The 71,059-nt window shown below is 40.3% G+C and overlaps 6 protein-coding genes across 9 annotated transcripts; 1 reads left to right on the top strand and 5 right to left on the bottom strand.

Moving 5' to 3' along the window:
• Positions 1–14,496: 14,496 nt before the first annotated feature.
• Positions 14,497–15,130, bottom strand: LOC115686589 (glutaredoxin-C9). Its single transcript, XM_030611937.2, has one exon. It carries the CDS (start codon positions 15,078–15,080, stop codon positions 14,604–14,606), a length of 477 nt encoding a protein of 158 aa, XP_030467797.1. The 5' UTR covers positions 15,081–15,130; the 3' UTR covers positions 14,497–14,603.
• A 7,938-nt stretch (positions 15,131–23,068) lies between these two features.
• On the bottom strand, positions 23,069–29,889 carry LOC115686588 (auxin response factor 3). The gene is made up of 10 exons (XM_030611936.2): positions 29,216–29,889; positions 28,923–28,979; positions 28,519–28,701; positions 28,302–28,386; positions 28,086–28,176; positions 27,847–28,011; positions 26,158–26,277; positions 26,002–26,077; positions 24,879–25,038; positions 23,069–24,791 (listed from the first exon to the last, which is right to left on the bottom strand). The coding sequence occupies exons 1-10, from the start codon at positions 29,543–29,545 to the stop codon at positions 23,881–23,883; spliced, it is 2,178 nt and encodes a 725-aa protein (XP_030467796.1). The 5' UTR covers positions 29,546–29,889; the 3' UTR covers positions 23,069–23,880.
• Positions 29,890–48,611: 18,722 nt separating this feature from the next.
• LOC115686617 (uncharacterized) lies at positions 48,612–49,821 on the bottom strand. The gene is made up of 2 exons (XM_030611969.2): positions 49,610–49,821; positions 48,612–49,423 (listed from the first exon to the last, which is right to left on the bottom strand). Exons 1-2 carry the CDS (start codon positions 49,775–49,777, stop codon positions 48,887–48,889), a joined length of 705 nt encoding a protein of 234 aa, XP_030467829.2. The 5' UTR covers positions 49,778–49,821; the 3' UTR covers positions 48,612–48,886.
• Positions 49,822–50,585: 764 nt separating this feature from the next.
• LOC115686661 (histone H3.2-like) lies at positions 50,586–51,235 on the bottom strand. The gene has a single exon (XM_030612029.2). The coding sequence runs from the start codon at positions 51,155–51,157 to the stop codon at positions 50,747–50,749; it is 411 nt and encodes a 136-aa protein (XP_030467889.1). The 5' UTR covers positions 51,158–51,235; the 3' UTR covers positions 50,586–50,746.
• A 6,215-nt stretch (positions 51,236–57,450) lies between these two features.
• LOC115686645 (OPA3-like protein) lies at positions 57,451–62,105 on the top strand. 4 transcript variants are annotated; one of them, XR_004006363.2, is made up of 6 exons: positions 57,451–57,811; positions 59,161–59,295; positions 59,587–59,673; positions 61,049–61,223; positions 61,349–61,394; positions 61,532–62,105. XR_004006363.2 is itself a non-coding variant. In XM_030612010.2 (5 exons), exons 1-4 carry the CDS (start codon positions 57,683–57,685, stop codon positions 61,205–61,207), a joined length of 510 nt encoding a protein of 169 aa, XP_030467870.1. In that variant the 5' UTR covers positions 57,451–57,682; the 3' UTR covers positions 61,208–61,223; positions 61,349–61,510. The 4 variants fall into 4 exon arrangements, 2 of the variants coding, with proteins under 2 accessions (XP_030467870.1, XP_030467869.1); XM_030612010.2 differs by lacking the exon at positions 61,532–62,105 and having other exon boundaries at positions 61,349–61,510; XR_008818415.1 differs by having other exon boundaries at positions 57,453–57,811; positions 61,049–61,394.
• A 286-nt stretch (positions 62,106–62,391) lies between these two features.
• On the bottom strand, positions 62,392–64,010 carry LOC115686643 (pentatricopeptide repeat-containing protein At1g06143-like). Its single transcript, XM_056319714.1, has one exon. The coding sequence runs from the start codon at positions 63,806–63,808 to the stop codon at positions 62,513–62,515; it is 1,296 nt and encodes a 431-aa protein (XP_056175689.1). The 5' UTR covers positions 63,809–64,010; the 3' UTR covers positions 62,392–62,512.
• Positions 64,011–71,059: the final 7,049 nt, after the last annotated feature.

Genomic DNA, 71,059 nt, shown 5'->3' on the forward strand with positions numbered 1-71,059 from the left:
ACAAATATATCTGTGTGTGTGTTTAGGGTTTGAGAGAGAAAGCGATGGAGACATTGTAGTTATAGGACGGATTAGGTGAGTTAGGTGGGACTAGTCGATAGTGTTACGGCTAGTGCTATCACCTAAAGGGGGTAAATAGGTGATTTTACCAAATTGTATGATTTAAACATGCATAATGAATATAGTCAAGGTCAACAACTCGTATAATCAATATCATATGGATGCGTATGACAAACTTGTATATAAGTTGTCGTCAGATTATTGGGTCTAATGACTATGATGATGTTTTAACGAACTCGTTTAACAGATATATATGCAGTATAATATCAACAATAATAAATGAAAGTTTAGGGATGAAGAATACTGCACACAAATCTTTATAGTGGTTCGGCTTTATCAAGCCTACGTCCACTCTCCACGCTGGCAGTCTATTGACTGTGTTTCACTATTGAATCACCAAGAAATTACAAGAGCAATGTTTCTCAGATGATAGATTGCACTATCACGTACACTCCTTACTCAAGTAATTTTCTTTCTAAACTAACAATGTGAAATACAGTAATCACAAGTGTGTAAAGTCGAAGCTCTATTCAGACTTTGAAATTCTCGATTCTGGTTATTCTTCTTGTATGACGTTTGCACTCCTTTTATACTCCTCTATTTCCAATCTATCCGTTGGACAGTCTTCAGAGGATTGATCTCCAAATCAATCCGTTGGAAAATCTTCCCAAAAGAAGATGCATAGTCGTTAAAAGAAGAACCATTATCTCCCGGTGATTTGATCTCCCATACAATCAAATTAAGGTTTCGATAAGTGTAGTTCTTCGTGTTTAAGGAATGATCTTGTGATTGCCAATTAGGATATCTTGAGATATCAATTTGATTGTCCTACATAAACTTGCCAAAAATAACACTTATTGAATCTGACGAGAAATTATGAGTCCGATAACAAAGTCCTTTCATCGACTAAGTCTAATGACTTAGTATTACCTGTATCAAATAACTTAAGTATAATTGTGGTCAGAAAATGATTGTTTTGTCTTTCTTCAAAACTAATTAGGGATTTTCCTCAACAAATGGAAAGAAAAATCAAGACTTCGGGATTTGCGTGAAAATGGCATTTGATCTATGTTCCATATGCATGCACCGATACTTCGGAGCTTTTTGCTTTTTTCCATTTGGGGTGTTCATGAGGTTTTAGGGAAGATAGAGTCGACGATTGTTCCAGAATCAAGGTGGCTCCATGTGAGTTTCTTCATGCTCAACTTTTGAACAGCTTTTCGTGCCAACATCTCTTGTCGGGTTGGCACTCGTCGACTTTAGGAGCTTTGGTCCTCCATATTTGAAGCATTTCCTCGATGGGAAACCTCCCTAGCTACCATTGCTTCTCCCTTCACGTGATGATCTCTTGTTGGGTTGACGCTTCTCCAATTCATCTTCCCTTCTCAAGCGGAACAGCCTAACCGGGTTCAGTGACATTGCGGGTTAGGTCCTCCGGGTGCTACCCGCTTCGAGCCGACATGTCACTTCATTTCCTCCTCCTTTTGCACGTAACCCTTCAAGACTCGTTTCGCATTCCCCATCATTTGCCATGCTTCCTGTTGAAAACAAAGAACAAATGAAGGCACGAATTTAATGAGGTTCGGCAATGTGCCTACGTCCTTGGACAAAACTCTCACACTCTTCTTCTTCTTTTTTGCGTCGTGAGAGATGATCTGTCATTATTCTCTATATGTACCGAACAAGGTTGCTACAACCAAGGAAACAAGCAATCATAAAAGGAAAAATATCCCTGAAATCAAGCTAAAGTAATACGAAATACAATATTCACATCTTCTTTCTAAGAATAGGAGCACGAAATCCGCCAACACTACCCCTCAAGTTGGACCAAAGAGATCATTGGAGGTCAACTTGTTCATTATCTCTTGAAACACTCCTTTAGATAGAGCCTTGGTAAAGACTTCCGCTAACTGATCTTCACTGCAAATGTACGGGGTCTCGATAGTCTTATCTTGCACCTTTTCTCTCACAAAGTGACAGTCCACCTCTATGTGCTTAGTCCTCTCATCGAATACAGGATTCGAAGCAATATGAATAGCGGCCTGATTATCACAGAATAGTTTCGTTGGTTTGGTTATGGAGTTGCAACCCAACTCTTGAAGCAACAATCTCAACCACACTATTTCACTTGTAGTCGTAGCCATAGCTCGATATTCAGCCTCTGCACTAGATCGTGCAACAACCATTTGTTTCTTGCTCTTCCAAGTGGCAAAATTTCCTCCCACAAAGGTGCAAAAACCTGTAGTAGATTTTCTATCAACGGGGCTGCCAACCCAATCAGCATCCGCATAACCAATGATGTCTTTATGACTATTATTCTTCATCAGAATTCCCTTTCCCGGAGAGGCCTTCAAGTACCGAAGCAAGTGATTTATCAGTTCCATGTGCCCCTTTGTTGGTTTCTGCATGAATTGACTCACATAGCTGACAGCATATGCTATATCAGGACGAGTAATAGTTAGATAGATCAATTGTCCAACAAGGCGCTAAAATTGCCCAACATCATGCAACAATATATTATCAGAAATAAACTTACTATTATAATCCATGGGGGTGCTCGTTGGCTTGACTCCTAACTTACCAGTCTCCTTCAGCAAATCAAGAATATACTTTCGCTGAGATAACAACGATCTTTTCCGAGATCTAGCAACCTCAATCCCAAATAAAATACCTCAAATTACCGAGATCTTTGATGTCAAATTCTTTATTTAAATGCTGCTTGAGTGCTTCAATCTCGGACTGATCACTGCCTGTAATCACAAGATCATCGACATATACTAAGACAACAACAATTCCTCTATCCGTGACTTTGGTAAACATTGAGGAATCTACTGTACTTCGCTTGAATCCAACCTTGACAAGTGCAATGCTAAGTCTACCGTACCATGCTCTAGGAGATTGTTTAAGATCGTAGATAGCTTTTTTCAGTCGGCACACAACTCCATCTTCATTCTGTAAGGGATGCCCAGGTGGAAGATCCATGTAGACTTCTTCCTCAAGATCTCCATGAAAAAATGCATTTTTCACATCCATTTGGAATATTAGCCACTCACAATTAACTGCTATAGACATAAGGGTACACACCGTATTCATCTTGACTACCGGAGAGCAAATGTTTCTTTGTAGTCTATACCATAAGTTTGCGTGTACCCCTTTGCAACAAGTCTTGCTTTGTGTCTTTCAACTAACCCATTGCTATTGTACTTGGTCTTGTAAATCCATCGGCATCCTACAGTCTTCTTCCCTTTTGGTAGCTATACCAATTCCCAGGTATGATTTCGATCAAGAGCATAAAGTTCATCCTTCATGGCATTAACCCACGCATTCTTTTTACTTGCTTCCATAAGGCTACTAGGTTCCTGTTGATCTTCAATGGCAAATAAGAAACTCCAAAACTTGGGAGAGATTTTGTCATACCTTATATATTCTTGAATAGAATGCTGAGTAGAACAATATGTGGCAAAGTCGCAAAGGCGAGTTGAAGGTCTCGGAATGCGGGATGACCTTCGTGGCTAAACTGGTTCAACTGATATGTTATCAGTTCCCCCTTCTGCTTCGGAATGTCAATAGTCCCTCTTTTAGCTTCAGTAGCAGCTTCAACTGGTGCCGTAGCTGACCTGTCATCAATCCTCCTTTCGGCTTCAACTGTTTGTTCTATTGTTGGCACGACAGTGCTTTGTTGTCCTTCAATTTCGTAGCCCACTTGTGTGTTTTCTTGCCCCATAAAGTCTTGACCAGCGGAAACTCTTTCAATGTGCATAGTGTGAGCATTCACCAGGACAGAAGCAAATTCAGAAGAGAATTCGCTGTAATCATCTTGCTTCCCCTGAATTTGAGTCCTGTCAGAGTAAAACATGTGAGCTTCATCAAAAATGACATCTCGAGAAATATAGACACGTTTTGTGCTAGGATCATAGCACTTGTATCCTTTCTTGGTAGAAGACTATCCAACGAACACACACTTGAGAGCACGAGGGTCCAACTTGCCCCCATTTTGAGAATGGAAATAGCAAATGCACCCAAAGATTCTTAAATGGGAGAGATCAAACTTGCGACCGTGCAACACTTCCATAGGGCTTATATAATTCAAAATGCAACTAGGTAGTTGATTTATCAAATAACAACTAGTAAGCACAGCATCTACCCAATAAGTTTTGGGCAAATGTCCAGAGAATATCAAGGCCCGAGTGACTTCTAATAGGTGACGGTTTTTCCTCTCTGCTAGTCCATTTTGTTGAGGAGTACCAACACACGATGTCTAGTGAGATATGCTCACACGCCGTAACACAGCCTAGAACGCCTGATTGGTATACTCGGTACCATTGTCCATTTGAAGAACTTTCACCGTAGTGTTGAACTGATTTTTCACCATGCTGTAAAAATCTTGAAAGACTGTAAGAACTTCACTTTTGGACTTAAGAAGGTAAAGCCAAGTTGCACGAGATTTATCATCAATAAAAGTAACAAAGTACTTAAATCCTTCTTTAGAATCAAAAGGAGAATTTTCCCAAACATCAGAGTGTACCACATCAAACAACTCAGTTAACTTATTAAAATGTTGAGAAAAAGGCAACCTATGTTGCTTAGCAAAATGACATGGATCACAACTACTAGAATCGTGTGTCAATGATAAGTCTAAAGCTTGCAACACCCGATTAGAAGGATACCCCATTCGCCAATGCCATAGATGAGAAGCCACAGAAACCTCTTTTGTTGCCACTAGAGCCGCACCACCAAGATCCAAAGTGTACTGCCCGTCTCGTAGTTGTCCCTCACCAATCATCCTCTTTGTAATGCGATCCTGAAAAATCACCTTTTGAAGAGTGAAGATGACATTGCAATTCCACTGTTTAGCACATTTGCTGACAGACAACAAATTAGATTTCAACCCTGGAACTATCAAAGCATCGGCTTTTTTCGAAAAAAATATTTACTTGGCTCATACCTTGAGTTGGGACTTGAACTCCATTCGCAATAGTTATAGGAGGGTATAAAGTGCTAGAAACAGTATTAGATAACATATGTGAAGAGCTACACATATGGTCTGTAGCCCCAGAATCAACAATAATCCGAAAATTAAAATTAGTAGAGAGAGCATGGATATTACCAAAGGTCTTGGCCATATTTTCGGATCAGTGCCTATAGCACTCGATCCCTGCCCATGAGTTTGAAGCAACTGCTGAACCTGTTGAGTTAAAAATTCTAGCTTAGACTGAAACTCCGTGGCATCCCCCTGAACCGCTAACTTCGCATCATGACCTTTATCTTTGCCTGGACGCATCTGCGGATTAAGAACCCAACACCGTTCCTTGGAATGCCCGTCACGATTACAGTGATCACAGTGAAATCGTATGGGTTTCTTTCCCTTTCCTTTTGCTCACTGACTGCTAGCATCACCTTGCTTGAAATTAGACATAGTATAATGGGCTGAATTTTCTAGTGAATCAACAAATGCCTCACCTTTGAATCTACCGCCATGACTCTTTTTTGTGTTTCCTCATTCCGTATGATGGAACACACAGTATTAAAGGATAGCAGCTTAGGTCGCATAAGAATATCTCTTTTGGTCTCCTCAAATTGAGGCTTAAGACTAGCCAAGAGCTGGAAAATCCTGTCTTGTTTTTCCCGTTGAACATAGTCGCGAACATTTGGAGTAACAGGTCTGTACTGCCGAAGTTCTTCCCACTGTTTCTTCATTTTGGCCAGATGTTCCATGAATGACTGATTCATCCCTTGCTTGGAACTAGCAAGACCTTGCTGAAGCTCAAACAATCAAGATGCATTATTAGCTTGTCCGTATGTCTCATATAAGGAATCCCACAAATCCTTAGCAGTATCCAAATAGGCGAATATCTCAAATATTTGAGGCTCCATAGAGTTGAAAATCCATGACATAACATTATGGTCGTTGGATTGCCATTCGTCAAACTTGGGATCGGTCTCAGTAGGAGCTTTGGTCCATCCCGTAACATGACCCAATCTGGATCTCCCTCCAAGAGCAATTGTGACTGCCCGAGACCATGGAAGATAATTCACTCCATTCAACAGCAGGTTTGTAAGCCATTGGTTATTTGTGTCTTGCACAGCACCATTTTCAAAGCTAGATTCGGCCATGGAGTGGCAGCAACTTGCAGCACAAACAACCAAAATAGCAACAAGAACATGGATCGGGAATAAGAAACAGGAACAGGTCGATTCATTCCCGCTCTGATACCATGTTGAAAACAAATAACAAATAAAGGCAAGAATTTAACGAGGTTCGGCAATGTGCCTACGTCCTCGGACAAAACTCTCACACTCTTTTTTTTTTGTCGATTATTCTCTATAAGTACAGAACAAGGTTGCTACAACCAAGGAAACAAGCAACCATAAAAGGAAAAATATCCCTGAAATCAAACTACAGAAATAGGAAATACAATATTCACATCTCCTTTCCAAGAATAGGAACACGAATTCTGCTAACACTTCCATTCCTTGACAATTCCTTGGGAGTCCTTGCTTCATTACAGAAAGATATTGGCAGAAACATTACAAGGCAGACGCAGAACCTCAGTGAAGCCATCTCGCCTTGTTCAAATTCTCTGAGTTTTACTTGGTGAAGTGATCCACCAAGAATCGGTGTGGGGATATTTATATGGTCATTTTCTTGATATTTCGAGTGGAATGTGTGCATGCCCATCAAACAAATAAAGGGTCGGCACTTCTTTAGTCAGTGCATGTTTATTTCCTTGCCAATTAAAAAGAAAGAAATTCATTATCCTTATGCAACCAACCTCCAAATAAAGTCAAAAAGCAGCTCTTTGCCCCGCTCAAAAGCCCTAGCTTGACAATGGAAGTTAGCTATTTTCTTGCATAACATATTTAGACTGAAGTGGTTGGGCTGACTATCATGTGAATCTTAGTGTATATACATCACATTGCATCGAAAATCATTTTTATTTAACAATTATTCTGTCAGTATAATCTAGGATTGCAAAGACGCTATTTTTAGTATTGTTTTGTATATTATAACGGGATAAGCACATTGAAATTTACGAAAATGCAATTGAGTCATAAAACTTATTACGAAAATACAATTGAGTCCTAAAATTTTCAAAAAAGTACAATCAAGTCCTAAAACTTGTTAGGAAAATGACTTCGAGTACTAAAATTTTCAAAAAATATAATCAAGTCCTAAAAAGTATCATGAAAGTGTAATCGAGTCTTAAAACTTTCAAAGAGCACAATCGACGGAAGAACTTAATTAGACCAATTTGACAAGTTTTAGGACTTGACTGCACTTTTTGAAAATTTAATGATTCAATTGCACTTTCATAACGAGTTTTGGGACTTAATTGCATCTCTTTCGATATTAGGATCTTTTATCATGGCTTCTCCTTGTTTTAGCTACTTCAGCTATATCATTTATCGATGGCTTGTGCAAAGTATTAAAGGAATGGTGATAAAGGTAAAACCAAACTAGACCCCTTCTTTGATTCAACCTACAGAGCTCTCCTTTTAATTTTCTTTAATAGGCAGGCTTTTTTTTTTTTGGTCAGAAAATAGGCAGGCTATAGTAAAGCCCGTTCTTGATTACAATCGTCCAATGGAAAGGTCCACTTAAGAACAGGAAAAAGCCTGCATTCGTTGTTGGATAAAAGATGATTATGCGAATCAAAATTGCGGAAGCATAAATAAGTTTCATGGATAAGCATAAATAAGCCAAAAAAAAAAAAACAACCACCATGACAAAGTTCAATAATGTTTAATTGGGCATACATTAGTTTCAATAAAAGGATTCCTATTTAAATTTTGTTCAGGAAGCTTGACTCCCGCTTCGTCTGGATTATCATTTAAATTTTGAATTAGTTCCTGGCATAATAAAGTACCAAAAAAAAATATACAAAGAGTAATTTATAACGATAATTCATACCCATGTAATTGTATAATGTTGTAAGTTGTGTTAGCCGAAACCCGTGTTTCATGCGAAAATCCCGTGACATGTGTCTCTTGTAATAAAAAGTTACGTGGAAATGGATGAACTATATAATGAATACACTACAAATCCGATGTATCCAAAAAAACTCAACTTAAAGAAAGAAAATCATGGTCACTGTGGGAGAACACAGATTCTCTTCTAATAGCGGCTCTCGATATAGAGCTTTTATACAATTTCTGTCCGTAAAGAGTCCCCTGGCTATGAATTTTATTCACCATAACACTCAGAAATAATTGCAAATTTAAAAAAAAAAACTTTAAAAGGAGGAGGAAATTCTAATTGAAAAGGAGTCTTTCTTCTAAATCAGTACATGATGACTTGATGAGGCACAAAACAAACGCAATGAAACAGAGAGAGGGGCAATGGTCAACGATGACTCGACGGTGTAGAGGGGCTGCTTCCGAGAGACCGCCTCCCCAGTGCCCATAATCAGAACATTCATGCATCATTACGGTTTCATGCAGTGACAGTTACGCCTCTTTCGTGATTTTAAAAATCAAGAAAAACTTCAAATTATACATAATGTGACATATTTACCATAAATTTAAACTTATACATATGTGACACATTAACCATCCGTCAAAGTACAATAAGCACTATAAAAAATCTACCTACATGGAAGCTAAAAAGCGAACAGTGTTGACATAGCTTCCACGTAGTTTAAGTGAAATAAAAACGATGTTATTTTAGCTTGAAAAATCATTTGACGGAACCTTGAAGAATAGTAAATGTGTCACATAAATAAAAGTTTTGAATTTTTTATATCACAAGAAAAATTTTAGGGTAAATGCATCACATTAGGCATATTTTGGATTGTTGGTGGCTTTTTACTCTCTTTTTTCAATTTATTCTTAAATTTCTTCTGAGTACGAGTCAACGACAGCTGCGAGCTACAGTTAGCCTTAGGTGATTGCCAACTTTGATTTTGCGTATTATTTTAGAGTGGACAAGCAAGTGCCGAAAGGATTAGGTTGGTCCAACCCGACATTCGGATAAGTTCATGAATCGGTGAATCATTATGCTTCACGAACTGAAAGAACCTAATCGCAAAAAGATAAGCTACCGTTTTGTGTTTGTTTGTGTGTGTCCCAGTCAATTCGTTTGGTGGGAGTGACACGCATGGTGGCCCAAAGTTAGTCTTCTTAGAAAAGACATAATCATATGTCCGCAGCAATAACACTTGTGATCTTGAGCAGCTTCCTTCTAATATCCACTCGCAATAGAAAGGGAAAAACTCTATAAAAAAAACACAACTAGGAGCGATGGGCATCTATGAAGGTTATTAGTATCTAGTCTTTTCTATTGAGGCTTTATTAATCATCTATCTATTTACTTATTTAGGAATAAAGGTTGTCCGAACCTTATGCTCGAGAAATCTCGACATGTGCGTGTTAACCATTTCGTCCTTGTGCATTGGATAAGACTTTACTGTGAGGTGGCAAGCATGTCTAGTTCACGAAGAGAAATCATGAACACTAACTTTGAAGGCCAAAATGTGCAGTTCCTCAAATTAGGTTGAAAGCATGCCGCTTTCGAACACGAGCACAATCAGTTCGCAACGTGCACAATCAGTTCGCAACGTCGTTGGGAGCTTGGCCAGGACGGCCGAGCACCTGCTTGGGCCCGGCTCTCGCTAGCAAAGCACCACCACATGCACACGAGCCACGGGCCATTCAAAGGCCAATAGGCGCAGCTCGGGTGCCCGACCCTGTGCCTCCAGTAGCACCGACACCTTTTGCGTGTCTGGATTGATCCTCCAGGTGTTCCAACGTCCACCTATTTCACACATATTCTTCAATCTTGGCAAAGAAACTCAGAGACACATTTTCATCTTCCGGGTTTTGTAGCATGACCGTAGCTAAGGAATCGAGAGTAGTTACAAAATCCCTAGAATAGCCGTAAAATAGTTAAAGATTCTTGCGAATGAAGATCAGAACGCATGACGGAATAGCCCATTTAAACATACAGAAAGAATCAAAGTGGGCATGCATCCAATACATATATCCACACAAAATCACGAGCAATCAAGACATCACAAACGACGACAACGGCACATCGGACTTCGACACTAAAGTTATGAAGATGAGAGGATCATTCGTAACGGATTAATTTAGATTAGATTTTGCCTAAGTTTAAATTTGAATTTTGTAGTATATTACGTTTCGTAATTTCAGAGCTCATCTTTGTTTATAAAAGTTTTCTAGTCGTGTTTTGTAAGTATATTTTACTTTCCCTGCGCACTCCAATCATCTCCTGTTTTCAATCATATTTTGTGCATTATTTAGTAATTTAAATTTTGCAAAGTCCTATATGCTTCAAGAAATCTAATTTGACAAGTCAATTGGCCGTCATCATTCTCGAGTGGATTGTAATCACTAATCGAAATCATTGAAATTTTTGGTGACTAACAACCTTACAAAAAATCCATGTAACAGTGACACGTGGATAATGATTGGCCATGCGTTTCCCAATTAAATGAAATGACACGTGACTAAGCGATGAGATTAGCTTTTTTTTTTTTATAACCGAGGTGTCCGCGCGCGGCCCGAGCTAGGGCTCAAACCACGGTGATGCCCGACTAGTCCTCGAGGGGCTAACGCAGCATCCCACCGCCACGACCCTCCACTTAAATCACCGATGGGCGAGTTTGAACCCGGACCTCTCGTGAAAGGAACGAGCGCAACCAACGCGGCCACCGATGGGTGGATAAGCGATGAGATTAGTTCCACTCTACACATATCAAAGTTTGTCTTATTATCCAATGCTGTTAAATCTTTATTTTCATGCAAAGATTTACATATATATCTACAAATCCATTGAAACTATTCACTTACCTTAACCGAAAGAAGAAGCTAAATTAATCTTAATTAACCAATAACAATAAAGATTGCTGCAAGCAATGGCCTATGACGACGAAACTCTATTTCTCCTGTGTAGGCTATCTATAGTGACGGAGCTATTCTTGATATCAAAGTTTGTCTTATTATCCAATGCTGTTAAATCTTTATTTTCATGCAAAGATTTACTTATATATCTACAAATCCATTGAAACTATTCACTTACCTTAACCGAAAGAAGAAGCTAAATTAATCTTAATTAACCAATAAAAATAAGGATTGCTGCAAGCAATGGCCTATGACGACGAAACTCTATTCTCCTCTGTAGGCTATCTATAGTGACGGAGCTATTCTTGTAGCCGGATAATTTCGTCGCCTTAATACTGTTTTCTTGTAGTAATTTGGTTAATTCCATGTTATGTTTATGGATTTCGATCGTTCTTTGGATCGCATGTTGATGCGGGAGCATCCATTTCTATCAATCAACTATCAAGCGTGACTTAGAACCCGTTGATTGAACCAACCAATTCTTACTTTTGCAAGCAAAGGCCAAATTCGGCTATAATTTGGTTCAACGGGTTCATTGTGTGGTCGATCCAAAATTTGCACTGGCTTTTCTATATAAGTCTCTCTCATCTATCTCAATTGTTTCAAAATCCAATACATGTGTGGGATCCAGTTTATACTTCCCCAACATGGACACATGAATGACATCATGAACATTGGAAAGTCTTGGTGGTAATCTAATCTATAGGCTCAATCACCAATTTTCTCGAGAATTTCAAAAGGTCCAATAAATTATGAACTCAACTTGCCTTTCTTTTCAATCACGACACACCTTTCATTGCCGACACATTAAGGAACACATGATCACCAACTAAAAACTCCAATGGTTTTCGGTGTTTATCTGCATAACTTTTATTACGTTTTAAGCAGTTTTAAGTTGATCACAAGTCACTTTTATTGCATCGAAAGTAATTCACACTAACTCCAGCCCCATAACCTTTCTTTCTCCCACTTCACTCCAGCATACAGGAGTCCTAAAAGTTCTACCATACAATGCGTCAAAAGGAGCCATGCCAATACTATATTGAAAGCTGTTATTATAAGTGAACTCTACTAGATCCAAGTGATGATCCCAATTGCCTTTCAAGTCGATCACGCATGCTCGGAACATATCCTCCAATGTTTGTGTAGTTTTTTTCTGATTGACCATCAAGTTGAAGATGGAAAACGGTACTATGTTAAAGTTTAGTCTCCAATGCAGTTTAAAGACGTCCATGAAATCTTAGGACTCCACCCTTAGACGCTTGAAAGTTTGGCATTTTTCCTTCTAAAGCTTCTCCTCGAATTTTTTGAAATTTCAACATTTGTTTGTTGCTGAGTCTTGATTCTTTGCATAATTTCTAGCTCAATTCTAAGAGTAGCAATCACACTCGACAGACTAATCACATAAAAACTGAATTCAGAATCACGAACATGTTCAAGTAAGGTCCATTCCTTGACCATCATATATATTTGATATTTTTTTCAAAAGTAGAGAGGCATGTAAGCGGTCATTAGATGAAAGGTGGCCTGAATTGATGCAAGCTCGACGGAAGACGTGACGAGTTATTTAGAAACAGGACCTTTCATTTGACGATTGTTCTCTCTTCTTTGTTAAACTCCGATGAAAGAGTTTCATGGCCAGAAAAAGCGACCTATTTTCTTTTATATTTTCTTATTTTTAAAGGTCAACATACCTTAGTGGTTCGGCCCTTTGTCCGGAATGTTTGAATAATAACCTATTAATTTGCCTTCCACTGCCGCCCCCTTTATTTGTACCTGCAATTCCGGGTTGGACTAACTTAATCGCAGTTTTATACGCTAAAGCTGTCGAAGTGGCTTGACCGACATGATTTCGGGGATTACGTTTCTGGGTCAAGGTTATTGCGTGCGGACCAGCTAAAGCATTAATGATTATTCTCTAGCATTGCCTACTTTAGCACATTCGGTGGAGATAGAAGGCTGAAAACAAAAGTCTTGATTGCGTCTTGACTTTTGTAACCTTGTAAGTGGCATGAAATTGCAAGGACAATTTCGAGGGGTCACCAGTTGGTTGTAGGCGGCATCAGCTTTGCCAAAATTGGAGAAGAAATTGATGGAGAAGCGTCGAGGAAATCCCAACACCCTCATCATTGAAATAGTCGAGGGGGAGACCAAAGTTTTGTACTTAAGTCGTTGGTTTAGAAGCCAACTTTGCGTATCAGTTGTATTTTTTTTGTTACTCGGCACATCTAATGTAGATTTTTTTTTTATCTCGCACATCATGTATGTGCCCTCAAGAGAAATAAACTTACGATAAAAGTGTGCTCGGAGCCCACATGATACCAACAATATATAACTATGTACATCAAATCTATCACCGTATTAGTCCTCGTGCTGTACCGTTTGATAATGTTGCCGGTTTTAAATAACATGGGGCACTCAAATATTTTGCATTGATTAATCCACGCCAATACATGAAAATCGCCAAGATCCATGCGTATTTGGCGAAGAACCCACCCATCATGATGTCAAGCATTGCTCTTGACATTATTTCAAGTAGGAGACACCATGATTTTAATGCGAAATATGTCATACACAAATCAAATATTTAACTCCTCAATCAATGCTATCGGAGTTACATGTTCATTTTAACATGGCCAAGGCAAAAAGACAAACGGTACCTCTACCGAACTTTTAATAGTTTTTTTAATAATTAGGGTATCCTCGAGCATTCATTAAGCAACCTAATAACAATAATTACCTAATAACAATAATTTACGATTTTCAATACACTGACATTTCTCGTGCTATATATTTAATCAATAGTTTAGAACTCAAACATCTATTATTAGTATGTTCAACAATTACCTTAACATTATTCCATAGTGGTGAGTGACAATCATGTACTCTTAAGAATTTCTCATTCTAATATGTTTTGTGGGCACAGCCATGTCAGGTGTGGCCACTAATCGATAGATTTTACTTTTCAGATGCACAAAAAATATGACATTTTTATCCATCCAAATCAATTAACGAGCCTCGGTTTCATTTATGAGGAAGAGACCAAGGAATTTCATTATGCTTGACATGTCATGCTTTTATTTTTGGTGGAAGGGTGTAAAAAAGATGAAAGTTTCTCCTGTTGGCCCTCATTGTTTGGTCCAATTATGCATTGATTTTTCTTTTCTTTTTTTTTTGGGCCCAAATTGCATTGACCCTACTATTGAAAAATCATCATCTTCATTATTGGATCTTCATTCATGACGACAAAGATGTGCTTCTGTTCTATTTATAAAAAAATATTTTCCTTGATAAATTGTAGACTAAGTCAAGCCCCCACTTCGGTTGAATCTAACAAGACATTACCCTAGAAAATCTCTTCAGCCGTACGCAATTACCTGCGTAATTTCAAGCAACACGTACCGACCTTGGACAGATCGAAAGCGAAATTAATTGGAAAAGAAAATTACATTGACAAATTACGCAAAAAAAGGGGGGCCAAAAACAAATTAATTCCTAGGTCCCTCTCTCCAAAAATTCCCGAGCGAAACCTAGTTAGATCTACACAGAATGATATCAAAACAACTGAAAAAAGAGGACAAATACTTATGTGGTCTTATTTCACACCAATCATAAATTCAAATTCATCGATCAAGAAACTTTTCTAGAAAGATGAGATTAGTAGTATGTACAAATATGCTTCAAAGCCATAAGGCCCCAGCTTCTCTCAAGATGGGCACCAGCTCGCCGGAGATATGAGTGGCCATCACCTTCTCGAGCCCTCCGAACAACCTCCCGCCGATGAAGACCGCCGGAAACTGCAACTTCTGGTCGTTATCGCCGCCCTCGCTGCCCTTGCCGTCCTTGCCGTCGATCCTGATCATGCTCATCAGCTCCTTGACCACGACACCCTCGTCCACGTCGTCGACCTCGTACACCGCAGGGTTCACCCCGAGCCCCAGCAAGAGCCTCTCCGCCACGTGGCACATGCAACACCCGCGCCGCCCGATCACAATCACCGCATTCTCTGCCACCGCCCTCCCGACGCCGCTGCCGCCCTCCGCCGCCGCCGTAGTGGCGGCCATCCCTTCCGGCACTGCTTGACCCTCGACCGCCGGTGGCCGGGGGCCGCCGGAGCTTGCCGGTATGTAAGCCATGCGGGGGATCGCTTTTTGCATGAGGGAAAGGGGAGAGATCTGAGGGGCGGTTTGTTTTGCTTTTGGCCTTGGGAGGGGGAGGCAATTTAAGAGGGGGGAGGAGGGGGAGACTCCAACGTCAACGGCGGTGACGCACTCTGCTACGTCACGAGCACTGTGGTGACGTGGCGGTGCGGGAGGAAGGGATGGATGAGATTCCAAAGCAGCAGCTACGTCCCAAAGTCCCACTTGATCACGACGGCGTCGCCTGTTGCCCACCACCAACTCGTGTCATGTCTCGGCATACACGGCTATTAGGGAAAGGGCCAAAACCATGTGAAGTTTCCGGCAATTTCCTAACCCAAGCATGGGCACAGTATCTTGTTCGATTGATTTTTTAGCCTTGAAAACTTGTGTTTCGATTTTATTTTATTTTTTTATCGATGGACAAGTATGTTTTGAGAGTCTTGTTAGTAAGTCTAGTATTTCTCACATTTTAGTCTTGATCTAAAGTTTCAAGTATGGATTTATGAGAGATATATAATAGACAACTCAATTATATTCAAGGACTTAGGGTTTCTCTTTCACCATTTTGGTGAATATCTCTTCCATTAATGGCCCTTGAGGAAATTTATCCATGTCGAGATCATGACCCATCATCATCTTTAGATGTACGTCAATCGCTTGAGATATTATTCGAAGTGTTGTGCCATTATATGGGTCACTTTAAGTGGCGTTAAGTAATTGAAAGCATTCCAAGTGACCCTTCTCATTGCATTATTGCAATAGTTGGACAATCCCACCCAAAGAGCATATAAAAATTAGCCGGATTACAAGTGATGCGTGGAATTTGATGAACGATGGCAGACACGCAAAAAGGATAGCACCTAACTCTAGTACTCTATTAGAAAGCCCACTCCAAAAGTATAAGCTTTTATATGAAGCAACATGTATATAAAGAGCATATCGGACCCGTTGTTAAGCGATATGGAATACTCAATAGTAATTTCGACACAAATGAAGTCCCATGGAGGATTGCATGCATAAGCATCCTCAATGTGTGAAGCTTGAAGGTTGATTTTCAATTTTGGATTAGGATACTCTTATTTGAGGGGAAAGTACCAAAAAAGTCCTAAACCAATTGTGTTTGTACCTATTTAGTCACAAACATTTAATTTGGACAAATTTTTGTCCTAAACCTTGTCCATTTGTACCAATTGAGTCAAACCGGCCAATTATAGCCGGAAATCGCTAATGTAAACGCTAGTCGTCCTACATGGCACGATCGGGACGTGAGCAATTCTTAATAATTTTTTAAGAAAATTTGAATTTTGAATCATTTTTTTCTTACTTTTATTTCCTTTCATTTTGGCCGGTTGTCGGCCACTAGGAGGGCTAGAAAGACCTTGTCGACTGCCGGTGAGGGCACGGCCCTCCCCCAAGGCCTTCACGGCCCTGTGAACGAGGCCACAAAGGCCTCACCTAGATCTAAGCGAGGGCCACCTCGTCTGCGACCGGCAAGGCCATCGCCACAATGGTCTCGCCTAGGGCCTTCGCGACCCCGCTTGCTCTAAGCAAGGTGACCCTCACCCAAATCTAGCGTGGTCCTGGGTGAGGGTCACCGATAATAAATGGAAGGGAAAAATAAGAAAGAAAACAACAAAAAACAAAAAAATTATAAAGAGAAGAATAGAAGACGCCGGCCGCACCACATGGAACAACTAACATCCACGTTCGCGATTTTCGGTCAAAATTGATCGAATAGACTCAATTGGCAATAATACAAAAAGTTTATGACTAAATTGATTCAATTGAAAGGTTTATGACCGAATTGATTCAAATGCAATTGATTTAGAACTTTTTTTATTCTTTCCCCCTTATTTGACAGATATTCACAATATAAATTGATCCCTTTGGCTGACAACTTTTTTTATCCTCCTCCTCCCCTAAACGCCTTTATCACTATATATCATTACCAAACTTAACACTGCCACCTCCACTCATTGCAGTTGTCGCTTGCGACGATGAGCCTTAGCCATTGCTAACACCATTTGCTATCAAATCCATAAATTTTGCAACTGTGAAAATTCCAGTTTAGCAGTTGGAGGTCACCCATTGGAATATCAAATCCATAAATTTTGCAACTGTGAAAATTCTAGTTTAGGAGTTGGAGGTCACCCATTGGAATATTGCTAATTGTATGCAGATTCGAACTTAACTGGGTCATAAGACTTGCATCTCATATTCATGGATTATCAAAGAAAAATCTAAAAGAATCTCTCTTTTTCTTAGATATAAACTTAACCATAATTTTTTTAATTATCCCTCTCTTTTGTATCTAGGAAAGCATGATATCCAATTTTCAAGATAGGGTGACTGTGCCACCAAAGTTGACATCAATGCATACATACATTCATATATAAATAATCAAATTATGACTTCATTGTCAACCCAAGGATATAGTGGGCTGCAATGGTGGAAACTTCACGGATAGAGTCGGGGCACTACGTGTTGTCTTACGTCACCCATTTTTTGGATTTGGGTTTTGCTTTGAAAAGACAGCTTTGTGATGATAACAACTCCTACGTGGTTAAAAAAAAACTCCTACGTGGTTAAAAAGTGTTCTTGCATATGCAATTACGTATGTTACAAACCCCTGTTTTTCTCGTGCCCGTAAGTCGTACACTTCGAGGCAAGTCAATGAATGGGACAAAGAAAGGAAACTTCGATGCAAAACCAAATTTAGAAAAAGAGAGTACCCTTTTGATCATACCCTTAAATTGTCTTGTTTGGATGTCTCTTATAGTTCTATCATCGACTAAAAGTATGATGAATTGTTTGATTTGAATGTAGTGATTACTGGCGTCTTAATTCAAACAGTTTCTCAGTTATCACTCTAAACGGGTTTGATAGCAAAACCCATTTTTCATAGGGGAAATTACAAAAAAAAAATCATAAACCTACTATACTTGTGTCATTTGAGTCCTAAACTTTTCAATTTGATCAATTTAGTCTTAACCCGTTTGCAATTTGCCAATTTAATCATAAATTTTTCAATTATGTCAATTTAAGCTTCAACAATTTGACGATTTGCTAATTTAGTTTAAACCTTTTAGCGATTTGCCAATTTAATCCTTTGAGCCAAATTTTGGTCGGAAAACGTTGACGTGGCAGTCTAGTCTGCGCCGGCCGTCCTACGTGGCCCAATTGGTGCTGACATTGACAATTTTTTAAATTTTTAATTTTTTACTTTTTCTTTTTCCTTTTTTTTTTCAACTCTTGGCTGGCGAGGTCACCGGCTGAACCTCAGGGTGTAGGGCCCTCGTTAAGATCCAAGCGAGAGCCTCCGTGCCCATGGCCGGCAACCTTGCCAGCCAAAAGTTTGGAAAAAAAAAGGAAAAGAATTAAAAAAAATTGCAAAAACAAATATCCACATAAGCACCGACTATACCATGTAGGAATATGGCCAACGCTGACTAGATCACCACGTCAGCATTTTTTACCAAAATTGGCCAGAATGACTAAATTAGCAAATCGTTAAAAGGTTTATAACTAGATTGGCAAATCATTGAAAAGTTTATGACCAAATTGGCACAATTGAAATGTTTATGATTAAATTTGCAAATCGTCAAAAAGTTTAGGACTAAATTGGCCAAATTAAAATATTTTGGACTATAATGGCACGAGTACAATAAATTTAATTTCTCCATCGTTTATAAATAAAGCTTTTCTGGAATCAAAATACGATAATTCTACCGCATGTAATTACCAACTTGAAAGGTGTACTATAAATCGCCCATCGACTAAACCAAAAAAAAGTTATTTTTGGCTCTGAATCTTAGTCCTATCGCTTATACTGATAATCCTGATGTTACCATACGAGGGATCAAAATCGTTGGACCACTTATTGATATAAAGGGTAATGAGAACAATTATACATAACTGCTCCATTGAGGAATAGCCACATGACAATTGTGTCCAAGATTTTTCCAATACATCCGAAGATTACACTCTTTCTTCCATGAAACCCTAACCTACTCTACCTCTCTCATTCCCCCAATTCTTTGAGCAGCCACCAAGCCACAGCAATCGGAGTCGTCGTATACCGCCGTCACCGACCACTTGTCACCATTGCATATGGTTGTGCCACCACCAACTCTCTCTCTCTCTCTCTCTCTCTCTCTCTCTCTCTCTCTCTCTCTCTACGGAGGTTGAGTTTTAGATTTTAGACCTAAAATTGACTTCCGATGTCATCATACTATTATGGGCCATAATAACAAAAATTTCACTATATCATTTCTCCGAAATATGGACATATTAAGATTGAACTCTAGAACTTTTCGTATAAGAGTTATAAAATACGATATGATGATACCGTATTCGTGTTATTCAATAAATCATCATCACATCCAGCACGACTTTCGAACTCGAAAATAGTGAATGACAATTCTCCATGCTAGGCCAAATGGTTCGAATAAGGGGCAATGTAACATGATATGCCAAATGTGGTATTACTAAGTTTATCGTACGTTATCTTCCCATACAATCTCTTATACTTGATGATAATTTAATTAATGATATCCTCGACGTGCCTTGTTCCTTTCACTAGAAGTCTAGAACTCATTTTTCTCGTTTGGACGGCGCTATCACTTTCCCAACAACCGAATAAACAAAAGCAAACGGACAAAACATTATCCCGACATCAAACCCTAATCTCCCACTCGACATCTTGGCCGGTCGTTTTCAGCCACGTATGCGAGCTTGTCCCTCGATTTCTTCTGTTCATTTGCTTACGTGGGGATGACCTATTGCATGGCGGAATCAACGAGACGAGCTGACGTGGACATCGCTTTCGAGTCGCTCTCCGGCCGACGTTGGCGAGGTGATCCAGACCCAGAAAACAATTGGAATTCTTTGTTTTTGTTTGACCCAAGAATTGGATTTTCTTTTGTGTCTCTAACATTAATTTTAATATGAGTTATAATAAGATATTATGTCGATTGCTATGAAATTCCGTTTATTTAGTTTATCATTACTGATCGATTGAAACTTTCCCAAAGTGCCATTGGATGGACCCCATACCATATGTTGGAGTGCACACACTGAAAGATTTAGGAATTTCTCATTTAATTGGGTTGTAATCGAGCTGATATGGAACCATGCTCAAGCTCGACTCAACTTACATATCTAGCATCCGAACCTCGATTCTAAGTTGATTGCGTATCAAATTTTCTGCTTGAGCTCAACTTGAAGAAAGAACTCGAGCTCGAGCTTTATAAGCCTGAACCTTCTTCCTTACGTCCGTGTATATGTTGATATGTCACGTAAACTTAGAAATTTATGCGTCCACTTCATAATGATTATTATTTCTTAATATCAATTAGAAGTTCAGTTAGGTTCGCAAGCTTGTTGAGCTGAGTATCGGCAAGTTGGAACTCGGGCGCAACTTGACACGATACTCGTCTAGCTCACTCGAGCCTAAATCAACAAGACGCTTGAGTCTTTCATTAGACTGGAGCTCGACTAGAATTTAGGCTCGGCTAGTTGAGCTTGATCTAATTACGAAAGTCCGACTCGGCTTTACCATCAGCAATATCAAATCCGATACAACTAACACCAAGTGTACCATAGTACTAAGTGGTTCCATCCATCTTCAAATTTATACTAGCAAGGAATTGAGAGAGAGAGAGAGAGAGAGAGAGAGAGAGAGAGAGTTGGGAGAAGAAGGGAAGAAGAAGGGAAGGCTCAAGCAAAAGATACGATGAAATTCAAAGATTGACAGGTTGGAGGATGGTGAAAAGCTCGATCGGTCGGTCCACCCAACAGTGAAGCTTTTGACATCTTTAGAGAGCAAATGCGTCACCTGACGCGTCACAGATTCCTATCACGGCAAACTACGAAGCTTCGCTCCCTGACCTACATGAACACAAAACATAATTCGTCGGAAGTGACGCATTGGGTTAAACCAGACACATTTGCAAACAATCGTATCTGCAGTTTAGGTTCTTCAAAAGCACATCGCACCTTCTATTTTCTCTTATTTCCACTATCATAATTAGACGCATCGCGGGCGAGGTCAACCTCACCAGCCACTAGGGAGGCTCGCCCTTGCTAGTACGGGCAAGGGTGAGCTCTACCTCGCCCAGATCTGAGCCTCGCCATGGCTGTGGGCGAGGTCCAGCTCGCCCAGCCATGGCGAGCTCCGCCTTCGCCGTCGCTGGGCGAGCTTGACCTCGCCCTCACCAGTGCCGGCGAAGGCGAGCTAGTGCCGACGAGGTCCTATCCCCTAGCCTGTCCGGTCACCAGCTAGGGGTAAGAAGGAAAGGAGAAAAAAAAAAGAGAAAGGAAAAAAAGTTAAAATTTAAAAATAATATTAAAAAATTGCCACGTCAGCGCCAGCCAACCAAAATTGGCCGGATAAACTGAATTGACACAAATGCAAAAGATTTAAAACTAAATAGGCACAAAAAAAAGATTTACGACTGAATTGACACAATTACAATAGGTTTAAGACTGTTTTGGTAATTTTCCTCATCAAATGTGGCCTCTTAAAATAATCCCACATCAACAAAGACATATTGGACAGCTAAAATTGTCCAAGTCAGCCGCCCCGCGCGGCCCCGCCCAAATCACCTAACGCCTAATTGGAGTTGGCACAATTTATCCTAAGTAAAAGAGCCACATCATCAATTGTGCTTAGGTTTTGCCGAGTAAGCCAGCCAGGCCGGCAAAATCACATGACATGGCAATTTATTTAAATGGAGGTCTCACATTGAGCCAAATCTGAAAATTTGAGGTACTTGATTGAACAAAAAAGAAGTTTAGGAACTTCGAATGTAAAGAGTGCAAAAGTTCAGGTACGTTTGGTCTCATCACCCTTTCATTAAACGACACATCTCTGCATCAATGATCGAGAATCCTTGGAGCATTTGGATGAAACCCATCATCATCGACGAATTTATGTACGTTCGACATGATCTCTCTCCATCAAAGAACTTGCCAAACTAATGGAGAGCAAAAGGAAGACAAGTATAACATCCATATCAATCGAAGGTCAAGTGGACCTCACGCGTACAATCCAAGGTTCGATCATCATTCACGTTATGTTATACAACTATCATGTCGTTTTCATTAGCCCTTACACTTGATAGTCGATACCATCGTCGAGGAAGCTTCCTATCTTCGCACCTTCGACATCATCGCTTGACTGAATTCAAGTCGAAGACAAGAGGAAGTTTCCTCAACTTCGCCGAAAACTAAAGATTGTAGTTTACTCTGTTGAACTGATGGACATTGACCCACATCAGTAATCACAGATCCAGGGACATGGGGAGAACAGACGGGAATGGCCCAGCTAAGAACCACAGAGTAAAGAAAGGAACGTGCCAGGACCACGAAAAAGTGCGACGAAAACAGCTGTGTAAGCGAAACAAGAGTCACGATCGGCTGTACATCGTTCAATCGCATTAGGACCATAAACGGCTGAGTGAGAAAGTTCATGGGAAGTGGAGTGAAATTTCTTTGCCATGAAATGGGTGATGAAGCCCCTCTTTCTGTTGAGAGATTTATCAGAGTTGGTGTCTCCAACTGTTTCTAAGAATTTACTGTTTTGGAGGGGAAAAAGTCGTTATTGGGTAGAAATAGTTGAAGGTTTTGAACCCCCCTTTGCGGTGTGTACGTATATACATTTTTCAACACTCTTTCGCCATCACGCCTGCCAGCTGATAAACAAAACCGCCCACCGACAGCCTTGTGAGCAACCTTCTCATGAATAAAATGACAATCGACTTCGACATGATCTGGCCTAACAAGAAGAACCGGTGAGATAGGTGGCTTTAACATTGTCACGAACTCAGAACTGGCAGTTCAAGAATAGATGCATTAAGTGCTTGCAATAAGCATGCATCAAAGTTTGTTATATGCTCGTGCCACTCGACAAGGCAGTACGTGTTTTGCAACAGCGAACATATTTACAAGAGGCATCAAGATATCAGAACTCTTCAGAAGATGCAGCCACCACATGATCAACCTTTGTAGAAAAATCACGACTGTTCACATACTTGAATGAAGTCGAACAGAGATCGTCTTTCCAAAAGGTTCAATAACAGGTCATACAAACAAGTACATGCCTTCAATTCCCCTTAGAGCAGACACGAGATCGAAGTCAAAATACATCAACAGAATAATTTACACTTCCTGAATCCTGAGAGCTACTGATTAGACCAGGCTGAACATCTCACCACATACTGCTTCAGCTTCAGCAATCTCAAGCATCAACAGCACATCATCAACTAAAATGACCCTCTTCGAGTTCTTTTCTCTTTTTTATCACAAATAAAAACAGTACAAAAGAGCTGAAAAGAGAGGACAATATACACGAATTCTAGCTTGACAAAGTGCAAGGTCATCAAGGCAATTTCACTTAAAAGGAGACTTCGGAGTAGATCGCCCGCTTCTCTACCTCCAATTTTCATAATGCCTACCCAAAAGATTGCCTCATAAAAAGAGCTCAAAACCACAATAAAGTACTTGCCCGGAAACAAAAGCTGTCCAGATGGAATCACAAGACTTGGGGACCTTCAATCTAAGCCATTCTTGACAAATGCAAGCATCTTCAAAATCACATAAGACGGTACCCCCATACACCACGTTGGTTTTGCACTTGCTGCGATTCACAAACTTCAAATTCACATAGACAGATAATCTCCACTCACATGATAGCATGGCTTCACCATATTAAATCAGCCAAAAGAAATGCAAGCTGAAGAGGTCAATTTCCACTACCTTCCCTACTTCTGAATACACAATTTTCTGGGGTTTTTTTCCCAATATACCATAGTCTCTAGGATGCGACATCAAAGAGCACATCACTCACAGGATGCAGGTCGAGAACTCTTGTGCAATTGCTCCCAACCACCCTGCTCACATTGGCCTTTGGATGGAAGTTCTCTCCAATATGACCAACAAAAAGGGCTTCGCCATTCAACCTGGACGAGCTCATGTTAGCTTCTTTGTGAGAAACATCTCTTCCTTCGGTCAATGATATACCAAAGAGTCGGCAACTACTCTTCAAAGGCGGGGCCATGTCCTCACTAACTATGCCCTCCGACGGCAGCAAAATGGAAGAATGAGGGAAACTCAATCTACTTTGTTCATTCAACAAACCCAGCGACCTCGTGCCACCAAAACTCGCCTTCAATGGCGAAGAGAACTTATCATCCAATGACAATGTATTACAAAGAGAACTCCTGTTGGAGCTTTTCCTGCTCGATTGGTGGAACATTAATACTGAAGATGGTGAAGAAACTTGTACGGAGGAAACTGGAAGACTGAAACGATTGTCCGAACCCTGATTCAGGGCAGAGCAACCATTCCTAGAAGGAACCAATTGAAAGCCATCACGACCACCAAATGCACCATTTCCTTGGGCTCCATTGGTAAACCAGGGCCTTGTATATGGCGGGTTGGCAAATGTTTCTTGACCTTGCAAGACCTCACGAAACCGAAAAGATTCGCAGAAGCCCATGCCTTTGTAAGTGACACTAGCATTCACGGATGGGTTTGTGATGCCATTTCTGGCAGCAGCAGCTTCAGAACCACCCGAATCATCAGGATGATGCCTCCTCACTTCAGAGAGCCGATGACTTTGAGTTTCAATACCATCATACGGAGTGCTAAAACCCAAGTTTTCTTGACCTTGCAAGACCTTCTGGAACCTGAAAGATTCCCCAAAGTCTGATGCTCCAATCCCATCTGTCAGATTCAACACAGTTCAGTAGTGTAAAGTCAAGCAGAAAAGAGAGAATGTCTCAAGCAAAATGTTCAGAGCACAAAACCTACTTGGAACCGGATATTCTGGTTTCATGGAAGGTATTCCGAACCTGGTCCGCTTAGAACCGGGCATCATAAAACCAACTGGACTGGAAACTGAACCAGATGGCTCAATTTCCCATGGACAAATCCTACTACCACGATCAGGCTCAACGTCATCCCACCTAACCTGCAAATTAAGAAGAACCAACTAACTTCAATATCACGCATCTGACGATTTTGATTATTGTATGATATTAATTCCTGAAAGAGAATTGATTAGTCAGGCTGGTTTGGTTTCAGAGGATTATACTCTTCTCCTTTCATTCTCAATGATAAGTTATTGAAACACACGGCAAGCGCTTAGAAACAGCTTTTTTTTGGCAATGAAAAACAAATAATGCAAGTAACTAACTATCAGGAACAGATCTATTTGAATTCAGTAACAACCACGAGCAATAAAAGTACAGTTTATGAAACAAAATGCGAGACAAACACCTTTCCATAAAGTTTCAAGTGAAAAACACATACAACTAAATTCTCAGTGTTTTCTTTTACCTACTTTATGGCAAGTAACAAATATTAACTTGTCCCAAAGTTGTCCCTACCACAGAAAGGTTCACCAGAAATAACAGTAAATTATCAGACGTATGTGTAAGAGAGAATTTACAGGATATATTCAAACATGAGTTAAGTTCTCAACTTTTATTAGCTATATAGTTCTCGAGTTAACATAAACAGTCCAATGTACGAGTGCAGGCATGGACGCATCTTTCCACCGAAAACAGCAAAGACAGGATGGGATTGCTGTAGACTCTAATCAAACAAAAAAATGAAGATCCTTTCCACTACTTTTTTCAGGCATCATTATCAGCACTTGTACTACCACAAAAATGTTCCCAAAGGTAAGGGCATTCATTACAAATTGTCCGTAGAACATCACATAGGCTTTCTTTATTAAGCCACAAATCTATTTGAACCCTCCAAGTCAAATAACACACTCCACTTGTATAAGATGGTGTGCAATAGGGTAGATGCGTAATTACCATTATTTTTTTTTGTTCAAGGGAAAAAGCTAGATGCAATATAAGGGCTCAGACCTATATTTCATTGCCAAATAGACATGTAAACAAGCTTGAAAACATGAACTCACCGACAGGCACCTCCATTTCGAACTCGGCCATCTAACAGGATCCATATCACTTATGTTGGCTATCAGACCTGAATGTCTGCCATGGAAAGAATTTATATAAGGAAGGCTGCAAAAGCATTCCCCTATACAAACAGTATGCGAGCCAAAGAATTGAACCTTCTCTCTGCCATATCCTCGGCTTCAAAACGCATCTTAAACCTCATGCCAGGGGCAAGAGAATGGTTAAGGCTCTTGAAAAACCTACGAGCTGGTATTAGGAACCCAGATGAGCTGGCTCTGCAAAATCAATGATGCACATATCAAAGAGAAATCACTGCGTGAACAAGAACTAGACAGTCTATCCATCATCAAAAACATGAGAATGGCAACATCCCCCTGCAATTGGACCTACCAGTTCATACAGACATTAGCTCAAGTTGTAAAGGACCATAATATCAAAAGCAAACCGAATAGGATCATAGGCAAAGCAATCCACTAGTTTGGAAAATGAACCAGCATAAGCAGCACATAGCATTTACTATTGAACAACAAATGACAACCTGGGTAAAGCACCCGGTCATCGCAATATATACCGTGGAATATAGCACTTACATCACTAAGCACTACTTATTTATTTGATAATGGAAAATGGGAATCTTCCACAGAAGAACTAAGATGACATGGTAATAGAGCAATTAAAATAGCCCAAAAGAATCACCATTAGTAAATGAAAGATCCGGATTTGACATAGTTAAGCGCAGTAGCAGTATTCTGAGTAAACTAGTCAAGGTTGAACGTCACAAATTATTAATCCGTGCTTCCAAGCGTTTAAGACCTGCCTGAGGTACATGGATAGAACAAAAACAGCAAGATATCGGTCCAGTGAAATCTCAGAAATTTTCAAGCAAGCTTAACCTCAACTCTAATGTATATAACAGAGGTAATTCCTGACATGACAAATTCGAGAAACATTACTCAAATCCTTGTTTGATACAATAAAATCACAATTAATTCAAAACCTACACACCTTAGGCATGTTTTAAACCCATGCTTTATCATCATAAAGTTTCCCTTGATACTGAAAAAAATTTATGCTATTTAATCAATGACGAATTGGAAAAAAATCGCCACTTTGAGCATGGCAACTCAGCACGTGCTATTACAGCCACCCCTAGCCAAGTACGCATGGAACAACTTGAGCAATTCAAATAACAATTCCAGAAAATGTTGCTAGTCACATAAGATTTTGTCTTATCCAGCAAAACATGGGTAGCTAAACCTCATAAAGAACAGCAACCGAGGAATTGTCCAAAACAAGTAGCTCTAACAGTTTTACCTATGTACTGTGCAGTATGTATCAACGCAAGCATGAGTGCTAATTATCAGCGCAAGGAGAAAAGGAACTAGCGGATGATGGCAGGAATGATCGAGCAAAAACACAAGAGTCGTCCTAAATTGAGCACACATTAATTATCACAAGATAACTTAGCTTGATCATTCAGGAAGTTTATTAACTCCTCGCTTTCAAAGAATGTATAGCTGTTTCACCAATTAAGACCTCTAAAATCATTATCAGGACCACTGGCTGATCGCTTGCAAGTGCTATGACACGAAAATTTCAGAAGAGAAAAAAATATAGCAAGACTTCTTCGCATCATGTGACGAAGAGAGACACGATCGTCGGTAAAAGTTGACCAAATCCAGTTTCAAACACGCATGAGTAAAAGGTTCAACTAGTTGTCTGGGCTATTTTAGCACCAAAATGCAAAGCTACAAGATGAATAAAACTACAGTCTAAGCTAGCTTTTATTCGTACAAGTGGCCTCACTGTATCGAGAGATTGATGAGCACAGTCCAGACAAGTACCTTGGATCATAGTAAACATTGAAGGCACTTCCAAGAGATACAGCCTTTGGTACATCCATGAGGGCACTCTGATTCCGGGTCTGGATGCAAAGTGATGGAAAAGTAGAAGCTCCTTTAACTTGAATAGCCCTTCGAACTCCCAATCTCAATTCTCCGTTCGAAGCCCTGGGTTTTATTAAAGTACATGAATTTCAATATCCTAATCAAAGTCGACAAATTGCAGCACAGTGGTTAAATACCTAAGGAAGAGCACGGCATCCCCGGAGACTAGCTTCTTCCGGTTTACAAATGCACTCCATCCTGTGGTGAGCAAATGCCTGCGTGGCTGTCCTGCTCACACATACGCACACAATAAAAGAACTACTTGAAAAAAAGAAACTTCCATGACAACCACACCATAAGATCTAATCAATGCCAAGAGAAGCAAAAGGAAGATGAGGACTCTGATATGATACCCCGGTATATATGTCTGAATCTCCATTCCAGGCCATGCAGATCTTTAGCTACAAGCTCCTGAGAAGGCCTTTGTTGATTATAATCCTGCATTCACAGAGCACTAAGTCTAAGCAAGCTAGATAAATTAAACCCCACCCGACGAAAAGGCATTAGCCGGATGTAAGCGTAAAACAATAAGGCCGTCTCGATGCAAGAGGCTAAACTGAAATGCAATACCAGTGGAGGGAAGCAGTCCTCAGCAGCTCGCCGAGGAACAGAGAACCCGCCATGAGTGCTTGTGTCTGAAGCAGTCAAAGTCTTGCAGAACATGTGAGGTGTCGAAGACTTCACAGCCGGTTCAATCTCATCCTCATCCAAGTCTATTTCGTTGTCCCCTTCGCGCAATTTATGCTCAATTTGCTGCACAGAACACAATGCAGCCGAGGTTATATTCCATCAACATAAGACCCTTATCCGGCACACTACTCAACCAAGCCAAATTCGAAAAACTCAATAAAACTCCACAGAGTACACGGGTCGATATTCAAGATCACAACAGGGTCACGTTCCCTTATCTTTTCTGGTGAATACCGTCAGCATCTGAGACTCCAAAGAAGTAGACAAAATTAGCAAAACCTCACCTCTCTTTCAGGAATCAGCGAAACCTGCGCATAAACGTCGTCGGTGCTCGCATCCGCCTGTCACACAAAAACATGCACACGACATCAAATTCCCTCCCCCCAAGAAAAAACCAAGAAAAGAGAATAAAAAAGCAGAGCTCTTTTTTCCCCCCATGGAAGAAACGTAACAACCCACGAATCAATTATAACCGAAACAGCTAAAATTGAACACGCGTGACGAAACTTCATAATAAAGACTAAAAATCTCTGCAACGAGCAAAGACAAGAACATGAACAGTGCCCGAAATTCTTACATGGAGCTTGACATCAACAACACGACAGAAAATTTGAGGAGGGAGATCAAACACGGAAGCGGGGAAATCAGAGACGTGCTCCAAGTGCCCCTGCGGGAAGTAAACCACCAGAGAGCCCTTCTTGGGGAGCGAGATGAGGGGCCCAGCGCAGGCATGCCACAGCTCCAAACACAAGGGAGAGCACGAAGACGAAGAAGAGGAGGAGGAGGCGGGGTTCGCGGGGGGGTTGGAGTTAACATTCGAAGCGCTTATGGCGGAGGACAGAGAAGAGGCAGGGGAGGAGCCGGAGGACGGCGCTTCGTCGTCCTCCACCGTGTTGAGATCGATCATCTCGATTTCTCGCTCCCGATTGCTATGGAGCGGACGGCGAGAACGGTCGGGGTAGCGGCAATACTGCGCCGCGGAATCCGGGAATATGGTGAGGGAGAGCCGAGAAGAGGAGCGAGAGTGGGAGTGAGAGAGGAGGAGGAGGAGGAGGAGGAGGAGGAGAGCTAGAGGGAGAGAGTGGTGTGGAGGGAGGTGGAGGTGGAGGAGGAGGAGTGGTCATGACCGCAATTTGAAGGACAACTTTTGCATTTGCCAAAAAGCAGAGGAGCCAAGAATTAGAAAGAAAGGGAAAATAAAAAGGCAAGCTCTCTCTGTCTCTGTCTCTGTCTCTCTCTCTCTCTCTCTCTCTCTAGCTTCTTTTCGTGGGTTTGGTTTTGGGAGTGTTTTTTTTTTCCTTAGTGGGGGTGAAAAGGGGAGGGTGGAGTTCTTGGTTTTTGGGGGATATGAATTTCAAGATCCCATTATCATTTTTTGGCCCCAAAGGGCAAGAATGAACCAAAGGTTTCAAAGATTTTTGATTTTCAATGGGGGGGGTGGGGGGTTAAAAATGCGGTTTTTTGTTTCTTTTCACGGGCTTATCCTTTCTCGCTAATTATAATACAGTTTAGCTCGTGGGTATCTTTTCTCTCCTCTCTCTCTCTTTTTCCTTTTGGTGGGTAATGCGAGGAGGTGAGAGTAGTGGACTGCTGTTTTTGCCTCTTTTTTCTCTCATCTGCCAGCAGAGTTGCAGCACTGGCCCCTGCAACAGCAGCAGCTGCAGCTGCTGAGCGATGTGTGGCAGGAAGGAGAGGGAGACGGGGGGTGAGGGAGAGGACGACTTCAATTTTCAGTTTTTTTTTATTGCTTTTTGGGGTTTGTATTACTCGTGAAGCTTTTGGGAAAAATATAAAAGTAGTATTACAGTAGTGAGAAACACCAAAGGAGACTGAAAAGAGAATGGCCTGTTTCACTTTCAGTGTTCTTTTGCAGTGGGGTTTTGCTGTACGGTCCCGCTGTATTTGCGCGGGATGTCTTTTCTGTCCCCATCGACGCCCTCAAATCTCACTCGTATCCACACTCTTCTTCTTCTGGATTAAATTAACCATCTTCGTCGGGATGTAGACCAGGACTTGGGGGGTTCTGAAGATATTGTGGCGAAAGGGGATGGGGGAAGGGGAAGGTTGTTCTCGTTTCATCCGTCCTGGCGAATTTTGTTGCATACTAAGGCAAGATCTATTAGTCATTGAGAAACATCTGGCTCGTTTTCTTAGAGGTTGTTTGCATTAATGAGGATCGAGCCGATGATAGATGTCTTCCATGGTCTCATGCTGCTCTCCGGCTCGAGTGATGGTAGTGGAAGGAACGGGTGGAGACGATGACTAATTTGGCGTATCAAGTTTCTCAACTGAATTGAATCGGGCCTCTTCAAGGTTCGGAGTGAGTCGGGAGTACGAGTTGCAAAATTCTTTGTTCGGGGTGCCTAAAAATTTCTCTCGCAAGTATTTGAACATAATAGAAAATTTTGTAATATCATTAGATAGTCAAATCTATGTCGTCTTTTAATGATTTAAATGACTTTGGATTTATTTTTTTTTCAAAAAGGACTACATAAGTGATTAAATAAAATGGTATGATCCGACGAGGACATGGAATGGTTCTTGGGCTAAGATAGCCTGCCTGACTTGATCCGAACAATATATGACTAATAATTCCTAACCGACTTCTAGAATGACGAAATGAGCATATAGGAACCTGCACATTAAACAGGGAGGCAAATTGTTTCATGGTTGTATATGCAACACTGAAATTAACTCGTAAAATTCGCCTTTTGGTGTAACGGCATCATTTAGCGTCGAAATTCTAATATTCAACACAATCAGTTGAGTGTATTTTCTGGGATATGTGACATCTCGCTAAAAATTATGAAGATTTTCAGTTATGAATATTGGAACACAACTTCCAAGTATATGATAAATGTCTCATCGCTATAGCACATTTGCCACCGTAACAACTTACAACAGTTGTTTAGGGAGTTTAAAACCAAACGCATCAATTTAGTGCTTCACTACACAGCCCAATCGTAGCTATGCCAAACGAACTCTAGAAAAATACGGACCCCACTAAGAAAGATTCTAGTCATTAATTTCATGGTCACATTTAGGATGGGGTTCTCTGATCGGGTTCTCTTTCTATGCTAAGCTTAATGCAACAAGCGGGGCAAAATGTCCGGGCTTCCCCTAGTTACTGCGCATGATCATTACAAATGTTGAACTAACACCATCTGATAGCCTCTCTAATTAGCCTAACGTTGCCCAACTTAAAGGAATTGTTGTTTGATTATTACTATTCGCAGTACAATTCGCACGAGCTCCCTTGCTACCGTCCTAGACAACACTTAGGAACTAAGTTCACAAGGCAATGGTTGATTACAATTGAATGAACCTTAAAATCTGTGAACTTTTTAACCCTAGCTGGTTAGTGGAGTATCAATTGCTGTAGGCTCAGGTACGGTTGGTCTCCCAAATTTGAGGAGCAGTGTCCTAGATTCAAGCTGCATCGATGTGTACATACAGCCATGATGTTTCCTTTCCTAGTCACCAACTAACTTTAGTACACGAGTCGTGACTTTGGTCATTAGACAACATCAGTGTCTATAATGAAAAGGCTAATTCATAAACCTTGACAAATGCAAACTAATGATGCTGTTTTTCCTCTTGTTTTTTTCCTTCTTTTCGATGCCTCTCCAAATCTTGTAAGTGGAATTGTTTGGTAGAGTTGCTAATTTATTGATTATTTAGTAAATTTTTTTCGTTCTCTAACAAAATGCTAAGTTAGGATTCGTTTATTTCGTAGAAAATGAATAATTTGGATTCAATTTTCTTTATAATGATCCCTTGTATCGCTTAAAAAATAAATTAATTAAAAATATCCGTATTATAATAAAAATATTTAGATATAAATTATTGCCGATGATGAAAATATTTTTCATTAACTAATTATTTTAAAAGATATAAATTATCATTTTAAAAAAAAATTTTTTTATTTTTATCGAAACAAACTCAGCCTAACTTTGCTTGTTTTATTATGTCTTCTTAAACTTGCCCTTTATGCCCAAATAAAAAAGTTTAGGTTATTATTTTGTCAAAACCCATCTTTTAAAACTTTATTTTTCCACAGACCCATCCAGTCATGTCATCTGCCTCTTTTTTTTTTATCAATTCTTATATATGAAAAAGCCAATTTTAGTCCCCCAACACATCCGTAGGCCACTTTCACTGCTAGCCCTAAGCCTTTTTCCTCTTATTTCACCAGCCCTTTTAGATCAGCATGAAAAAAGTGAATTGGCTTCAGTTCTGACATACATTACCATATCAATACAGTGTGATGGGTACAGCATGTAATTGCTCTCTTGGATGTTATGAATGTTTTGCTCTGAATAGCAGCTTAAGCAATGGAGCAGTGTGATCCCACATTTAGTAATCCGAAAAGTGGCGACCAGATTTCTATTCTGGTTTAGCAATTATATGGCCATTCAATTGAATGATCACCTAACGAGAACGCACATGGATTCATCAAATATTGGGTTGAGATTCTTTTCATTTGGAAAAAAAAAAAGAAGAAAAAGAATTGAGATTCTATGCCTTCTCAAGCGCCCTTTTTGTGATTTGGCATGTTCTTGATGTTATGCTGGTCAATTGAAGTTAGGAGACATCTAATGAAGCTGCTAATTTTGGTAGCTACAATGTCTAGAGAGGTTTGTGTCCTATGATAGCATGAGTTTGCAACCCCACTCCTTTCCGGTACTTTTTCGATGAATTATGCATGCAACAAGCCTCATCGGTTAATCCTATACTGCGGTGAAAATAATGTAGGGGGGTCCTGTGGAAAAGGAGCTCGACCCCGGGTCGGCACACATACGCCAAAAGAATAAGGGCTTGTTGGTTTGTGCTTCCGAAAAAGTAAAAAAAAAAAAAAATACTTTACTGCCCAAGTTTAAAACGTTTGCCAAATTTCAAAAAAAAAATTATACGTGAATATACATGTAAACTCCGATTGAGAAACAAAAAAGTATATCGTGCAGTTCTGGGTATTTCGAAATTAAGGAATAATCAAAATACATTTGTTGCGCAATACGATAATTTTCTTTTTCTCATAGGGGACGAACGAGAGTTTGCTTTTGCCTATGGCCGAGCATGATTTCGGCTCGAACCACCAAACCAAATTGAATTGACCCAAAATTCTTAGTTCGGTTTAGTTTTGGGAGGCTATCTCGAAAATTCGATTCGTTAATCGAACCGAATATTAGTGTTTACTTTTCTAGCTTTTCTTTCTCTCGATCTTTATTGGCTCGAGACCTTGACTAATTCAAGTACTACGAAGTTAAACGCCGGACTAGAATTAAGAGCACTATATAAGAAAAGGGAAGAAAAACGCGATAAATTCAGTTCAGTTTCAAACCAGCCAAGTCGAAAAATTCAGTTCAATTCTAAACCCTTACTAAGTTCAATTCGATTCCGTATTTATAGTATTTCACCCAAATCAGATTAGATCGAACCGGACCGTGCTCGCCCCTACCCTTTTCCATCCAATTGGAAATGGAAAAGACGCAAAACATGACGAATTGTGGGGAGAGGGGGGGCGTGTGTGTGTGTGTGGGGACTGGGTTGCCAGGCAAAGGTGAAATGGGGTAAAAAGGAATTCCCATTTCTTTATTTTATTTTTTTAGTTTTTTTGATTTTTTTGAAAAAGTGGAGGAAAAGGGAAAAAAGAAAAAAACAAAGGAATAGGGGGGAGGGGGTCTATATCAAAGCCATTAATTGCAAAGGACCCAAAAGCAAAAATATAAAAAAAAGTGGGGGGTTGTGGGGGAGGCAAATAGGTAGGCATAGCTGAAAAAGGGCTTTTCACTTCACAAGGAGTCTATTGCATCCTAACCCGGACAAAACGGGTTCCTCCTTAAATGTTCCCCCCCCACCCCCTGACTCTCTCCCCCACGCGCTCTCCCCGGCGGTGCCACACAGAACCATTTTCCTTTTCCCACCCTTCTTTTTTTCTTTCTCGAAAAATATCAATATTAATTTATGCTAATATCATAAAAAACTCCAAACCGATATGCCTGTAACAAATTTACCCTAAACTGATACAACTGTGATAATATTACCGTCCGTCACTTTCCGTTAAATTTTATCGTCAAATTTCTGAGTTGGGAGACACGTGGCAGTTGACAGGTGTACTAGTTTGGAGTTTTACCCTTCCGTTTGTCACATGTGTATCAGTTTGTGATTTTTTGTGATATTAATCTAATATAATAGAGGGTAAATTTGTCGCAAATGTACCGGTTTGGGGTTTTTGGTGGTTAAAAATTTATTTAGAATAAATTTATCGCGGGTGTACCAGTTTGGGGTTTTTGATAGTCAAAAAATTAATTTTGGGTACATTTATCATAAACGTATAAATTTGGAGTTTTTCGTGGTATTAACCCTAATAGATTTTCCCTTTTTATTTTATTTTTTTGTAAAAAAAGGTGTGGAAAAAATTATCTTCTAAGAAAGGGAATGCTCTTTTTAATTCGGTAGGATGGGGTAGCGTATCTAGTTGATTTCGATTTTCTTCGCTAGTAGTCCGATGAAGATTTAATATTATGATGGGTGTGTCTGAAGTGTTCTTTATTTGTTTTTCCCGAATCATGTCGTGTGGTTGTTTGGACTTTCTTTAGTCTCGGACAATCGAAGCTTTCATAATATAATATATAAATCTTGCATGTAATTCGCATATACTTCTTCTATTTTTTAATATTAATTTGAACGAGATCTCAAATTCGGGAGAAATTTGGAAAGCTGTTCTTTTTTTTCTTTTCGCTAGTCAAAACAAACAAACTCGTTAATATGCTAAACAAATTTTTGCACGCCACGCTAAATGGATGCCCGCCTTTACGATGATTTTAGTGCAACAACTTTGATATGTTTATTATCTTTATACTATATCGTCTTTGCATGACTCCGATATGCTTTTTTTTTTTTTTACCTTCGATATGTGTTTAGGAAGCGATTTCAATGTATTATTAGTGATAATTAAAGCAAATGGTATATATGGTTATGGAGTAACTATTTTCTTTTAAGGTAAAAATGGAATCCCCTGAACTATTTTTTATAGTAGAAATAATTTGGAGCTGAAAAAACCTTGGAATTTAATATGGCTGGCTAATTTCTTTTAAAGTAAAAAATGGAATCTTGAACTAATTTTTTATATTAGAAATTATTTGGAGGTGATAAAACCTTGTAATATAATGAGGTTGGAGTGGTCCAAAGTATCTCTAGTTGACTTCTCAGTTTTCAATTGCTCCCTCATTTTTTTTCCCTCTTTGGTATAGAATGCTTAGGGGCCAATGGTTTAGTCTAGATTGGTTCCAAGGTGGGAACTTGAAATCTAACTTGTGGCTTAGTAATTTTCACCATTGTAGAGAGAGAGAGAATGAGTTAGTTTAGTAATTTAGGATTTCTACATTTTTTCGACAAACAAAAGCGAAACCGTTTTAGGCAAAACGGAGGGTTAGGTAATTTGGAACATTAATTCCGACGGTATCACCAATTAGTTCATAGCATCCTATCTAGGACAGAGAGCGAGAGCTCAACCAGTCTAAGATCAGCTAAGTTCCTTGAAGGGACGACCAAATCTGTTCCCTCCAAAGCCACCCCGAAACCAACTGGACCGATCTGAAAACACGATTAAGGAAACAAAACAAGAACCTCAATTTAGAGGTTTTGTTTGGTGGGGCATGAATCGATGGACTCTATCATCTCTCATGTAAGACGGGGGCACATACCTCCCTCTCGAGAGCGTGAAGCAGCACTACATGTGTTTTGCCCTTTTGCCTTACTTTAGCCTTTAGCCTTTTGCTGGACGGTACTACTCCTGCCCACCCCACTAGAGATTGTTAGAATTATTGGTCGGCCTCTTTAATAGGCTCTGCCCACCTACTTTGCTTAAATAGGGCGGCTCCCCTCTAATTAATCTGCCTTAAAGCCTCCAAAAAACAGGAATTAACTGTCACATATGATGACAGACTGCCTTCGGTTTTTCGCTCATCACGTCGTGCTCGCGATCCTTCAAATACCCGACTGATCTTTTGCGCTTACTATTCTTCAGGGTTAATTAAAAAAAAAAGCACCAACTTTAGGTCGAGGGACAATTCTGACCCGAACTTTTTTTTATTCCATAAAAAAGCACCAACTTTAGGTCGAGGGACAATTCTGGCCCGAACTTTTTTTTGTCCCATAAAAAAGCACCAACTTTAGGTCGAGGGACAATTCTGGCCCGAACTTTTTTTTGTCTCGTAAAAAAGCACCAACTTTCATTTAAATCCGAAATTTAGCCTCCCATTGACTTTCTATCTGAAGTTACCCTTGTTTGAGAAAAAAAGTTATGGTGGTGAGCCTGGCGAATCTCTTCCATGGCGTCTGTCGACGGACGGTGGTCTACAGTTTCAGATTACGACAAAACGACGAAGTTTGGCCAGAAAGATTCAATCTGGAGATATTTTTGACTTGCCGGTGAAGTGAAAGAGACGAACAGTTTCACCGTTATTCTTCAAGCTGTGGTTCAGAGAATAAGACAATGAATAATGCTTTAAATCCAGTCAGCAAGTCACGTGGATTTATTGCTAAGGTGGAATAGTCAAATTGGAAAATCAATGGTTTTAAGTCAATAAGGGCCAGATTTGGGATTTAAGTGAAAGTTGGTGCTTTTTTACGAGACAAAAAAAAGTTCAGGCCAGAATTGTCCCTCGACCTAAAGTTGGTGCTTTTTTACGGGACAAAAAAAAGTTCGGGCCATAATTGTCCATCGACCTAAAGTTGATGCTTTTTTATGGAACAAAAAAAAGTTCGGGCCAAAATTGTCCCTCGACCTAAAGTTGGTGCTTTTTTTTGGAATTAACCCCTATTCTTCACGTGGCTCATTTGCTCTATTACATGGTGTCTCATTCGATATCTGGTAGAATCTCAATTCTCGATGCAATGAGAGATAAATTTCGTAACCGCCCTTCTTGACATGGACGAAATGGTTGAAGATAATCAAGATATCAGATGAGGCGGAAGCATCCATTCTTTGATGCGTTAACAAATCTCGGGTATTGATTTGTTGAGGGATTAATTCCTGAACTAACATCTTTAACATGGATCAATGGTTGAACATAATCAAGATGCCGAATGAGAGTACAGATGAACTTATAAACAGGATTCCGGTTTCATCTAAATATAAAGGTGCATGCAATTCTCCAAATTCCCGAGGATCGGATCCTCAAATAATGGCGATTGTGGCTAACGAAGGAACAAATCTCAATCGTTCATCAAAAACCTTTGAAGTGTTTGTGTACGACGATTTTAGGACGGCAAATCGATTTTTGATAGACCATAGGTATCTACCTTTTCTATTTCCTTTTCCCCCCTTACGAGGTCGGACGTACCATGTTTATGGAATTGCTATGCTGAGACGCACGAGCATGTTACACGCCATAAAATCCATATCTGTAATGTTCATGTCAGGCCTATGTTGGCCGTAATTTGATACCACAACTAGTGTGGTGGGATATCTAAATCTATAGTAGGACTGACAATTTCTGTTGGCGTGCCATAATCTTGTTTGTAAATCCTCCCAATTCATGTCGGCCTATAAAATTTCAATTTTGATTCTAATACCAAACAATTGAATTGCGATAAAACCAGTCGAGTCGTATTTACGTATAAGTTGGGCGTATAGGGTAGTGTTATAATCGAGGTTTTTTTTATCAATACTTTGTATTTTACTTCATGCAGCGTTCGTGTCATGCAAACAGTTCGTGTCATGCAAACAGGTCGTTTCGGCCCTCCTAATCCATAGCAATCAAGATGTCTTTCCCATGGCAAGTTATGCTTATGTAAGTCCAATTAAAAGAAGAAAAAAAACATCTAAATGAGTTAAACTCACATAGGACCTACATCTCGATTCCTAGATGTACTTGACTTTTACGCATTGATCTCATAATTCTCCTATATCTGTGATAGTTTGGTGAGCCGCTCCTCAAAGTATAAATTAAAACTAACCATTTTCTTCAAAAGTGATTTTCACGGAAAATATTTTCTTTTTTTTTAATAAAGTTTTCATCGAAACAAGCGCATTCTAAATACTGTATACAAACAGTAGCTATCGTATGGTTCAACCCTAATGATTCCAAGATTTGAAAATCCTTAAGCAATCCGTAAGCAAATGTAAAAGGCAAGATGCCCTTTTCCTTGCCTGTTAATTTGGAGTGATTATCCAAATCTCACGTGCACCATCGGGGCGGGGGTAAAAGCAGATTGGATAATTTCGATAATGCTCGTGGCATCATTTTGTTTCGCTAATCATGATTAATTGTCGTTTTGCTTTACATCCTAAACGACCCCATAATCATGCTGTGGCAGATAATTTTTGACCCAACAACGGTTGGTCGTTTTGTCGCATGTTGAATATAGTAACATTGACTTCAAAGTTGCTACTCATGCAAAGGTTGGGCAATCGATTGCCCTAAAATGGAGGAAAAAGGTACTTATGGAAGGGGTTACTCCTAGATTCACATCGAGATCACTCGAGCAAAAACCCAATAAGCTTTTGTGGTAATTTACACAAAGAAATCATAATGATAAAGATTAATGTACCTTTTGGTCTTATTCTTAGATTCACATACTCAACAATCCAACGTGCTTTTGGGCAAATTAAAAAGTGATGCCAAGATGAAAAGTGAAAGTTGGCCGAAAATTAAGGTGTAGCAAAAGGTGGTGTGAACGAATAAAGCGGCTTGTCCCCATGGAAAAATCATTCATGAGCATGAAATGTGGCTTAAGTAACCTTAGGTTATCCAAATTCTGTACCCATGAAAGCTCCGGCACTATGATATTTATCTCTCTTTTTTTGTCTTGAAAAGTAAATTTTTTGTGTCGGCTTCTCAAACGTGCAGCCGAAGTGATTATAGGCTATAGCCTGTGAGGTCGGATCTAGAATTTTGTTTTGGAAAAGTTGTGCGAAAAGTCCTGGACCTATTATATTGTACGCCTGCCAATTTAAATCTAAACTTCCAATTTGGTCAATATAATCCTAAACATTTTGATAATATTGCAATGCAGTCCATCCGGCCAAATTAAGTTGGAAATGGCTTACATGGCGATCTAGTCAACGATGGCCATTCTTGAGGCGAAAGGCCTTCTCCTCGATTGGCCAAGAATGGGCGGCGATTGACATGGACGATCTTAAATGAAACGACTTCGACTAACAATTTTTTTACAAAAAATACCTTTCCTTTTCTTTTTCTTTTCTTTTTTTCTTATTCTTTTCTTCTCAATTGTTCATCTTCCCTCCGCCCATCACTAGGGTTGGCCGGCAACCCCATAAGCGAGGGCCTCTTAGGCAAGGTGGGCAAGGGCGTCAGTGAAGGCCATGATACCCTCGCCAATGGTTAGCAAGGATCATCGACCATCATCGAGGCCCCAACCATCCCAGCTGGCCCTTTCTAGGAAGATGAACAGTGAAGGAAAAGTTTGAGCAAACACAAATAATTTGTGGTTCAGCGACATGCCAGAGCTCCTGTAATCACCATTAAAGCTAGAGGCAGAGAATCTGTGTACACGAACAGAGCACAGGGGTAGCGAACCTCCGAAAACATATCTATTAATATTCTAGATCTAAATCAGGAGAGGATAGCTCTTAGATTTATAACTACATCGGGAGAGTTTAAACTTTCAAATCTAAAACTAGACGGGGAGAAGAGAGCTCACAAATCTAGATCGGGAGAGAAGAAAAACAAGAAAAAGCAAAAAAATACAAACAAAATCAACTATAGAGGGAGGAGAGGGTGAGACTAACTCAAGCCTAAAAAAAACTGTCTACTTTATCCATAGTAGTTCTTGGAATTAAAAAACATATGTAGAACGCAGACATAAGCCACGACACCAATGTTGATAGGATCCAAATTGATGATGTTGAACAAAAGTACCAAAAAGAAAAAAACCAACCACTGAGGACAACTATTTGGCCCTAAAGGGCCAAGCGAAAGCCGGGGGCTCGGGCTCAACAACTGCAATCTTGCCTCGTGCACAAGCATGCACAGCCCTACCTCGAAGCTCGACAAGGGTCTCTTCATTGTCATCTAGGAATTATGACAATTGCACGAGATCGTCACTAGCATTACGGGTAGAGTGAAGATGGCAATTCGTGTTCATGTGTCATAATCAAATTTTATAATCATGTCAAGTCATGCCATGACATTATATTATTCTTTTGTTATGTATAGAATTTATATATATATATACAAATCATGTCAATTTATGTCGCCTCTGGGTTTGTCATATAATCATGTATAAATGTATTAATTCATGTTAGAATTGCGAGCTCTCTCTCTCTCTCAACATAAGCAGCCGTCGCAAGGCCATTCGTTAGGGCAATACCGGTAATTTGAGTCCCAATAAGCATTAACATGGTCCGACACATCATCATTTTTATATATATTTTAATTTCGAAAACTACTATGAAATAAAAAGGTTCAAAGATTCGATTGGACAAAAACGAATTCACGGGGCCTATTGAACATTTAACGAAGAATCAAGGACTAATGGTACCGAATTCAAGTCTTTGTTAATTTTGACTTTGATTTTTGATGTAACATCTCTAGCAAAAAGGAGTCAAATCCGCACGTATAACCCTACGTAGATTCAGTTTATTTTATCAACTATAAAGCTACATTTATTTAGCTGTCCATTGGGTTGAAAATTCAACGAAACTGTAGTATAATTGGTCAACGGCTTAGTCATATTGGGGAGTTTAGTCAAAATAAAAAAATGCCCGACACACGCTATCTTCTTATCCAAAGTGATCATTGGGTCGCTTGAAAATTTTATAATCCTTGGTCATCTTTTTCTAAGTGGAGATTGATTTCTTGATTAGCGCATACGCAATCGCTAAATTCCACCAAATGATCACGGCTCAAGAATGGGAAACACAAGACAAAATAAAAATAATAATATTAACAATAGTAACAATAATAAATAATTATTAAAAAAAAACAGAAACCTAATAATTCCCTCGGGTCCCCACACTGTAACCCACGCTCCAATTATTTTATCCACTTCATCCGAAGCATCGTAATGCGTTTTTTTTCGAATGTTTGGTCAATTCATTCCAATGTGTACGGATCCAATGCGACATGGTCCAATTTATGGGCGAGAGATGTGTCTTCATGCTTTAATATCTAGGAAAGTGCCAAGAACATTGTTATGAGCTGGAATTCTAATGGATGATCATTTTGCAGGCTTTCAAGTTGGTCTTCTTTCTTGGAGGAGATCTATTGAAGAGGGGAAGAAAATCGTATTATGTAAGTGCTCGCACCGGGTGATTCCGACACGATATTATCAGATTGGTTGGATATTCTTGTTGATTCATGGCACGCGGCTTTTAATTGAAGAGATGACTCGGCACAAACGTTACATATATTGAAGGGCTCTCGAGTGTTTTGTTTTCAGAGTAAAATTCCATGTACCGAGTCTTATACATTGATGAAATTCGAGAAACACCCTCTATTATTTTTTTTTCCAGAATTTCCTCTGCACGCTACCAAATTGTCCGAGGTTGCAAGTCAATCTTTTCTTGAAGAAAATTGACGCCTTTTGTCAAGTATTCGGGAGTTAATATGTGTTCCAATGTCGATAATTCGATAGGTTAGCCTCATTAGACACAAAAATTGGCTAATCCCCTTGAGATAGGTCTCGATCTTGAACGACATAGAGTATTCATTGAATTTCGCTAAAGCGAACTTCTCCATGTCTCCATCTTGAATGGCAATTGTTGGATTTGCCTCCAAATGGATTCAAGGGCATGTAACCCTAGACAATGGTCCTAATGTATCTTCTTGATTTAGGAATGAGATTTGCCATGGTTGTTGCCTCTCCAATTGCATTGGATCTCAAATAAAGTGAACAGGAAAGAGTTGGGGGAGCCAAATATTCCCTTCGTGATGGTGTCACCGACAGACGGTTGTTGCTTGAACTGACGATCGTAGCTTGAATAGGACAAGTACAAACCAAAAATGGAAATTAGTAGGGGTTGTGACCCCATTTTTGTTCTGATTTTAGGGTACGATTTCTTTTGTCCGGATCACGATAAGGATCCTGCAAATTCCTAGATGCTGGATCATTGTTTCCTACACTCAACTAGTACATCGAAGACATACAAGGAAACTAAGTTTGGAAAGGGTGGTTCCTTCATAGAAAATTTTCAATAGAAGGTAGAATGTCAGTGTAATTTTTTTTTTGGTCTATTAATGTCGGTGTAATTGAGGAGAGCGAATGTTGAGGAAAATTTCAAATAAGGGCACAAAGCAAGTCGTTCTCTTAAAAAAATGGCCGAGAATGGATTTTGTGTCAAATAATATATCGAATTTATCAACTTGGTCTCAAATAAGGTATGGATCATAGGAGGTAGATATGCTCCCCATTAATCCGCGTATCATTTTGCATCAAAGCATTTCAACTTGAAACTATTCACCTAGCACCGAACTAAATATGAGGCCTACCAATTGACCATCAGCTTTATTACCCTTCAATGGAAAGTCGATGGTTAATAGGGAGTTCAAGTCCGAACTCGTTAACATATCTAGTTATAAACCAATGGGTTTATGGGGCCAATTGGATATATTAATTGCTGCACACTCCGTCAATTCTCTCATACAAAACTTCTCTAACACAAACTCACGCGTGTATCCCGACATTTTCAAGCTACGGCCAGGGGGCGTTCTCGAGCCTTCCCCTCTGGGAAGGGGCACGCCTCGGTCGAATCTTATTTTTTATATTTTAAAAGGACGGGGATGATTATTGATTTTGGCACTACCTCATATGTCGAATTCGGTTAGACCCGCCCGCCAAAACTTAACCGATTGGGCCTATGTTCGCGACATTTCCGGACGATCACGTTCGCGGCTGTTCTTTCCACGGCTTCCCGCGCAAAAAATCGGATCTGTCCGACCGAACAAGGGGGTTGCCGACGGCGGTGAGCCCCACGCTCGGGCCGAGAGCGCGTGGTGCCTCGCGAGTCGCGAACGCGAAAGATGGCAGCGCGAAAGCAATTGAATAAAGTCTGCCGAGGGGGGGGAGGGAAAGAGCAGGAAAAGAAAAGCAGCGAACGGGGAACCCTCGACTTTTACGCGGGGGGATGCTGCTGCTGCCCCTGCCCCCTGCCCTGCTTTCATCGTACTCTTAGGTCACGCTCGGTCGTCGCCCGCACGCGCCGCATCCGGGCCGTCCACGTGTACTCCCCCGCGCCCCGCGGGGTGCCCTCCCTGCCGTCGATCCGGGGGGGGGGGGGGGCCCCCGTACACCGCGGGGGTCCGTCGAGCCGAGCGAAGCCGGCGTTTATTGCGGACCCAAATCCCGATATTTGCGCGGCGATCGATGTTAATTTTGTTCGGCAGGAATTTAATCGGGGGGAAAAGTCATTTCGAGTACGATTTCGTTTTCGTGCGTTACGTTGCGTTGGGATTGTCCCGGAGGTTTTAAAAAGCGTCCGGGTAATTTTGGAAGAACAAAAATTTTGATTTATGAATGTCTTTTGAATTTAAATTTTTTTATTTTTTATTTTTTTTATGAATTAATTTTTGAAGCCTATATTCATTGAAATTCCAAATTACTTTGCGATGCGGTCCGGTCATCATAGTAGCCTCGTATACTTAGCGAGACCGGATGTTGGCTTCGATGATAGCGGAGTTTGTTTGTTTCTCTATTTGTGGCCTTGGATTCAAGTCCGGTTGGAAACAATTCAAAAGTAAAAACCCCGAATGTAGGAAGCCCGTGCGAGGGAATGGACCCTTAAGATTGCCCGAGAAAGTTGATCGGTTGAGATGCATGCACGGTGGGCTCGAATGGTAGCTTACCGCTAAAGCCAAAAGCATAGAGGCAAATGGGGTCCAATATTCACTCTTCCTAAAGTTTGGTGATTTCATGATCTTGAAATAGGCAGCGCTCTTCAACGCATCGTCCGGTGTTCATTCTTGTCAACTCGATTCATCCCTCGAATTTCTTTTGGATAGAATTTGACTAGACAAAGTAACACATACTCGATTACCTAACGATATAACATTGTACTCTAAGTCCAAATTTGACTACACAAATCATTGAATGAATTTCGAAGCAAGTGGTCTTGATTAAAAGTTGTAAATTATGTGACCTTCAGTTCAATTTCGATCAAATTACATCTCCTATGGGGAAAGTATCTTCCAAAAAATACTTAAAAATATATAGAAACACGTTTATCGTGACCGATACAAAAGTTCGAAGAAGACCCATCTTATTCTACAGGTTAGGAATATATGAAATCTTTGTGTGTTGTTCACATTGTCAATAACCAACAACTTGGTTGATAGTACATGAAATCTTCATGTAATTTTTTTAACATTCTTCTTTTGAGAGCTTTTTATATTTTGAGGGTCCGCATAATTGGATCAAAACCAAAGGATGTTGAGTTCGAATTAGATTTATTGAGGTATGTTGTAAGTAATGCTCCTCATCGTTTCTATTGTTTTATAATCTAATTTGATTTATTTTTCTAACTATAGCTACATCTAAACCCATTAGAGAAATATAGGCGTTCAAGTGCTACTAGTTAAGCTTAACTCTGTAGACCAACTAAATAAGTTTTTCGGAGTCGGACTATGTTCCGGATAAATATGAGAGGCCAAAATTTTGCATATGATTCCGATAAACTATGTAAATATATTTTGTATTTAGAAACACATAAAAAAATTTCTCGAAATTATAAACTCGTTTTGTTAAGTCAATCTTAGATTGGTCAAAATGGGTCAAAAATCTATTTCTTAACCTATTACTTGATGGGCTGAATTGTTATATTGGTTAAGCTATATTTAGTAAATGGGTTATAAATGGATTTAGAATAGTCAAACCTAATATAATATGGGTGTTGAATAGGTTTACAACTTACTTATACTCAATCTATCTCTATATCTCTCTCTTCGGTCTTTTTCACCCTCACTTGATCTAATCCTCACTCATTTCATGCTCTCACCTTAGTTTGTTCCTCAATTGGGTTAATTATAGAAGTGTTTTAGCAATGTGGGTCGGGTTGGTTATGATTTGGGTATGGCCAAGTCTGGTATGGGTCACTAGATTTGTATTGCGTGGAAATGGGTCAAACTTGGTTAAATTGATCAATCTGGGTCGGACCATTTTCAATCAAACCCACCCGTTTTGACGAATCTTGATATGGGTTACTAGATTTGTATTATATGGAAACAGGTCAAAACGAACTAAATGGGTCAATTTGGATCGGATTATTTTCAATCCAATCCGCCCGTTTTAAAGGTCTAGTTAATATCAATTGAAAGTACAAGTTGGATGGAGTTTGCGTTGCATGAATGGCATATTCAGTCATCGAGAAAGGAACTTGCACTATGATAAATCGGCGTTCCTTAGTGTATCAATTACATGGTATTATCAGGGCAGTAGCATCCTTTCCAAATCTCAAAAATTGAAAATGGCGAATGAAGAAGGTTGGGTAAAAATTCCAATAAATTAATTATCCACATCCCACATTATATCTTTTGTAAAGTTGAGCATATTTCCTTGAACTTCATTAGTAAGTGCCCAACCATTCAAATAAATGATTTTTTTTAAATTATTATATTTGTATTATGTATAAGGGTTAATACCACGAAAAACCCTAAACTGGTACACCTGTGACAAATTTATCAAAAACTAACTTTTTGACAACTAAAAATTCCAAACTAGTACGCCCGTAACAAATTTATGCTTAATTAGTTTCTATTAAATTTTACTATGAAATTGCTTTGTTAAATGACACGTGACAGTTGACGGATGTACCAGTTTTGAGTTTTACCTTTTGTTCACAAGGGTACCTGTTTGTAATTTTTTGTAGTATTAATCTAATTTAACAAAAATTAACTAAGCATAAATTTGTCACAAATATATTGGTTTAAGATTTTTGGTGATCAAAAAATTAATTTGCGGTAAATTTATCACATGTGTACCGGTTTGGGCTTTTTAGTTGTCGAAAAATTAATTTGAGGTAAATTTATTATAAATATATCAATTTGAAATTTTTTGTGATATTAATCTTATGTATGATCAATAAGTCGGATAAAAAAAATTATTTACTAGATATCCTTACAAATATCTGACACGCTTTTTTTAGCCCACGACAAGGAGGACACGTGGCGAAGGATGTGTGGTGAGTAGGTCCCACTTGAGACTTGCCAAAAAGAACTAGATGGGTCGTTGTCTCAACCAGAGGCTGTCGGTTTGCCTATCTGGTTGCGTCGCTTGATCGTACGGCTCACAACAGCCAAAACTGTGATTTTTTAAAGTTTTTAAATCCCCAAAAATAGAAAATAATTAAACGCAGTGCAGTGAAAGGACCCTTTTCTTATACCCTCAAAAAAAGGACCCTTTCGTCAGAAATTTATATATATTATATATATATATATTCTCAAAATTATGAAAAAAAATTTTGGTTTTGAAGGGACCGTTTTCTCTAGTGACTGCACATTTTTGGGGGTAGTAGCCTTTTGAAATATCTCATGACAAGAGCATACCCATTTTTTTTTTATACTTATCTCCCTCAATAGTTTTTTTTTTATGTTAATAGGGGAAACTGCAGCATTTTTCGAATTAAGTTATCCACGTTAGATATAAGATGGCTGACTGCGACTAGGCCGTCGTGTCTGCAATTTTAGACGGAACTTGGCCGGTTTGGACTTGAGTTGCTTTTTCACTCAAATGATTGTGGCTATATTAATTTAATTGAAATGTTGAGAATTGAATTTAAATCCGTAAATGTTTAAAACGGAAATTGCGGTTTTCTCGAACCATATATGTGTTGTGCCAACATGACAACTTAATGGGGTATTGGTTTTTTTATTTTTAGAAGTTAATGGCACTTTTTTACAATATCGTCAAAAATTAATATATTATATATTCACAAAATTATAAAAAAATTACTTGGCTTTTTTATTTTAAAGGGACAATTGCATCAATAAATCTAAACATTCTGCCCAATGTGCAACAAAGTCAAGCATATACAGTGCATTCAAGTCGTGCCGACGATCGCTAGCCAATTTTTACTTATGTGGCATGTCAAAATCCAACTTTTTATTTTTTATATTTTGTGAATAAAAGTGACGTTGATGTGGCGCCACGTCCGAGAATGACCTTTTCAAAAAAAGAAAAACCATAAAACCTAAATTTTCAAATAAGGAAACAAGAAATCTGAAATTTTTCGAAAAAAGAAAAATTATCTTATTTTGTTCTTTCTTATTTTGATTTTTGGCTTCTTTTTTGTTTTTTTGCAAATTGTTTTGGCTTTTTTAGTTTTCATTATGTTATATTTAGCCTATTTTCAGACGCGGTGCCATGTCAACGCCACTTATATTAAGAAAACTAAAAAATGGTACATCCAATTTCAAGAGCGCCACATCAGTATAATTGATTAAGCAGTCATCGGAATGACTTGGTTGCATCAGCGGCAAAAACATTTAAGACTTGATTTCACATCAAGCTAAATTTGAGGACTATTAGTGCATTTTTCCCTTAAATAAGGTCAAAATGCGTGAGTTGCGGGATTGAGAAAAGGCAAAAAGTGAGAAACAATCGTTATTCCACACACACCATTCAGGTTAAAAATCTTTTAATGTCTTATTAGAGCTCGACTCCGGCCCTCTTTATATTATCACGTACTATCTCGTGGATTTTCATGTATTATAGCGTCATGCTTAGTCTAATGCATTCCTGACGCATTCTTATCTAGCTTTAATCTTATTGATATACACGTTGAGAAGTATTAGATGCACACAATACTTTCGGGTGCATCCACCAACACTCAAAGATTTCAAACTTCATAAATTTGGGAATCATGTCGTTTTTGAAGCAATGCGGCCTATGTTGAAAATCACATGTCCAAGGACCAACTCTTAGGCGCATGGTAGGATTGAAGCTGAAGCCCAACATCAATGACGGTAATGCTGTCAAGCCTTAGAGAACAAGATGAGGCGCATAGCTAAAGATATTCGAAGCCTTTTTGCTCTGCGTACCTTGATGGGCCAAAAGCCTTTCTTACAATGCAAAGTGCAAACGGCTGTTCAATCTGCTCGAAAAGAAGAAAGATTCTCAACGCAGCGTAGGAGTAAAAACCTCCACCAAAACTCACTTCCCTCGCATTGCGGATCTTGCACATGCCATCCATGCAATAAATCAACAGATAAATGCACAAATGAAGACAGATCAATTCTGGTCAACCCTTTCTTACCCCCACCTTGATGCTCCATTGCAATGGCAAAAGCTACAACTTGACCACCTGCTGAGCTCCTAATCTGGCTTTTGGTTGGTGGGGTCTCGCCAAAGGGATTGAACGGATGTCATGGTGATACAGAATCATCACTAAAATGGTGGACGAGGCCAACATGGGCACTGGACCAAAGAACCAGAGGAGGAAAGCTAGACCAAAATAGATTACCCTAAGCCCAAGTGACCAAAACTCACCACCCCTTATGATGACCACCTTCACATCCTCCTTGCTGATGCTGTCTTCTTGTGTGGTGATGAGATAGTTTGCGTGGATGAAGTGCCTGGCTGACTGGAGGAAGAACGAGAAGGCCAGGACAAAGCAGGCCAAGAGACTCATGTACTTGATGGCCGTGGTCGATGGTTCCGTGTCCCCAAGCCCCCCAAGTTGCCGGAACAGGTTGTCGACGGTGGAGTTTGCGATCCATGCCCCCAGTAGAGAGCTGAGAGTGAGGCAGACCGAGGCAAGGAAGGTTGCAGCTGTCACGCTCGATGCGATCACGTTTGTAGCGAAATTTCTCTGGTCAAGTGTCAACTGCTCGCATATTCAGAGATCACTTGTCAGTTTGTCACCGTCTTACAAAAGGAAAAGCAAAAGAATGACAACCGTCGAATCGACATAGGGATTCATGAATCGGAATCTCAAAAGGGTTTGAGACGGTAAGCGAAGATGCAAGAAGAGAGATGAGGGATTGAGAGCAACCACGAGATCTTAAACTACCTTACTGATTCCTTCAACCCAAGCTCTCTTGTCCACATTCTCAATGCCCATGACTGTTGTTTCAGGGGCATGTCGATATCTATAAAGAAAGAACAGATGGTACGCGAACATGATCGCCAGCCCGCCTGGAACCAAAACCAGATCCAGATCTCTCTTGTGGAAGATCATGTTTCTTCCCCTCTGTTTCTGAAGTTCCCACAGGTAGAGAATTGTAAGTTGGGGTTTTCCAAACCTTAAGGAGCTAATTAATATAGGAAAAGTGTGTGATTATATGCTTGGAATATACTTAAAGGATCATTGACTTCGCACAATGGGACTGAAACGAGTTCACGTCTCCAAAAGATGATTCTAGAGAAGCGCAATTAGTTCGACACGCCCTAGCATGTGGGCTTATAAAGCAGCTAACCTATGTTGCGATGGCGAATCAGCAGCCAGCGACATCGCGCCCAACGCAGACCGAAAATTGCTAAAAGCTCAGGACCAAGATGACAGCGGATCATATAGATAATCTCCTCCGGCATTGTAAAGCGAGGGCAAGTAATCTAGCAATAGGATCGTGGGTCGGATCACTGGTTTCGAAGCCGATGGCTCGTAAAATTTCTTCTGGTTCAACAACCAGAAGAGATTCGACTATGATAGTACACGTTTTCGACTAGAATCATCAATTTCTGAATGAAGAGGGCTCGTGATGGCGCAATGATTTGCATACCGCTCCATCTAGTAGGTCGATACTAGATAAAAAAAAAATTTGTAACTTTAACAGTTTCTTCGTCCCCATGCCCCTTAAATTCCAGGAGTTCAAATCAAATCATCTGTATTTCAATTCAGCGTGGAGATTAACTGAACATGGAAGACAAAGTGGGCTCTTACGTTCTTGAACAATCGTGCTCTTGCCCGTCTCATAGTTAATTTTCCACCATCGGATCAGCTCCCAAAGATCAAGATCAAATCACAGAGAGAGAGAGACATGGATCCAGACTTCGAGGTGCTTCTAATTCAAAAGAAACGACATACATTGTAATTTTCCAGCTAAACCCAACACGTCAAACGCGATTTCACACCGATATCTCCTACGAAAAAGCGCAGCTTCCATCAATCGTTGCTAACTGAAGAGCACATGTACATGGAAGGCAAGAATCAAGCCCTCTCGCCCCTGATCCTCCGCGCGAGCTGGATGTCCTTGGGCATGATGGTGACCCGCTTCGCGTGGATCGCGCACAGGTTGGTGTCCTCGAAGAGCCCCACCAGGTACGCCTCCGCCGCCTCCTGCAGCGCCGCGACGGCGCCGCTCTGGAACCGGAGGTCCGTCTTGAAGTCCTGCGCGATCTCCCGGACCAGCCGCTGGAACGGCAGCTTCCGGATCAGCAGCTCCGTGCTCTTCTGGTACTTCCTGATCTCCCGGAGCGCCACCGTGCCGGGGCGGAACCGGTGGGGCTTCTTCACGCCGCCGGTCGCCGGGGCCGACTTGCGCGCCGCCTTGGTGGCCAGCTGCTTCCTCGGGGCCTTGCCGCCGGTGGACTTGCGCGCCGTCTGCTTCGTTCGCGCCATCGAAGACGAAGCTGAAGACGAAGATGGTGTCTAGGGTTTCTTGCTCTTGTTGCAGAGAGATCTGGAGGTTGAAGAAGGTGATGGGAAGCGAAGGGAGGGAGCGAGGCGGTTTAAATCGGGGGGGATTTCTGGAGTTTCGCGCGGCGAGCGAGGGAAGATATCGACCGTTGGAATCCGCTTTGTTTGGACGGTCCGGATCGTTCTTGGGTGAGGATCGATGACGTGGCCGCGGAGGCTGGGCTTTCGGGGCGCGCCTTGTCCCGCGAGGGATTTGATCATGAGCGTCTATGAGGAAGGGAGGGGGCGGGAGATCGACGGACGTGGTTCACTTTGGCATTAGCACCCGGATCGCGGATGAAAGGGCACGGAAGTCGGCGCGGTGAAATAATTTTTTTTTAAGAAAAAAGGTTTTTTCTTTTTTCGGTTTTTAAGGGGAAAATACCGAAAGGGTGGCGCTAATGCCACAATCAAAATGGCTTAATACACACCTTTTAAATTGAATTGACAAAGAAATGCCCTAAATAAAAATCAATTTATCTTTTATTGCCCTTTTTTCTACCAAGGGAAAACACAAATAAATTAATGTTCAGATTGTATTTATTTAGAGAGCTCCAATTTGTCATGAAACTTATCAGTATATCCTTTTCTAGTGGAGTTAGATATGAAGGAATTAAAGAGGCTGTGAAGTCAAAGAAATTGGGAGGTGGATTTGGGCTTGTTTTGGAAGAGAAGAAACATTACGTGTTGAAGGTTTGTTTTGGATAAAGGGAAAACGACACAAACAGTCCCTGAACTGAACTTTTACTTAATGTGTAATTTGATCCTTGAACGTTTAATTTGTTCAATGTAGTCCCTGAACTTTAACCCAATATTCAATATGGTCCATGAATTTTCAATTTGTTCAATGTGGTCCATGAACTTTTGGTACATGTTCAATATAGTCCCTGAACTTTATAAAAATATTCAATGTAGTCTTTCAATCAATTCAAGTTCAGGGACTATATTGTATATTTTCGTATAGTTCATGAACTAAATTGAACATGTACCAAAAGTTCAGGACCACATTGAACAAATTAAAAGTTCAGGGACCACATCGAACATTGGATTAAAGTTCGGGGACTACATTGAACAAATTAAAAGTTCATGGACCAAATTACACATTGAGCCAAAGTTCATGGACTGTTTGGGTTATTATCCGTTAGATAAAATCAGTTTCGTGTATGCACGAGTGATTAGCAAAAGGGCAAAAGAAAAAAATCTCAATGTTCCTGCGTTTGTGTATGCGCGCGTTGAGGAGAAAACTGAGCAAACGCAAGTCTTCTGTTCTCCTTCGCCACAGCTGAGGACGTCGAAACCCGAAGAATGGGTGAAGAAGGAAACCGGTTCTTCGAGCTTGGTTGGGGGAGGGAGAGGAGGCCTTGCGGTGACATGGCATCATGGACAAGTTTTGAACATTTCCCAACTGTGATCTTCTCAGCCCAGATTGGATAAGAAGATTTTGAAAAGATGATTTTGCTCCAATTTGAGGAATTAGAGTTACGCTTCTTTAAGAACACCTTGAATTTTGCCCCAGTTCCTTAAAATTTGGGGCAAACAAATCTCTATACAACGGGTCTGGTCCTCAGGTCAAACTAGACCCCGTTGCTCACCCTTAACGGAGAGGGGAGTTGACTATTGTTGAAACAGCAACGGGGTGGGAGGCAAGGGTGTCAAAAATACCCAACTCGAATTGAAAATTTAGGTCTTTTCGGTTTGGGTCTCATTTAGTTCGGGCAATACGTAAAGGAATTCGGGTAGTTTGATAGTTCGGTTCGGTTCAGGTTTCGGGTTTCCTCTTTTTTTTTTCTATACATTTCACAATAAATTCATGGGTGCAAATAATCTGTCATTCATCACTTTAAATTCGTTCTTAAAATTGAAACATGGGATTAGATCCAAGAATAAAGTGTGGGGAGATTATTTATTGCGAGTAGAGAGATCAACAAAGAAATCTAGATTAGAACTTAGCAACTTCCCCTTCCTGTAATACTCTATACACATTGAACAAATGTGTGGGATCTCGATAGATGATATGTGGGTACTTGTAAATGAATAGCTTGCATACCACTGAGCTATATTATCTTTAGCCTTAATTGAAAAAAACTTCCACTAATCACCTTTTTTATTTGTGGTTTCAAGTTATGAACATCATTTATATACTTTTTTTTTTATGAAATCCAAACGAAAAATTAAGTTAATATAAACATGAATAACGTCAATAATTGGTATCAAAAAAAAAAAAAAAAAATAACGTCAATAATTGTTACTCACCAATTAACAAGATGGTTGGAGGAAATTTTTTTATTATCAAGGTTGAGAAAAACAAGGCGCACATTGCATGTATGCATGTCCTTTTTTTTTAACTCGATTGTGTGGTTCAACTTTATATGGATTTGCAAGGGGTGAGAACTAGAGAGGAAGAAACCCAACGCCACATGCTTGAGGCCGTGGATGAGACTTGGATTAGGTGGGGGGAAGTGATGACAAATCCTCCTTTAAATTAAGCTGAAAGTTAAATTATAGGCACATTTAATGAATGAGAAACCGTGCAAAGCTTTGTGAAGAGCTTGGGGTTGCGTCACTGTTGTTTTTTTCTCTGGCCAAATGTTAACTACTAATCATTAGGATTTGTCCCGGCAGCCATTCTTCCTACTTAAAAAGGAGGAGGGGTTAGGGGTGGGGACATATAGTTTCAGATATGGATTTTGACTTCCACGCTCTGCAAGAAGCAGGACAAAAATTTGAGAATGAATTGAGAGTTAGAGTAGGATAAAAAATAATTGTTAACTACCATAAACAAGTTGTTTCTTTGCACGACATATTTGACTTTTGTTACATATGTCTCGAGTTTAAGCACGTGAATGAAACCAGACTCAAGATAAATTAAATATATGTGAACGTTTGCAGCGGTGTGCCATGGAAATCATATTTCCCGTTCAATATAGTCCAAGCCGAAGGTTTCCTATATTGTCGGTCAAGCAAAATATAAACTTATCAAATGGGTGGGTCGGGTCGGGTTTGGGTTTGGGTCGGGTCACAAATGGTCCAATCTAAATTGACCCATTAACCGTTTATGACCCATTTATGCGCAATGCAATTTTCTTGACTCATACTCGACTCGACCCATATTACTAAAATACTTCTATATTTGATTAAATCTATTAAAACTCATACCTAAACTGATATGAGAGTGTGGAGTGAGCGAGCGTGAGATTAAGTAAGGGTGAGAGAGATGAGTTGAGTTTAAATAAATTGTAAACCTATTTATGACTCACTTAACACCCATATTATACTTATACTCATTCATGACCCATTTTCTAAATATAACTAACCCATTTATGACATATTTACTAATATATGGGTCAAGAAATGGATTTATCACCTATTTTGACAGGTATAGCAAAATAGAAAAAAGGAAATAACAGAAGTCAACTTATGTTGGGATTAGGCAAAGAGATTTATATTGACTGTATATTTATAACATGGGTCAAGGGATGTTTTTTGAGGTAACTTCGATCATACGCATTATCGATATACAACTAGAGGTGTCCAAATGGGTCTTAAACCCATATATGACCCATTTAAAAATAAATGGGTCATATACGGATCACTTTAATTTTAAAGAGCCAACCTTAAATGGGTTTTAAATTTTAAAGTTTAAAGATAAATGGGTCTAAATGGGTTGAGTTTGGAACCCATGTCCAACCCACCTACTAGACCCATCCACATACTTTCTCCCTCTTTACAAAAATGTTTAAAAAAATCGAAATTTAATTATTTTTATTTTTCTCTTTTTCTTTATTTTTTATTTTTTCTTTCTCTTCTTTTTTTTTTTTTTTTTTTATTCCGGCCGGTGGTCGGCCACGACGACCGGCCACCGGGCGGGACGACCTCGCCGGAGGCGGTGGCTTCGAGCTCGCCGGCCTCCGCGAGAGCCTCGAGCTCGGCCGATTCCGGCGACCTCGAGGCTCGCCCGATCCCGGGCGAGGCTCCACACCTCGCCGATCTGGCGAGACTCGAGCTCGCCGGCCTTAGGCGAGCTCGACCTCGCCGAGGCTGGCGAGCTCGAGCTCAGCCGGCCTCGGCGAGATCCAGCGAGCTCGAGCTCGAGGCCTAGCGAGCTCGAGTCTCGCCATCGGCGAGGCCGGAGCCTCGCTCGAGGCCGGCGAGAACGAGCCAGCTCGGCCTCCGGCGAGCTCGTCCTCGCCTGTGGTCGGTCGTCGGCCACGGCGGCCGGCGATCGGCCAAAAATAAAGGAAAAATAAAAAATAAAAATAAAAAATAATTAAAAATTCGATTTAAAATATAAAAAAATATTAATTTTTTTATTTTCTTGGATAATGACTTTATGGAAAATATTTTCTAGAAATGTCGCATTTTTCGCAAAACAAACAGAACCTCAATTTTAAAAAAAATTATAAAATTTTTTCACTAGCTTTGTATTGCATAAAATGTTTTAGCAGTATAATTTAAAAAAAAAATCATACGAAATAAGTATTCCTAGATTAGGTTAAATATAAAAGTGTTTTAGCAATATGGGTCGGGTCGGGTATGGGTCGTGTATGGGTCGGGTCGGGTATGGGTCGAGATATTTACACTATGAATAAATGGGTCATAAACGGGTTAATTGGTCAATTTGGGTCGGACCATTTATGACCCGACCCAAACCCGACCCGACCCACCCGTTTAACAGGTCTATATACAACGAAAGCATAAGGAGAATTTCCTCAAATGCATGGAATTAGCACGAGAAAACCCTTCTAATAACACTTTACATCAACAACTTCGGAGTGCGGAGAGAGAGAGAGTTGTAAGAGAATTTGTTTGAACATCTTCAATTATGAACTACTAATCTTCTCCGATAATGCTAATTATCAGCAGTTAATTACATGGAACTCCATGATGATCCATGTGCATAAACCATTTGGTGGAAATGAGGGTTTGACCATAAGTTCTAATCTAGATATTTTTTTTTTATCTCTCTGCTTGCATTAGATAATCTGCACATACTTTATTTTGGGATCAAATCCCATGTTTCAAAATAGATTTCAAGCTGCATATCCCTTATTCAAAAATGTCAAATCTACAATTATCATCCTCTCACTGTACAGTAGATTTCAAGCTACATATCCCTCCCATACATAATTTATCAAATTGCTGTTTTATTTCCTAAACCATCCACGTCTCCAGAAACATGTAACATCGGCTCACACTCTGTTCCCGACCTGAAGTTCACTTAGCCGGACAAACCCATCACCGTGTCCCGGCACTGCCATTACTTAGGGGGTTGGACTTGAAAATAACTTGTTTGTTAATCTCGTCAAACTTATTGATATAGCTACGACACAAATATGATTAGCAACCCAACCATGGGTAGCTCGGTTAGATTAGGGCGTACTTGAGATTGTGTGGTTAGAGCGTGACCTGTCAAGTGTTCGATTCCTCATTTGAGACTTGTGATTTAAGTGGCGGGCCATGGCGGTGGGTTGCTGTTCTAGTCTCCCCCGAGGAATAGTCGAGGTGCGTGCAAGCTGGCCCGGACACCTCGGTTATAAAAAAAAAAATATGATTAGCATGATCATGAACTTGCTAATACTACGCCATTTCAAGTCGAATGCTATCCCTCAAAGGCGTCAAAGTCCACATCTCTTGTAAAAGCCTCTCTAAATGGTTTTCCATTTTGGATTTTGTTGACAAGTGTAGAAATTTTATTTATTTATTTATGAACTATAATCATCCTAATATCATACTTAATTGTGGTATTACTAGAAAAGAAAGGGAAAATAACACAAACAGTTCATGAACTTTGGCCCAATGTGTAATGTGATTCATAAACTTTTAATTTATTCAATGCTGTTAATGAACTTTAACCCAATATGCAATGTGGTCCTTGAACTTTTAATTTGTTTAATGTTGTCCTTGAACTTTTGGTATATGTTCAATTTAACCCATAAACTATATGAAATGTTCAGTATAGTACTTTCATTAATTCAAATTAAAGGACTACATTGAATATGTATAAAAAATCTAAAGATTATACTGAACAAATTAAAAGTTCAAGAACTATATTACATATTGAGCTAAAGCTTACGTACTGTTTGTGTGATTATTCCGAAATGGAAATATCGTATAGTATGGTCAACATAATTAAGAGGAAAGAGAGAGGAAAAAGGGGGAAATGAGCTTCCATCGAATCATAATCTCCGCTTTGGCCTCCAAGTCGGAACGACATCTTCGTATTCTTCATGCTTTCTTCCCTCTCTCCTCTCTCTCTCTCTCTGCATCAGCCTTCTTCTTCCCCAAGAAACTCCTTCCGCTGCTCAGTCAACGAACATTCCCACGAGTACCCTTTATATATATATCCCATCTCTCTCCGCGCTCTAGCTTCACGCCCCATCAAGAACAACCAACCCTTCGCAAAAAGTCGCTCTCTTGATCCGTCAACCGGCGCCGGTCCGAGGAACCTCCGGCGACCCAATTCGCTAAATGGTGCTCCCGTTGCTGAAGCTCGGGACCCTCGTCGTCAAGACGCTGAGCAAGCCCGTCGCGAGCCGGCTCAAGCAGCAGGCCGCCCTCCACCCGCGGTTCCGGGAGCTCATCGTCGGCTTCGCTCAGGTTTGCCGATCCCCCTTCACTTCTCGCCGCGTGTGGGAAAAGATCGTTTCGCAATGTGTGCTGAGCGATTGTTAGTAGGAGAAAGTGACGATCTTTCGAGGTGCCTCGATCGGGTTTCGCGAGTTGATTAGGCGTTACGGGCTATATGCGCTGAGGCTGGTGTGATTTGATTGATGAGATTGGAGAGAAATGAATGTGGTCTTCGCGCTTGATATGGGTTGTTTCGATCAATGTAGGATTCTTGTCATTGCTTATGAATGTCTTCAGAGGACAATCAGTACGGAAGTTTGGTTGGATTCGGAGACTTGAGTTTTAGCTTAGTCTGATTTAGGGGATTAAGCGCCGCGCCATGTTGAGGTTTTGATTGGGCTTTTTGCTTTCTCGCGACTAAACTCGAATTTTCCAGTCGACTCGGGTATCTTCCTCTAATAGTCTTTGAGAGTCGATGTTAAGTTATGCTGCTCTAGACCAGAGTGTTGCGGATTCTCGTTTGCGAATTCCTGTATTTCCACTTGCCGAGGTTGGCTGTTGCGTTGCATCTCCAAGTTTTCTGTTTAGGCTTTGATTTTGAAGCTGCGAAAGATGCTGCATTTTCTCTTCTAGTGCAGAGAAGATGTTGAAGTGTCATGCAACGGAAAATGCTAATCCTTGTGGCACCATTTTGGCCTTCAAAAACTTCTCTTGTGTTTTTTACCAGAAATGACGGTGTTCACATGCTTACATCATGGATTCACCGTTATTTATTATCTGATCATTCTCATGGGTAGTAAGTGGCTGTGTTGATGCATTCTGTAACACTGGATTTCTAAAACAGTGCATGCTAAAGAGGAGCGAAATATCAGCTACTCTAGATCTATTCCTGGATAAAGTTGTGGTTTTTTTTCCTCCTTGGAAATGGCAGCACCGGCAATTGTTCCCTTGCCATCCTTTTGTTTTAGAATAGGAAATTATCCTCTAGCTTGTCTTTATGTTTAGAGGACTTGTGCTTGAATCTGGTGATTTCTTGGTATATAATCCTTAGTTGATTTATGATAGACGACATGTGGGGTCTCTATTAGCTTGATAGCAATGCTTCTTCACAGTGGATCAGTGGTTCAAGTGGCTGTGGCTGTCGTCTGTCATGAATCGCGTGCAACGGTTTCCCTTGATTTAAAGTTTAAAGTACTTCTTGGTATGGTAGCTGTATCATGCCCATAATGATTCACCAATCTTCCTCTTCTCATCTTACCGTTCGCTCTTGGAAATGGCACATTTTAGGAGTTATTCTTTTTCCCCTGATATTTTATGAAGATACAATTTCTGGTTGGCTACATCTCGAACTGATAGACATTAATCACTTGATCATACAGGCTAATCATCGAATGACAACAAACGTACAAAGAAGGTTATATGGTCATGCAACTGATGTGGAGATCCGGCCTTTGAATGAACAGAAAGCTGTACAGGCTGCAGTGGACCTGATTGGAGAACTTTTTGTCTTTTCGGTAGGCTAAGTTCTCAGATAGCCATATCTGTAACTTAGAATGTTTTATGCATGACTAGAGTTGTTAGCATTCTTGCCATCGTCAATAAGTTGTTTTCAAGTGGTAGGTTCAACATCAACTTTAGAAAGTTTCTTGTCCCGCAAAATTGCATTTTGCAAAAGCATGTATCTTTTGCAGATTCTGCTATTCATTTTTTCACCGAGCATGGCTGATATTCACATTCATTCCATCCTAAAGCAGTGATTCAGAGATTCGCTTCTTACTCTTTTTTTACATGGCCATTGTGGACAGGTTGCTGGAGCTCTTGTGATCTTTGAGGTACAACGAAGTGCTAAATCAGAAGCCAGAAAGGAGGAAAAACGCAGGGAAGAACTGGAGGTAATTTGTAATGATCCTAATCATATTTTACCATCTTATGTTGGTTTTCATTCCCACAGTGAACTTTGTCCCCTGTATCTCCCAATGTTCTTTTAAACCGAAAAATTAATCACGTGTGTCAGCTGTAACTGAAAATTAAGCGGTTAGTTTCGGGTAAAACTGAAGATCCATAAACTTTCTGTAGTTATGGTTGAATGTGCTTCTTATTTTCTCATTGTTGTGGGGTTAGTAAACATGAAGCGGTCACTTATGATGATCCTATCAAACTCTTGAAGTTTCTTTGGAAGAAATTTGCTCGTGTATTTGTTATATTTGCTGAATCGGTTGTGGGAGCCACCCCTTACTGCTCCTTTCATATTACTGCATTGCATGGTTGCTTTAGTTGATCAAACAGGCTTCTTAATATTTTCAGATATTCTAAGGACGAATTTGTACAGAATAGATCCCCTCCCTTCTCTTCTATCTTATTGTATAATCAAGTCTGAACTAGAGTTTACCCTCCTCTCTCTCTCTCTCTCTCTCTCTCTCTCTCTCTCTCTCTCTCTCTCTCTGTGCGATTTGGGTGATAACCAAGCCGCCCATGCAGTCTCTTGGCTCGATCACTCAACACTGATACCTGGTTTCTCTTGTTCGTGGACTGCCTAAGGCTTGAATTGCACAAACAATGGAGATTTGGAACTGTGTGTTCAGTGTCCTTTTCTTACAGGAGTTCAATAGGTACTTCCAAGTACCGAGCTTAATGCATAACTAGAAAAAAAATGAAACCAATTTTTCCTCATGCCAGAGTTGTATATCTTGCCTCATCTTCGTAGTTTTTCCTTGCTATAATTCTCTTATACCGAAAAGATGGAAAATCCAATGATTTGGCTTCTTGGATACCTGAGATGGATTGATTAGGATCCAATAGAATGAGCCCAAGTGCCATAAAATTGCTGCAGAACCTGCTAATTGCTTTCAGATGAGATGAATTGTCTTTCAGCTTATTCAGCTTGAAGACAGCGGTAGTTCATGGTATTTGACCAGTATTTTGTCATGGGAAGTTTGATGTAACTGTTGTTTTCAGTTTATTTCATGCGGCATGGGGCTTAGGATGCACATCTTATATATATTTGCATATTTTGAGTGACCAAATCCGGTTTATCATGTTTTGCATGATTTCATCATTTTCATAAAAAGTTGACTGGAATCCATCCGAAGCAATTACATGTGTTTTCCTGTCAAAAAGTTCCAAAAAAATTGATTAGTTCAATTGGAAATGTCATCAGTTCAAGAAGTTGACAGTTCTCTGCTCAATTGCTTTTATCAGGATTAGAAAATATAGTTTTTTCCAAGTTCATATCCAATACTTTAAACAGTTACCGTCATCTGCTCACAGGCAATGAGGCAAAGGGATGAAGCTTTAGAGAAGGAGGTGGAACTTCTCAAGCAAAAACTCGCAGAGCTTGAGCAACTAGCCAAGGGACGAGGTCTTTCCGGCCTTTTCAACTTCAAACATGCTAATACAGAAGATGCAAAGATAGCGAAACCAGCTTGAGGCTTTGACCAGCAGAGTAGGATCCATTACTATAATAAAAACAAGATTCATCCATACCGTCCACCCAATTGTGGAAAACCAATTCTTCCGGTCTTTTTTGCCAATTCTTTAATTTGTATCTTTCTTGGTTTGTTTCTTCAGAAATAGAAGGCCACATGGTTAGACATTTTTGGAAGATGAGAGGAAGGTGCTTACTCCTCGAGCTTGTAACAATTCTTCATTGCAATAACATTAGAATTAAGAGTCTGCCATTCCTGCAAATAACTATTATTTTTGTATTGCAACTTCTGTTGACACTGAAAATTGATCATGCCAATTTCACAGGCAATTGAATGGAACCGCGGAGGATCCGTGTCACTGGAACAATTAACATTGAAGAGTTTGGTTTCTTGATTCATCTGCAACTTAGCTGAAAAACGGGGTCTACAGCAGATTTGATAAACTCATTGCAGAAGGTCACCGACATAAAAATATGGTAGATTTTACTTTTCATCTAAAACGGGTCCTCTTGGTCTATAAAGGACAATTTGAGCAGCAATGCCTGCATATGCAGCATGTGCATCAAAATAAAAGACAACCGTCAGTTGGGGTTCCAAGAAAATCTGTAGAAAATTGTACTGCTCATCAAGGGCAAAAAATGTTCAGCCATAGAAATTTCATGCTAAATGGTCAAGAAATCCCCATTGAAGCACCTTAAGGAATGTTTTGGGACGTCAATCAGTCTCAATTCTTCACAAGAATGACAGTCTCCAGTTCTTTTCAAGCAATCTCATTTCTTCTGAACTTATGTTCCATCAAATTTAACTTATGTATTTCTCAAGTAAAAACACGAGATTTTCCTCGCTTTGAGCTTGAGGAACGGTTTGAGACGTCACCTGAAGTTATCTGAAGTATGTGACTTTCTTGGGTATTCAAGAAAATTAAGCAGCAATAATCAAGTCAAGTGAAAGCTCTTCGAGCGTCTGAATTAACTGAAATTCTTAGTTTACAAACTTAGAGCTCCCCAAAACAAGAAATAAATATTGAATTTCCTCCCTGCTCCCTGACAGCTTCAGCTGTCCATCCAATTCATCCAGCAACAAATAAATCTCGCTGGAATCCGGATGATCTTTATCGGAAGCTGCAAACTGATGAATCTCACCTTCCATTTCAATCGAACTAGCCCCAGGACATTCCTTTTCCACTTTCTGTTCTTTCATGGATGCTCTGATCTTCGCAACCTCTCCCCACCGACTCACTTCAGCGTACATATTAACTAAAAGAGCACGGTATCCACTATTTTCTGGCGCCAAAACCTTCAATGCATTAGCAGCAACTTGAGCTATCTCCAAATTTCGATGGAGGTTTACACCCGCCAAGCAATGCGCCCCAAATAACAGAATTTGGTTCAACTTTCATATTCTGAATCAATTCGAGGGCATCTTCCAGCAATCCGGCTTTGCTCAATAAATCAACCATGCACCCATAGTGTTCGACGCCGGGAGTGATGGTATAATCATCGGTCATGCTATGAAACCACTGTCGGCCTTCATCTACTAGCCCGGCATGAGTGCGCGCACTTAAAACGCTAACAAATGTCACCCCATTAGGCTTTATCTTTTCTCTCCCCATCATCTCGAACATTTTAAGCGCATTTTCTGCATAACCATGCATTGCAAGCCCTTCAATAACAGAATTCCAGCAGAAGAGGTTTTTCTCTTGCAACTTGTAAAATACCACAAGCGAACTATCTAAGCTCCCACACTTGGCGTACATATCAACCAACGCGGATCCAATATAAACATCAATGCAGAATCGGTTCTGCATTGCATAATGATGGATTTCCTTCCCTGCGTCTAGTGCGCCGAGATGAGCGCAAGCTGAAATTACAGCAGCAATGCTCACTTCATCAGGGGTAATTCCATGAGCAGTCATCTCTCGAAACGTGGTCAATGCTTCTCTGAATCGCCCGTTCTGAGAATAGCAAGTGATCATAGTCGTCCATGAGATGATATCCCTCACCCACATCTGTTCAAACAGCGACTCGGCCAATTCGACATCGCCCAACCTTGCGTACCCATCTATCATAGCATTCCAAGCAGCCACATTTCTTTCAGGCATTTCCTCAAACAATGCCCTGGCAGCGCTCATGTCGCTCGAACGGGCATGAGCCGAGACCATTGCAGTCCAGGCAAAAGCGTCTCTTTCGGGCATTTCATCGAACACCTTCCTCGACTCCGCAGTTCTACCGAAATTCGCATACAAATCGATCAGAGCCGTCTGCACGAACACGTGCGAGCCGAACCCATTTCTCCAGGCGTGACCGTGAACGCTCTCCCCGAGCCCCGAACCCCGCGCCGCGCCGCAGGCCTTGACCAGCGACGACAGGGCGAAACTCGTGGCACGGACATCGTCCCTCAGCATGGACTTGTAGCACTCGAGGGCCGGGACCGGCGAGCAACGGCGCGCCAGGCATCGGATCATCGCGTTGTAGACGAAGGCGTTGGGATTCTCCACGCGGTCGAAGGCCGAGACGGCGAAAGCCGCGTGGTGCGTGGCCGAAGATGCGGAGATGAACTGGTTCATCAAGAAGCAATCTTGGTCCGCGAATTTCTTGATCATGGAGGCGTAGATGGATTCGAGCTCGCTTCTGCTCGCGCATCTCTTCAATCGATCGACGATGGCTTGCTACCAGATTGAAATCTTGGGTGGTTGGATCATAGCCTCATTGGGGTCATGGTAAAACTTGTGATGTGGATAACATCTGACCTAAAAAAGAAATGTGTACAACTTTTGATTCTTTCCTCCTCTCGTTGAAAATGTGTGAAGCTTATATATATATCTTTTTCACTATCATCTCTGCTAAGTTAATTCCATAACTGCAATCTATGTAATTTTAATGTCAAAACTTAACAATAATTACTTCAGGTTCATGTCTGGGAAGTAAGAAATGTTATTCAGTAATTTATTCTCGATTATTGTCAAACAACTATTTAATTCTATTTTCAGCACTAGATATTACCACCACTTAAAATTTTAGTGCTTACAATTAAAAAGTGCCAAAAGTTATGTACGATACTCACTTTAATACCAAAAGTTTTTTTTTCTGGTCATTTAAGAGCCACTTTTTAAAAAACACGATCACTTAAGTGCCAATTCCGATTTGGATTGCCGGAAATCCGAAGTTGCCATATTTTATTAATTTCTCAGTCCTACGTGGCTCGTCGATTGGCCCAGTCAGCATATAACACATAAACGACGTTGTCTAAAAGTTGTAAATAGCAATCGTTTGAATGCCAAATTTTGTTTAAAGTGATCACTTTAGTGTCAGTCGTTATAAAAAACGATCACTTCAATGCTAGTCGGATTGTGCGATGTCGTTTTAGACGTCCATGTGGATTGGATTTTTTTAAAAAATATGCCAAGTCATATAAAAAATATTTAATTATAAATGTCACGTAATTAATTTGGCCGGAATTATCACTTAAATGATCGTTTTTTCTCCGATTTGATACTTAAGTGATCCGGAAAAAAATTTATGGTACTAAAGTGAGCGACGTACACAACTTTTGGCACTTTAACGTTCTTCTTTCAACAATTGAACTACTTATTTTCCAATTTCCCCAAATAAGCCCCAAGTGATGGGCCAATTTTTCTCATGGCTATTTAAAGAAGTAAAAAATCTCGGTTCCTATTGTTATGAGATTGGGATTGAGGACTTAGCGATCAATTATTCCCCTTGCGTCGAAATTACCAACATGGTCAACGTTGATGGCTCAAGTCATTGTCAGCTGTATATATTATAGGCGCGTTTGGCGAGGAGGACTCTTAGAATGCATTGGTAATCATTCTATTTTTGAAATAATTTCTGCTCGGAAATAATTTTTTTTATTCTGTTCCTGAGAATAATTTCTAAGCATTTGAAAGCATTTGGTAATTGCCCAAAATTTATATTCTTGGAATAGAAAAAGAACAGAAATGCATTTAGTAACTGTCCAAAATTTTTAATAATATTTTGAATTTTTTAATATTTGTTTCTCTTTTTTTTTTCCTTTTTCTTCTTGTCCTTCCTTGGCCTGTGGCCAGTCTCCGGCCGAGACTAGCCATAGGCCAGGGCCGACGAGGGCGAGGGCTGGAAGAGGCCGGCGAGAGCCGCCCTCGCGGCTCGTGGCTTGAGCGACGGTCCAGCCCTCGGCCATAGGCCAAGGAAGGAGAAGAAAAAAAAATATTTTTGTTTTGATTCCTTTTTTTGTTCCCGGAAACAAGAAGCAACTTTTTTCTACTTCTTGATTTTGTTCCAAATCTATTCCCGGGAACAAAAAATTTACCAAACGGATTTCTGTTCTTTTTTTGTTCCCGGGAACAAAAGAATAGAATCATGCACTATTTGGCCGGTTACCAAACAGAGCCTTAGTCTTTTTCTCGGTTTCTTCGGACTGTGCTTTCCTTTTTTTTTTTTTTTCTATTTTTGTTTGTTCTTCTTGGCCAGACACTGTTTTCTCTCTTCCTTTGAACTCTTGTAATTCTCTCGAATAATAATACAAATGATCCGTGGACTTTGATCTAAAGTGCAATGTGGTCCTTAAACTTTACCCAATGTGCAATGTATTCCCTGGACTTTTAATTTGTTCAATGTGATCCTTGAATTTTTTGTACATGTTCAATTTAGTCTCTGAACTATATAAAAATGTTCAATATTGTTATTTCATTAGTTCAAGTTCAGGGACAACATTGAACATTTTCAAATAGTCCAGGACTAAATTGAGCATGTACCAAAAGTTCAAGGACCACATTGAATAATTTAAAAGTTCAGGAACGACATTATACATTGGGCTAAAGTTTAAGAACTACATTGAACAAAATTAAAGTTCACGGACCACATTGCACATTGAGCTAAAGTTCATAGACCATTTATGTCATTTTCCCATTCCCTTGCAATGACGTCAACTGAATCAAGACCAAAGAAAGGGCTTAAATGAGACACTTGGGCTTGGACTTAGTGTTTTGCTCTTATTTATTATTTTTTGCAAGCCCGGTTATTCCCTTGAAATTGGGTGGTGTGGGGTGTGGAAGGTTCAACTCTCACGTTCTGCTGAGAGAGGGAGGAGAATTAAAGTAAGATCCAAGAAAAAATAATTCGGAAAGCTTGATTGGGATAGAGACAATGGACATGTGGTGAGGGGTGAAGATGGGGTCATAATTGATGTTTTTTTTTTATTTATGAAAAATTCTAAATAAGAGCTTAAAGTGATTACGTGGTATCAAATACGGATCTAAAGTGATCGTGGTTCGACAAAAAAAGAAGTGGCTATGACAGTTTCAAATAAGGGCTTGACCTCGTCGGTCGCCGGCCTGTCAAGGGAATTTTTGCCCAAATACAATTTTAATTTTAAATTATTATTTTTTATTTTTTCTTTGAGTTTTTTCTCATTTTTTTTTCTTTTAGCGAGTAGGGTGATCGGTTCCCGGTCCGGTTCCCAAAATTGGGAATCGGGGACCGGACCGGTTCAATTGAACCGATCACTTTTTTGGGAACCGGTCCAGTGACAGTGAGTAGAGTAGAGTAGAGACAGAGAGAGACAAGAGGGAATGTCATACAATAAGCGGAAACGGAAGAGAGAGGGGGCGAGTGGAGAGCATGGGGAGGGAGGTGAGGAGGGTCTGGCTATTCTGGGGCTGAGGTTGGCGAGGGGCCTTGCCATCCACCACAAGCATCGATAGTGCGGAGGAGGATGAGGCGGTGCTGGTTGACGCCATCTTTTTTTTGCCAAGAGCCAAACTCCGCCCCCATGGTCATAAAGAAGTAAAAGCAAACAAGAGAGAGGGGGTCGACGTTATGTGTTTGGAAGGGAGGGAGAGAGCCACTCGTTGTTGCTGCTATGGTGCGGATATTTTTTTTTAAAGAAATAAAAAAAAGTTATATGTAGTTGGTCTGATCTGATGGGGAACCAGATCGCTTGGACACCGGTTCCATTTTTAGGAATCCGGAACCGGACTGACACTCTCGGGAACTGGACTAAACCAGCCGGTTCAGTCCAGTCAAGGCAGTTCCCAATTTAGGCGATCTATTTTGCACACCTTTACTAGCGAGGGCCCGACGACTCTCGTTAATCACTAGACGAGGGCCTGCAAGCCCTTGCCGGCCGTGGGTGAGGCGACCCTTGCCAAAATCTAGCAAGGCCAGCTTCTCCCGTGGCCGGCGAGGGTGGCTTTTGCCTATCGCTTTCATAGGCGGCGTCGCCTAGCCCTCTCCGGTGGCCGGCCATCGCTTGAGACCGGCTATCGGCGAAGAAGAAAGAAAAACCAGAAGAAGGAAAAAAGAAAGAGAAAAGGGAAAAAGGGAAAAAATTTAAGAAAAGATAAAGGACGAAAATGCCCTTGATAAGTCGAAAAGTCAAACCCTTTTTTTAAACTGGCATAGCCATTTCAGACCTTTATTTGAAATAAAATTCACTTTATGCTCTTATTTAAAATAAGATTTCAGACTCTAATTTGAAAATTTCTTATTTTTTCTATTGGTGTGAAGGCAAAGAAGACAATAGTTGATACTATCATGTTTCTTTGGGGCTAATTCCAAAAAAAAAATCATAAACTTTAGGTCGAGTGACAATTTTGGCCTAAACTTTTTTTTGTTCCGTAAAAAAGCACTAACTTTAGGTCGAGTGACAATTCTGGTCCAAACTTTTTTTTGTCTCATAAAAAATTACCAATTTTCATCCTTATCCCAAATATGGCCTCCCGTTGACTTTCTGTTTGAAGTCACCATTGTTTGAGAAAAAAGGTTATGGTTGTGAGCTTGACGGATCTCGTCCATGGCGTCTGTCGACGGGCGGTGGTCTACAACTTCAAATTATGACAAAACGACGAAGTCTGACCAAAGAGATTCAATCTGGAGATCTTTTTGACTTGCCGGTGAAGTAAAAGAGATGAAAGGTTTCATCGTTATTCTTTTATTGTGGCTCGAAGAAGAGGACATGAATAGGCTTTAAATCAGTAAGTCGCGATTTATTGTTAATGTGGAATGTAGTTGATAATATGGTTCAAGTTAAGGGCTAATTTGGATTTAAGTGAAAATTGATGATTTTTTTATAAGACAAAAAAAGTTGGGGCAAGAATTGTCACTTGACTTAAAGTTTGGGCTTTTTTTTGGAATTAAGCTGTTTCTTTGCGCAAAGAAACATGAGAGTTACTCTCATTTTTTGTTGAAAGCAAAGAAGACAATAGTTTTTTTTTTGGTCGGGAGAAGACAATAGTTGATTGTCTGATGTTTCTTCTACTTTTGCTCTTAGCGCATTAGAAACATCACTTTCGCTCTTTTCGCATGAAGGCAAAGAAGACTACTAGTAGAATTTGCGAATCGAAAAATCACTTTCGCTCTTTTCGAAGACTACTGTTTCTTTTCGCAAATTCTACTTTTGCTCACATCTCATGTTTCTTTTCGCAAATTCTATTTTTGCTCTTAGCGCATTAGCAAATGCGCTAAGAGCAAAAGTAGACTAATGCGCAAAACGTCACTTTCTCTGCAGTCTTTTAGCAAGTCACTTTCGCTGCAGTCTTTAAAGACTGCAGAGAAAGTGACGTTTTGCGCATTAGTTTGCGCTAAGACCAAAAGTGATGTTTCTTTTCGCAAATTCTACTTTTGCTCTTCGCGCTTGCTCTTAGCGCATTAGTAGTCTTCTTTGCCTTCACACCCAGTCTTCACCCCCATAAATAAAACATCAATGATGGCCCTGTCTTCACCCCTCACCTCGCCATGGATCTTACCTCCATTGTCTCTATCCTGGTCAACTTCATCCAAGTGAAATACCAGGGGAAGTTGATTTCACCCTTTGAAACTCACCCTGTTGCCACCGGCGTCGCCATCTGCAGCCTGCTCCTGCATTTCTTGTTGGTGCACGTCGCTAATCGGGCACCGCCGCTGTCTCGCGGCCGTGCTCCTTCTTGTGCTGGAGCATCACACCTCCTCCTCGACTTTGCCGGTTCGATATCGGTGGCTACGCTCGCGTGGTTGCTGCTCCACGACTCCTTCCACTTCGTCCCCTGGTTCGTGCTGCTCGTGTTGCTTTCTGTGAATCTGTTGCGCGGCCTCATTCAAAAACTTTGGCTGTGGTTTTACCACGAACTTGTTCTCATGATTATCCGTGTGGCACGGTCTCGTGTATGGCATGGTGGAAGAGCGCCGCCACATTTTCCGCGCCCGGTCGTGGATTTGCGTTTCATGTTGGAAGTCTGAGCGCCGTAATTGTTCAACTGTTTCTGCTTGGAAAGAAATCTTAGTTATATGACCACTTTAAAATAAGTGATGAAGTACTTTAGGAAGCTTGCTAGTTTTGTTAGGCAAATAGTAGCTCTCTTTATCTGAAGCGCATTAGTAGTCTCTTTGACTTCACGCCCATAGTCTTCAGTCTTCACCCCAATAAATAAAACATCAATGATGGCCCTGTCTTCACCCCTCACCTCGCCATGGATCTTACCTCCATTGTCTCTATCCTGGTCAACTTCATCCAAGTGAAATACCAGGGGAAGTTGATTTCACCCTTTGAAACTCACCCTGTTGTCACCGGCGTCGCCATCTGCAGCCTGCTCCTGCATTTCTTGTTGGTGCACGTCGCTAATCGGGCACCACCACTGTCTCGCGGCCGTGCTCCTTCTTGTGCTGGAGCATCACACCTCCTCGTCGACTTTGCCGGTTCGATATCGGTGGCTTCGCTCGCGTGGTTGCTGCTCCACGACTCCTTCCACTTCGTCCCCTGGTTCGTGCTGCTCGTGTTGCTTTCTATGAATCTATTGCGCGGCCTCATTCAAAAACTTTGGCTGTGGTTTTACCGCGAACTTGTTCTCATGATTATCCGTGTGGCATGGTCTCGTGTATGGCATGGTGGAAGAGCGCCGCCACATTTTCCGCGCCCAGTCGTGGATCTGCGTTTCATGCTGGAAGTCTGAGTGCCGTAATTGTTCAACTGTTTCTACTTGGAAATAAATCTTATTTATATGACCACTTCAAAACAAGTGATAAGTACTTTAGGAAGCTTGCTAGTTTTGTATAAGAGGCACTTGGGGCTTGCTCTCTTTATCTGAAGCCATAAGGAGTCCCCAAGCCTTCGGCATCAAACTATCTCCCGACCATAAGAAACGAAAACAGGAAACAAGTAAAATCCACCAATGTATCGTTCCTATTCTAAGCCATCATTGGTGATGCACCTTGTAGCAACTAAATCCAATTAGGCTAGGCTAAACCCTCAAAAGAAATTGGGATCTTTTGTTATCAAAGAGATCGAAGATACCTCAACAATTATTACGACGAGAGGAATGGTCGTTTCTAGTAGCCATACAAAGTAGATATTGTTCTTGAGGCGAAAGCTTCTAACCTCTTTGAAAACATTGCGAGTGTAGCAGATCTCCTCCTTTTTTCTGGCAAATCTCTTCGTAGCTCCGGTGGTGGATGGGTTCGAACGGTTCGTTCCAAACTTGATTAATAAGCTAGATTGAGGCCATGAGAGCATTATTTGGCGCAAGCCCATGACCGAAATTGCTTAAATAAAATGCCAAGTGGAAAAATTGATTTGATTGATTCTTAAACTTGGCAGATATCTTTTTGATTGAAAATATGGGCAAGAAACCCTGATTGATTTTTATAAATGGAGGCTTTAGGCTATGTTTGGTGGGCCAGATAAAATTCCGGATATGATAACTTTTATCCTATCCGGTGTTTGGAGTGACGTGAAATCCGGATATGATCGGATATAGCCCAGATATAGTCCGGATAAAAAAATCCCACATAGGGAGTGGGATAGACCCGAATAGGATATGTAAATATGGATTTTTTTAAATAAAAAAATAGAAAACTAAATTTCAGAATATCGGCAAAAGCTT

The sequence above is a fragment of the Syzygium oleosum genome, unplaced genomic scaffold (assembly GCF_021117445.2).
Source record: "Syzygium oleosum isolate NSW1041296 unplaced genomic scaffold, Sole_v2.1 Sole_v2.18, whole genome shotgun sequence".
NCBI classification, from domain to species: domain Eukaryota; kingdom Viridiplantae; phylum Streptophyta; class Magnoliopsida; order Myrtales; family Myrtaceae; genus Syzygium; species Syzygium oleosum.

Bases quoted from the DNA above. Each gene is read 5' to 3' on its own strand.
- LOC115686589 (XM_030611937.2), bottom strand. From the start codon at position 15,080: ATGCAAAAAGCGATCCCCCGCATGGCTTACATACCGGCAAGCTCCGGC.
- LOC115686588 (XM_030611936.2), bottom strand. From the start codon at position 29,545: ATGATCGATCTCAACACGGTGGAGGACGACGAAGCGCCGTCCTCCGGC. The intron at 28,177-28,301 runs GTATCATATCAG...ATGTGTGAGCAG, and splicing joins ATTCAGACATATATACCGGG to GACAGCCACGCAGGCATTTG. The intron at 26,278-27,846 runs GTACTTGTCTGG...TTGATTTTGCAG, and splicing joins AATGTTTACTATGATCCAAG to AGCCAGCTCATCTGGGTTCC.
- LOC115686617 (XM_030611969.2), bottom strand. From the start codon at position 49,777: ATGATCTTCCACAAGAGAGATCTGGATCTGGTTTTGGTTCCAGGCGGG. The intron at 49,424-49,609 runs GTAGTTTAAGAT...ATATGCGAGCAG, and splicing joins GGGTTGAAGGAATCAGTAAG to TTGACACTTGACCAGAGAAA.
- LOC115686661 (XM_030612029.2), bottom strand. From the start codon at position 51,157: ATGGCGCGAACGAAGCAGACGGCGCGCAAGTCCACCGGCGGCAAGGCC.
- LOC115686645 (XM_030612010.2), top strand. From the start codon at position 57,683: ATGGTGCTCCCGTTGCTGAAGCTCGGGACCCTCGTCGTCAAGACGCTG. The intron at 57,812-59,160 runs GTTTGCCGATCC...TTGATCATACAG, and splicing joins TCATCGTCGGCTTCGCTCAG to GCTAATCATCGAATGACAAC. The intron at 59,296-59,586 runs GTAGGCTAAGTT...CATTGTGGACAG, and splicing joins GAGAACTTTTTGTCTTTTCG to GTTGCTGGAGCTCTTGTGAT.
- LOC115686643 (XM_056319714.1), bottom strand. From the start codon at position 63,808: ATGATCAAGAAATTCGCGGACCAAGATTGCTTCTTGATGAACCAGTTC.